The sequence below is a fragment of the Danio aesculapii genome, chromosome 14 (genome assembly GCF_903798145.1).
Source record: "Danio aesculapii chromosome 14, fDanAes4.1, whole genome shotgun sequence".
Taxonomy (NCBI): Eukaryota; Metazoa; Chordata; class Actinopteri; order Cypriniformes; family Danionidae; genus Danio; species Danio aesculapii.
The window spans coordinates 34061012-34125356 of record NC_079448.1 but is presented as its reverse complement, the minus strand read 5'-3'; the positions used below and the strand labels follow the sequence as shown (position 1 = coordinate 34125356).

The window sequence follows — 64345 nt, the reverse complement described above, 5'->3', positions numbered from 1 at the left end:
ATATAAATAAAGGTGATGTAGCAAATTAATTTTTAAAAGTATTTCGTTCCTTGACTTCCAATCAGTTCTGATGTGTGAGATTTCTTCTTAATATAAAAGGCGTAAAGCTTTGTAGACGGCTGGCTGACGTCACAGCCAGAGAGTCACCCGCCGTGTATCCGCGTCTCTAAGTAAGGACTTATCTATAAAAAAAAGTTCTGGCTGACAATGTGGGTGGACAGGGCGTGAAACTACTATCATCATCAGTTTGGAATGAAAGAAAGAAAACATATATACAACAAAAAGGGAGGCTCATTCCAATTCAGCAGCGTTGTTAGGACAACGAGAACCATCCCTCAGATGATTAGTTCCACTTCAAAAGAATTTACTTTCCGGCGGTGAAAACGTCCCCCTTTTGTGTCCGTACACAGAGTGTTCACTCGCAAAAAAGACGACGACTAGTATGTTTAGTCAGTCTGTTTATTTTTTCCTCTGTTTGTAGTACAATTGTATTAAATACATAGAGTCGCTGCCACAATGGTGGAGATGTTCATAAACATGTATGGAAGATAGAGGATTCTTTTGTAGCTGAAGTACAAAGTACCAGTTGGGAAGTTTTCCATGTGCAAAAGTTTGGTCTTCAGGAATGGATGTTTTAATGAATAAATACATGACCTGTGCAAGCAGGACAATCCAATAATTAATCAATACTCATGAAAGATGAGGACTTCTTAGCAGAATGTAGGCCTATATGAAAATGCATGAAAGATGAAAAAACAATCAATAGAGCTCAAGTCAGGTTTGCTTTCATCTCTCAGAGCTATGTCAATAGCTACAGAAGTTTGTGTGTGCAAACTACTGAAACAAGTCATCGACTCTGGAATAAACTGCAGAGTGAGGTTGATATCAAGATAGAATTACAGGTCGCTGTCCTGACCGAATCCTCTTTAAAGCTATCACACCTTGCTTCCCTGTCATGATATCATTTCACACCGTTCATTTGCCCGGTGACCCACATCAAAGTGCACTTCACTCAGTAAATACATCCACTTAACCAAGTTTAGTATCTCTGCTGCTTGGAGAAAAGCAAGTTGAGATGACAGTATGAAGGCATTTGAGTAGGGTGCCAACAGGGGGCCTACATCTTTACAAGTTTTCATCAAAATATCTTTCAAGTCTGGATACCTCTGTATTATTTGTTTCATTTATTTAACTTCATGCCACATTTTTACAAACTTTTAGTGCAAAATCTCAGCCACATAGCCTCTTTTATTTGATTTCATTATTAGTAATTAATTCTTTTCTTTATTTGGACAACATATTCAGCAAGTTTTATCCTTTAGTGCAACTTGCAGTGTATGCAGTATGCTCACAGAATCACACCAGAACTCACTAGTTAATAAACAATTTGCAATATTTAATTTCACAGCTTTTTAATATCTTCCACTGGGTGGGTTAAACATTAATTAACTCCCCTTTAAACTTATATTTTTATAGAAAACTGTTGGAGAAAAGTGCTGATGCATGCTAATATTCATAGGACACACACATTTAACACACTTGATCTCTCTTATAATGTGACATTACATCACAGTTTATCATCACTCTCATTTGCTTCATCTCAAAGCTGTTGCCTCATGTATATATATGGATTTATAGGTGTTACATAAAAATATGTTTCAAAAGAAAAGGGTCTTATTTCCAGTTAACAGCTTTATCATTAAGTCTAATAATACAACATTATATTTTCATAGACATTTACTCACAAGCGCACAACAAGAAATCCAAGATCAAAAGAGAGTGAAGTGCATATAAATAAATATAATTACATTTCATCCGAGTATAAAAGGGAGGAAAAAAATCAAAGCGTATTACAGACATACATTTTTCCTTATCCATTATAGAGGGAAGGTTTGACATATGAAAGAAAGAAAACATTCTTGACTTGAGCTCAACTAATTGCTTCTTTCATCTATCCAATTAAAGGCTGAAATTTAATCCAAATAGTGTTGCGTGTTTTGATAACTCATCACACGCTCGAGCTTCTGATCAACACAGAATAATATGATCACTGAACATTACAATCTCAGTGTCTTTCTATTTTGGTTATTGATTGCAATCATCTTCTCAAGGTATAGGGCTCCTAGCTGACATATACGAAGACTTTAAAGGATAACTTGAAGCTCAAAAACCAGCTACAACTGAGTAATAGATTGAGAGAGAGAGTGGTTTATAGGACGTGAGATGATAAATGGCATTTAGGATAAATCACATTCTGATGTTTATGTTTATATGCATGACTGCACAATGCGATCCATCCATAATGCATCATTGCTTCCCCTTCTTTTCTTATCCGCACTCCGAGAGCAACTATAGGTGATAAAATTTCAGATAAGCAAAATGAGGGGCTGGTGTTTTCATTTGGGAAATATGCAAACCACTTTACCGGGTCTAAACAGAGAGTACGCCTCATGAAAAAATCTAATAACGGTGTCTATACTGTACGCATTGCAGTCTTCCTTAACAAAATGTGTACTTCATAGTGTAGATTTAAAATATATGGGTCACTAGGATTTCACAGAGAGGGAAAAACAAACAACAAAACTAGAAATATAAATAAAGAGAAAAATATGCAGTGCCGAGTAAAGATCTAAGGCACCCAGTAGCTATTAAGGAAATTATTTGGGGAAAGTAGCTGCTCTGAAGATTAATTAACTGAACTGATTGAAAGGGAATATGGCCCCGCACAAGCAGGCCTAATTATATCCAGCTTTTATTTGTCTTATTACGCATTGTAAACAAAAATGCCACCGACTTGCGCAGAAGGCATTGTAAAATGAAAAACAAAGCTATCAATATACTTTGTTTCCAAAATCAGAAAGATCAACATAATAGTGTTATCCAGTAGGAACATGCACACGCAAAATGTTATGGATACAGAAATTGCATTCCGATTTTACATAATGGCTACATAGTTAAACTGGCTTAAAATATCTCTTGACCTTTACCTCACTGGAGCTGCTAAGATGGCCAGTATCGAGTCCTAACGAGCAGTAATTGTCGCGGTAAAAGCCGTGCAGCAAAATCATGCAGCACTTAAATTCTCACATGGGTAAAGGTTCACCCAAGCCCACCTTTATTCACTCTTCGCCCCTCCCTCGAGAAACTGCTCCACCAATCTCAATGTGCGACTGCGGTGACCTGATATCTCTCAAAACCAAATGGGATTTGTGCTGTCTTCACATTTTCATTTTCATGAGACGTGACTTTCTTTAATTCGCTTGGCATACGTTGAGCCCCTTATAAAATTCAATTACGTAACTTACACTTACATAACTGGAAAGAAAATAATAATAATAAATTGTTACATCTACAACAGCTGTAACTCACGTTTATGCTAATTCAGGAGATACAGAGGATAAGCCAGTGATGGATGTGTTAATTACCTCGGTTCTATCCCTCTCTAATGTAGGGCTAAAGAATTCTAAGAAATACATTCAATCCTTTCATGTGCACAGATTTTTTTGTTCCCCGAGCCAATCAATACATCTAAACCGGGATTTATTTAGCTCCATCCAATGAATGATAGTAACTCTACATCTTTCTTAGTCTGTTTAAAAAAAACAGTCCATGATTTAAGTGTGAAATGACCTTCATAGTACATAAAGCTGTCAGTGCATGTTGAAAGGAGAAAAACATCATCTGACCAATACTAAAATCAAAGCCACAAGTCCCGCAAAGCCTAATTGATCCAGGCACTAACCCAGCTAATGAGGAACTAATATGACATACATATGTATTTTGGTGAGCTAAATGTAAGTTACGCAGTCTGAAACCTTGATCAGTTGCTTTACATTATCTAGCTTCCTCACTGTTGGCATATTTTGCAGAAGAGGTGTGTTTTTTTCTTCCATCTATTTCTGCACCGTAGAGTGGCGGGTCAGCACCAAGCCAAATCCGATTTGTCCCAACCATTAATGTCACGGCCTGTAAGCTACATATCATCACACAGAGTACGCTTGCTCAATCTGTAATTGAAATAGCTTGGGGAGAAACGCTGAGCCCCGGTTGGCCCCCTGAGCGTGTTTTATCCACTCCACCATCCATCACTGTTCGCTATATGGCCTCAAGGTGCTGGTGTAATGCTGTGAGGTTAACAGTGAGATCAACTTAAAGACGAGCACATGCTTGTTTCTCTTTACCTGGCTCACAGGTCATGTGGACATGTGACATACCGATCAGTCTAGAATCGCATACCTCCCTAATATACAGGTAGTGGGTGAAACACAGTATTTGAGGTCAAGTAGTACGCCCGAATTCACGATAATCAAAAAACAGTAGGTTCGGAGAACACAGATGACGTCTGCTGAGATTCTGAAATGTGCTTTCAATGGACGCTTTACTATCCCACAAGGCCACAGGAGAGAACTTATGAATGGAAGTGACACAACTGATGTAGATTGATATGATGAACACCAGTCGTAGAAAGAGTCCTGAAAAATCATACTCAAGTAAAAATACCATTACTTGCCCAAAATGTAGTGCAAGTAGAGTACAGGTATCTGTTGTAATTATTACTCAAAGTATTAGTTTAAAGTGGCCTTTTTAAAACTACTCAAGAGTAGTGAGTATTGAGTATTATGCTTTGAAAAGCTGATACGTTCACATGCTATCTGTGGATGAGTGTATTAACGTAACATTTTGTAGTGTCTTCAGTTATTGTTTAAGACCATTTGGTGCTTTGAGTCATCATACAGTAAACATCCGTTACCTTCTCATCACTGTCTAAACAGCAGTGTTGTAAAGTAACTAATTATAAATACTCAAACTACTGTAACTGAGTAGTTTTCCCCAGGAATTCTAATTTACTAAGTACTTTTAAATATGTGTACTTTTACTTTCTTTTGAGTACATCTTTAGTGCAGAATCAGTACTTTTACTCTACTACTTTCCTTCAACCTGCAGTCCCTACTTTATTTTTTTCTTGTCTATGGGGTTTAGAAAAATCAGTCTTGTGATTCCTGTCCAATCAAATCGCATCATAATGAACTACCTCAAGACATGGGTGATTTATAATTGCAGCAAACTGTTTGGAAAACGGATGTTTACTGAATGATGACCGAAATGGCCTTAAACACCCAGCAGGCACTAGACATCAACATGATGTCAGATTGACGTTGTACCCCAACATCATGGGGACGTTGCAGTTTCTTTGGAAATGAAAATTGAGTTGACGTCAGAACTCAACGTCAGGGTCAATGTCCAACCTAAAATCAACCAAATATCAATGTCTAATGATGTTATAGCTTGACGTTGTGTGGATGTTACCACTATGACACCTATCATATTTTGGATTTCGGTTGCCATACCTGACGAATAAATGTCAGTATTTGATGTCAATGTGACACTGGTTTAAGATGTTGGCCCGACATTGAATTTTGTTCCATTTCTAAACAACCTAAAATCGACCAAATATCAGCGCAATTTGATGTCGTTTTTGGACATCAATATAGCATTGTCCTTAGACGCTGGATAGACATTGAATTTTGGTCATCTGACATCACAGCCTAATGCCAACCTAATATTAACGTCTTATGATGTTATGTGCCTGCTGGGCAGCAACTAGATGCACTACAGAATGTTACGTTTACACACACATGCACAGATTACATGTAAATGCATCATCTTGTTACAGCGTAATACTCACTACTCACTACTTATGAGTACTTTTGAAAGAGCTACTTTTTACTCATACTTTGAGTAATATTTAGAACAGATACTTGTACTCTACTTGCACTACATTTTTAGGCAAGTAGTGGTACTTTTTCTTAAGTATGATTTTTTTAGTACTCTTTCCACCACTGCTAAACAGTCTCTGGGTCATTGCATGTAAAGATTTTAGACATCTTCTTGAACATTGTTAAAGCTTTTAAATCAATTGCTGCATTTATAAAGTTCCCATGTCTTGAGGTAGTTCAGTATGATTGCAATGTACTTTCAATGTGTGGTTTGATTGGACAGGAATCGCAGAAATTTTTTTTTACTCACAATCACAATAGACAAAAATAAAGAAGTGACTGCAGGTTGAAGGAATAAAAGTACCAATACTGAACTAAAAATGTACTCAAGGGAAAGTGAAAGTACACATTTTTTAAAACTACTTAGTAAAATACAATTCATGTCAAATTCCTGACAATTCCTTTACACCACGGATAAACACTCTACAGATCTAGTACGTCCAAATTCAATTCATATAATTATAATCACGATAACACTTAAGGTCTTTAACCCTCTAACTACCACACCAATAAAAAAGTTTTTGGATTGCATTTCTTAACTCTTAATGCCGTTAGTAAACACACTCAATGCTTTTTTTTTTCAACACATCCCATAATTTCTAAAATATCAACATCTACCAAATGGTAGATATGTCGGTTTACGGTAAAAGTACCGGAAGTAATACATATTCTGTGAAAAATCTGAAAATGTGAAGTGTAAGACCAATTTTTTTAAAAATATAATAAAAATAAAACATTTCAGAACATTAAACATTTTTTTACAAAATCACATTTTTTGTATGCCATACAAGTATATCCATAAAATAGTTCAGATTCTCATTTAACACACTTTCTTTTTTTTTTTTCTTCAATAAAACCAAGATCAAGTGCAGTAGTGCAACAGAATTACGTTTGTTTGACTTTTTGTAAACCAACAATGCTGTGTGTGTAAACCATTATTTAAAACAGTCAAAATATGGTCAACCGTTTGGTAGAGCAGGCAGTCAAATAATTAAAATGAATCTCCAAGAGTTTCAGTTTTTTCACAGCGATGCCATAAGAATCATTTTCAACTCAACATTGAACTTAAATGAACCATTTTTCTTAGTGTAAAGAACATTAAAATGGGAAATTTTAAGAACACTTCCCACTGTTAAGAACCTTTCAATGGATGTTAAACGTTCTTCATGGAAACTTTGATGCCAATAAAGACCCTTTATTTTTAAAAGTGCATATAGAACATACTTTTTAAACACGCACAGCAAATCCTTTGAGTAAAATTAACTCAAATGTACTATTCAGAGAGTATTTGGTCCCTCTTTATAATAAGGCAAACAGATTAGTAATAAGCAAAGCTTCAGTTTGTGGAGTTTCTTATTGATCGAGTTGATCCTCTGTTGAGATTTTGAGAGATTCAATGTATTATATTTCAGCTGTTTTCCTTTAAGGCTGTGACTGAAGTCAGTAGTAGTTTTCTGTTTCTCTTCTGTGTTTCTGCTTAATAACAGCAGGTGTTCATCATCAGTTCTTAATCATCAGCTAATTAATCATTACATTGTCTCATTAACTTGAATAACTAACTCAATTTAGAGAGGAACCAAATATTATCTAAACTGAGTAAATTTTACTCAGAGGATTTTGCTGTGTGTAAACATGTTTTGTACATGTATAGTGCCTACTTAGTGTGCGATTTTAAATGCAACAATAGTGATGGAAGCGGTTTCAGGTACACCTAAATTCAGCTGCCATGCTATTTTAAAAGCATTAACAGTTGCAGGCTCTGAGGATGGCTGAACTTCAGTTGGGGAAGTGATCAGAAGGCCCATCTCTGCTTTAGATGTGGAGTTCACAGGATTGATTACACAGCCCCTTGTGATGCATCCTTCTACAGATAAAATTAAACACCCACTATTACATATTACTTTGAAACACCCTGGACCCTGATCAGTGTGATTTCAGATTCAAAACCACATTATGAAAGACAATGCTTTTCATTAAAAATTCAAATGTGATATTTTTTTGAAGCAGTCCAATGCTGCTGTTAATGAAACGTGATGGTGCTGAGGGAACCAAAAATGTCTCTTAAATCCAAAGCATGTTTCTTTTGCTCAGCCCATTTTGCAAACATTCAAGATGGATTGTCAATTGTAGTCTTTTGTGGATGTAAGTAGCAGTAAAAAAATGTAAAAGAAATTATAAATCTCCTTATTTAAGGCTGCGACTGGATAAATAAGCTCCAGTTTGTCTTTTTAAGCATGTTCAGCTGGCCCCTCACATGCGTGATGGCTGCCAAAAACACCCTTGCCAAGACATGGAGGACAGAGTATACGCTCTCCAAGTTGATCTTTACCGAAAAGGATCTGGAAGCGAGATCAGAGGAATTGGGTGATAGCCATGGTCACCCTCCTGAAAGCATAGCACTGGTGCTCAGAGTCCGGGGCATCCTCAAAGTCGCCCCCTTTCAAAAGGGGCAAATCCACAACACTTGCTAAAGTGGATTTAGGGACTAATGGTACGAGAATATCGGCTTTGTTGCTCACAAGAGTCACTGTTGCCATATCGGCTGAAATATTAGTGCAGACTGCCACAAGATAACTCCAAGCAAGCCACACCTGATTGGCTGAGCGGAGACCTTTACTGTCTTCCCTGCTGTCCTGAGACGCCATCATCAGAGATATGTCTTATGTAAGGCATGGATAATGAATGAAAAAGAGTGTGAAAAAAAGACTTTTTAAAGAAATGTCCATGGGGGTGAATTGCAATCCTAAAAATGCATCAAAAGACAGAAATGCGTCAGATATTGGGCTGGGCGGAGTTTACTCCCACTCCCAAAACGCATCTGCGCTAAATGGAATTGCCCATAGAAAAAGAAAAAAAAATCCCCACACAAAACCACATTAGCCTCATTTTTGGTGGACTTGCTGAGGTTTGACAAGAGAACGGAATGTCCGGTGAGTGAATAGATGGGTATTTAATAAGCCGTGGTACCAGCTGAGCTACACAGGGGGCTGGCACCGCCACCACTGACTCGAGAACACTGCACTGCGGATAAAGATGGGAAAGAATACCAACCAATCAACTGACTGCACCACTAACAGTGCAAATCATCTAAAAGCTTGAATGTGGTTTTTAAATGCAAAACAAATTTATAATTTTACAATTCCTCCACAATAAATGTAATAGTTAATGTGAGGTTTCAATAATTTTAGAACATACAGACTTTAATATAATATTTAAAGTCTTTCAAATGTGTTTCTTTGTGTTCCACGACATTTGGAGTGACACAAGAGTGAGACAAACGAGATAACATTTTTAGGTGAACAAGGTAAGTTGATAATAGTCACAACTATGAAACTTATAATCACACTGTAAAAGCAAATAAGTTAAAAATATGAAAACAGGGTCTCTGCAGGTTTCTTCAAGTTAAATTTAAGACTTTTTAAGACCCTTTAAGACCATTAAGATTGGAATTTTAGACTTACAGTTGAAGTCAGAATTATTAGCCCCCCTTTGAATTTTCTTTTCTTTTTTTAAAATATTTCCCAAATGATGTTTAACTGAGCAAGGAATTTTCACAGTATGTCTGATAATATTTTTTTCTTCTGTAGAAAGTCTTGTTTGTTTTATTTCGGCTGGAATGAAAGCAATTTTTAAAAACCAATTTTTTTAAATTATTAGCCCCTTTAAGCTATATATTTCTAGATAGTCTACCAAACAAACCACCGTTATTCAATAACTTGCCTAATTACCCTAACCTGCCTAGTTAACCTAATTAACCTAGTTAAGCCTTTAAATGTCACTTTAAGCTGTATTGAAGTGTCTGGAAAAATATCTAGTCAAATATTATTTACTGTCATCATGGCAAAGATAAAATAAATCAGTTATTAGAAATGAGTCATTAAAACTATTATGTTTAGAAATGTGTTGAACAAATCATCTCTCCCTTAAACAGAAACTGGGGGGAAAATAAACAGGGGGGCTAATAATCCTGACTTCAACTGTAAGATTAAACACTAAGGATTTTTTTCCAATGACAGTTACTTCTGTAAATAGTTTTGCTATTAATTAAAGATCATGTAAACGGGTGTGTTGCTTTAGTTTTCTTTCCACAATTAGGGGATTTAATTTGGAGAATTTGCTGTAAAAATATCTAACTGCATGTTGTGAAGTGTATCTCTGCAAAAAAAAAATGTAATATAAAAAAAAGTTTTGAGATGAATTACTGGTATTTGGGTGTCGGCCTGATTAGGTAGTTTTACTCGAACATAGAAAATGAGACCTGTTTAAAATGATTTAAGACCTACAACATAATTTCAGTGAACTTAAGACTTTTAAAGGACTAAATTTTTTTATTTTGGAATTTAAGACTTTAAGATCCCACGGACACCCTGAAAAAAGAGAAACCTGATTACCTAAAAAAAGTTTCATGTTAAATGTAAACTTAAAAGTCAAATAATGTGCTCGCATAAACATGTTAATGCAAAACTTCATGGTTAAATGTTAATTTCATTTAAAAAGCAATAAGCTTAGTCCAATGGTAACCCAACAAATCTTGCACATCTGTCACAATATATTGTGCAAAACTATTTAAAACTAACACCTATTTCAGCATTTATAATTTTAAATTTCCACAACACAATCAGTTCAAGTTCAGATTTTGAGCTCTTGTTATCAATTAGATACATTGAACTCTCACTTACATTTAAGTGGCAAACTAATTTCTTTTTATTCATTTATAATTGTTCAGTTTTACAGCACACAGTTTAATGAATCAAACACATGACTACATTCAACTAAAAACAACAACAAAACTATCTTTGAGTATGACTCTCACGTTTCATGCTTTTGATAGCCTCATTACAGCCTCACCTCTGAAATCAATTTGCCTGTGTCTGTAGCATCACTCTCATTACACACCGAGTAAGCAGGAAGAGAGCCTGCGTGCACACGCCAAAACCCCTCAAAGCCAAACACACCCTGTCTGGAAAGAAATAAATGAGGAAGAGAACGCAGGATGACCGAAAAAGGCGGCAGAGAGATAGAGAGCACGAGTGGACAACAGTGGACGATCTGAAGGACGAAAGATGAAATGAGGTGAGTTTTGTGATTTGAGGTTCATAAAACACTGTCACTGGACCAAACTGTGGCACAGATTAAGGGGCCGGTATAGGGGAGTCATGGGAGAAGAGGGTAGCCAGGAGCACCGGCAAAGCAGCAGATGAGAAAGAGAGAGAGAGAGAGAGAGAGAGAGAGAGAGAGAGTGAAAAGTGGGCTGAAATGTACAGAAGGGGGTTAGGATAAAAAGAAGCCCAAGTCAAGCAGCACCAACACCACTGGCTTGACCTGGGGACGACTGGAAAAGGCAGGAATCCAATTAAAATCACACCCCATCGGCCTGCATAGCCACCACCCCCTCACCAGGCTGACGCAACTTCACACTGCTCCTGCTAGAGATGTGTCATTTCGAGCAGGTGGAACGCAGCACACATTGAGATCATATAGTCTTGGTCACACTTTGAGGATGCAATAGTGGTGACAGAGTCTATGACAAACCCTTTCTGTAGCAGTAGTGTATAAATGCATTGAAAAGTTGAATATAGTTGCATGCTGTTATGGATTACAGTCAAAAATGCAAATTAACCTTTGCCATACATCTATGTTGCTAGGCAGAAAACAAAGGTGGTAGAGAGTGGCAGACATGCCAGCATGATTCATTTACAGTAAAGAAAGCGTATTCAAAATCTGCTAAAAGGTGTTGTAATTCAGATATTTACAAAGAAATATAATTTATCTATATGATACCATTGGCAAAGTGAAGTCTGAATACTTTCAACAAGGGTAAACAACAGACATTCAAGAGTTTTGGTCGAAGAGCTTAATTTTGACTGATCCTAATGCACTTGCTATACAAAAGTAAATACGCAGCAAGCAAAAAAAAGATTTTCATAGAGAAACATTTTTATATAATAATTATCCTAAAAGCTAACTTATATTAAATCTTTGCTGAATACAAAAAACAAATGCTCATTTTGTTTATAAAAACCAAAAAGCATACAAAGGGGAAGGTTGCTGGTCTTAATACAACAATAAAATCACATTTTAAAACATGTATATATAATTTTTTTTTTTATATATATATATATACTACATTTAGGTCAATGTAATTGCAAGAATAAAAAAATTAAGCAATAGCATCACAACGGACTAGTAAAAATATTGCAAATAATCCCAACAAGATCTTAACCTTTAATAAATAAACATTAAAGCTCAAAAATAGTACCTTAAGCACCGCATAATCACAGGGTTTCTGAGAAGGTCATTATCTGCTAATACTGTGAGGTTACCAAGAAGGTGTGCGATAATATCCAATAAGTCTTGACAATTTTATTTATTTGATTCAACATCGTGTTAGTTGAAAAGCAAAGAAATAAAAGTGGCAACATTAGAGCACCCACAATTTTGTTTTTCGATATTAAATTCTCAGTGATGCAAGAGAAAAAAATTATGCTTTAAAAGAAATGCTTTTTTAATGTGATCAATAATGTGATTTCTGTTGTTTTCAGTTATACTTCTCAGGTAATTTCGAAAGCAGTTTTAATGACAATATTTCCCATTTTAATATATAATATTTTAACACACAAAACACAATTTATTTGTTTTGTAAACCAGTGTGATTCTAAAAACAAAATAATTTGCTAAGAATTCTAATTGCAATTGATGGTAAGATTTAACATTAGTGTTTTGAAAGGTATCAAAGTTTATAGAGGAATAATTCTAAGCTGAGATGCTTCAACTAATAAGAACAGATGAGTTCAAATTACGAAAAACTTGTTTTTCCACAGCATTTGGCTAACATTGATTGTATATAAACAACCTCTGTAATGACAAACAATTATAAAAAGCACACTGGTCCAATCATAGCTCACTGAGCGACAGAAACACATTTAAAAATATTTCTCTAAAACAAGAAATGTATATTGTTTGTCTAGTACCAGACTGGCACAAATAGTTCACCTTCCTGTGTCCTTATTTCAATTTCCTGTCTCTCAATGATTCATCCGCGTTCAAAACAGAAATTGATAATACATTGCAAACGTCTCATTTGCACTTCCTATAAACATGCTTTGGTTACATCAGTCCGGCTGAGATATGAGCTTTAAGTGAAGACAGACTGAAATTTGCCATGACCTTTCTAAGGTTATTCATGATAAGTAATTAAGCTTAAGTAATTAATAAAATGAAAAATATCTCAGAAGCTCCTCAAAGTCAAAAAGCATTGGCAGTCCCATTACCAGTTAAACCTGGCCTCTCTTTTTCTCATTGCTCAAATACCCCTCCAAAAAGTAAAACTATATTCCTTGGTCACTGATTTTTCACCAGCATCTCTCCAAAAGTAGGTTGTAATGATTGGTGCCTCAGGCACCATTCTTGACAGTGGGAACTAGGCTCTTAAACTGTGAATATAATGTATTTTTGTAATAACCAACCAGGAAAGAAATTAGTCTTATAAAATGCAATATATCCTGGTCATTAGCATTACAGCTTCGCCAAATAGTGTTAGAAAGCCAAGTTCTTCACATTACAAATTAAGATATGATACTCCACATTATCCTATCACAAAACCATTTACACAAGCACAAAAATAGTTAAGAATCTAAAAAATCCCCAAGTGCAAACTGAGTTCATAACAAAAAAGCTGAAACCAGATTAAACAGCAGATCTCTACCAAATGGTCCAAATTCAATTACAGTTGTGTTAAGATTTTTCAAAATATCGAATAAATTTAAAATGTTTGTACTTCAAGAAACTCGTGAAGCATAGGGACAAAACTGAATATATGCAATATGTATTTGGTCATGCAACTGGTGTATCGAAGAGTTGTGGTCCTCGAGCGCACAATTTCTCAAAGCTATCATTTCATTCTGACCAGAGAGCGTTTGCTTGTTTTACAACTATATGCTGTATTTTAGTTCTCAACAACAGTGCTTACAGGCGACTTTCAATTGACAGAATAGGATTTGCAAAAATGGCAATTTCTTTTAAATTAATATAACATTCAAAATGAGTGTGCTAACACATTCAATTTGTAAATTAGGCATGGGTAGGTTGGATTTCGCTGCAGTGTCATTCTAAGTATAAGGCCTATCCTCGCTCAAACCCTTGTTCATACTCCGCTTTGCAGCAAAGTTAAAGCAATAAAGTCAACAGTATATAAAAATATGTGATGACAGATTTAGCATAAAACAATGCAGAGATGGATAACAACGACGAGAAAACGACGCCAAATCTGAAACCTGGTAGAGTTATTTCCAGGTAAAGGTAAGCGGCCGCGTACTCGTCTTTCAGGGGTAAAAGTACTTTATCATAGTTTAAACTTTTTGTATACATTATTTTGGTCACTGCTAACGAGTCATAATGTCACTAAATGTGTGATGTTTCTCGGTTTTGGAAATTCAATCTAAAAAGCGTATAGATCTCCATAAAACAAACACGCTATGCATATAAATCCAAAAGCGTTATATATAACTCATAACTCACACACATTTCCTTTGAAAAGCATAGAGTTAAATCACACGCCTGATCAAAGAGAATAGAGATACTTTAATGAAACTTCGAATGCATAATTAATTGTACAGTATATACAGTACAATCTTAATTAAACAATTTAATTATCGTGAAGAGGACTGACTTTCTCAGCATTTGCCACAAACCTATCAACTTGTAAAATACAGTCGATTGTGATGTGATGAGAGAATCTTTAAATAATTTGCAGCTAAAGGCCTTGTACACTGATGGGTTCACTTCACATACATCAAGACAAACGAGAACCTTAATTATAAGAACCCTCGACCTACATTTATGCTCTGACAGAAAACACATGTAAAAGTTGTACTTTACAAAAGATTTCACGTATTATTACCTTCATGAATTACTTTTAAAGAGATAAAACTCTTTTTCTACTTTACATCACATATACGGAGGCCCTGCCTCTACGGAACCTCAAAACAATACGTCTGTTGTTTTTGTTTTCTTGTGCAGAAATAATTTTATTATTTCGACCTGTATATATATATATATATATATATATATATATATATATATATATATATATATATATATATATATATATATTTATTTATTTATTTATTTATTTATTTTTATTATTTTATTTTTTTTTTTTTTACTTCATCTGCCAGGTCTTATTTGTAGATTTGTTTTATATTTGATATATGATTTATATTTTGTCAACTACTATTTTTGCAAGGTTATGGAAACTATTTACAGTTTCAGAAATAATAACCGACGTCTCACCAGCATCAGAGTGTGTATGTATATATATATATATATATATATATATATATATATATATATATATATATATATATATATATATATATATATATATATATATATATATATATATATATATATATATATAAAACATTGCACTATTCTACATTGAAAAGCCTTTATGACAGCTTTACATGGGAGGCAACTCACGTCTGTCATCCGTCAATGCTTTTTACAAGCCCGAATTACAGACATTACAGATCACTGTTACAGTGTTTGGGTGAAAAGGTGTCCACGGCGCTATGGCAGGTGTACCAGCCATTTACCAGACTTTTTTGGAAAGGTGAGTTTGACGCAAAAGTTCTATGGCTGGGCGCGAACGTATGGCTTGGTTGGTTGCATGAGTACTGAACAGACTCGGGTCTGTAACTGCCCCGTTGTAGCAACAGAGGGTCCAAAAGGGACTGTGGCCTGTGCGCCGTATAGTCCAACGTGTTTTCAAAGGTGTGATGGAAACGTGACCTCACAGCAGACTCGTTTCTCGTCTCCGGAGACAGAGTCTCGTGGGAGGTGGTCGTCATCGTTCGCGTCACTGTGGTTGAAGCGGGTGTGTCTTGCTGTTCTGTCACCTCAGGAGACCTGGCCTCTACAAGGTGCTCGTCGTCCTCGCCGATTTTGGCAATGTAGGCCTTGCAATGGAGTTTCATGTGTTTGCGCAAGGAGCTGGGATGTGTGTAACATTTTTCACAGCCTCTGACCTTGCACGTGTAGGGTTTATCGCTGGAGTGAACGTGAGAATGCTTCTTCCGGTCACTGCTGTTTGCAAATCTTCGATTGCAGCCCTCAAACTCACATTTAAACGGTTTCTCACCTAAACGGGCAGAGGAGGGGGAAACGCGAGTTACGGGTGGGATGTACAGTCAACCATGGCTCATCAGTTCTGTGCATGGTGTCATTAGATGTGTTATGCAGGATGTTGTACAAAAAAAGTGTGCCTCTCCATACACTAAACAGTAGAGCAGGTGAGGACATAACAGATAACACTCGTGTGCATGCACAATGTGATAATTTTCTTTTCTATCATTCTTAGAAATTGTGATAGTTTCCATTTAGCCTAACTGTTTTCATGCAGACAACTATGGCTGTTGGAAGAATCACAAATGCATATAACTCGTATACATTTCAGAATTAAAGGAAAAATTAAAGCAAATAATTCAAAATCAAGTTGAGGAAACAAATCCCTTCCGTGTAATTTTATGGAATTGTGTCACTGATTAATTTTCAATTTCTACTTAAATTGTCTTCAGTGAACAATAATCATTTATAATAGTGAGATTATTCTGCTACTCGACCTCATTCATTTTTATATGCGTCATGAGCCAAAGATTAATTCCTGGTTTAATTGATTTCTAGTTTTTGGAAATAATAAAGTGTGGCTTTAATAATTAAAGTGATTGATGAACCTTATTTCTACATTTAATTCATATTTTATTTTAAAGTATTATGAAAACTATGCGTATGATATTGTGACGTCAGTTTGTAGTGTAGTGGTCTTACAGCTTGCATGAGCGGGTGCGCTCTACTATAACAGAGGATTCAGCTGCGCCTTGCGTAAAAGCTACGTCACAGCTCTCCGGTGCCCCGGAATTTATTTATTTATTTTCACTGCATGAATGAGAGGCACCCAAACAACTGGCATGTGGACTGTTATTCAACATCACGTCAGTTTTTTTTAAAACCATTTTTAAAAGCATTAATACGATCAACGAACGTTAAAACAAATGAGGCACATTTGATTTTAACAAATATATTAATCGCCACCCAAATTAAAGTATCGTAAATGTAATAAATAATTAAATTATTTTGTTAAAAAATGTATTAATTTGAAACATTTTAAAACTGAATTAGACACGAACCCATGTGTCAAAATTCGTATTTGTACATAGCGAAAATAAGATTTGAAATATCAACGAATAATTCATACAGCGTTATTTTGGCAACCAGTAATCAAACAATTTAGTCATCGATTATTTATATACACATATATTACAGTCTTTCATTTTTGTGTTGTAACAATGTTAAGCAAAACTCTCCGAAAAAATGTTCAAAAACAATTATATAAGTTTGAAGATGGTGATTATTATAATTATTATTATTACTATTATTATTATTATTATTATTATTATTATTATTATTATTATTATTATTAACAACTAACCTGTATGCGTTCTCTTGTGAATCTTGAGGTTTTCGGATCTGGCAAAAACTTTTTCACATCCATGAAAAGGGCAGGGAAAGGGCTTTTCTCCTGTGTGCACTCTGACGTGGTTGACGAGCTTGTATTTGGCTTTGAAAGGCTTTCTGTCTCTTGGGCAGTTCTCCCAGTGACAAACGTAGTCAGAGTGCTCCGGTCCTCCGACATGCTCAACCGTCACATGGGTGACGAGTTCATACATGGTCCCAAAACTCCTGGCGCAGGGCGGCTTGCCAGTGCCCTCCTGGCCGTCACTCCACTTGCACACGAGCTCATGCTTTGGATTCTGCCTGGAGCACCTGAGGAAGGCGTCACCCCCTCCTCGCTGCATGGCCATATTCAGAGGCTTATAGAACTCCAAGAACTGGCTGACAAGCTGCTGGCTGTTGGCCCTGGGGCCACTGACCGGCTGCCCGTACGGGTGCGTTCGTGAGAGAAGATCTCCTGGAAGACCCAACATCATTTGGCTGCTGAGATCTCGGGTTGCGTCTGACGAGCCATGGGCCTGCTCTTGATAGGCGGTGAAGAACGCGTGGCTCCTGCCATCTCTATAGCTGTGGAGGTCACGGTACCTTCCAATATTGCCATGTTGGTTAGGTCTCGGAGCCAGCTGATCAGTTACTGGTGGCATGCCTGCTGCTGACAGATTTGTCCCAATGATAATGCCCCTAGGACTGGGTTCTAAGCGATGACTGGTGTATCCAGTGTCTGGAAAATGGGTAACCGAGTGGTCAACATATGCACTGGCCCTCGTCTCGTGGTAGTCTCGCAAATTTTGAGAGGGGCAGAGTTTTAAGGAACTGCCAGTGGGGTGCCCCATGTGCTCCTCTGCCAAAGGTGGCAGCATCACGCTGGGTTCAGTATTGCTCTCCCCAGGGTTGACGCAAGAAAGAGGGCAGCCACTAAACCGCGACAGGCTTGTCATGTTTTGTTGCAAGCTTGGCTGAGGGCTTGGCAAATCAACCAACCTTTAACGTTTACGATTTACCTACAAAACTCTTCCCCATTGCCCCCGCTGTATCATCTGCATGTGCAGTTATTGCCTGTAAACCTCTCAGACGCAGGAATCGGACCGAGGTTCGTTAAGATTGGTGTGAGTCCCATGCCGTTCACTTTGCCCTCTTGATTTGTGGCAATAACGTGGTAGTAAAATGCTCCGAACCAGGCCATACTGCAATATAAAAGCACAGCAGGCAAACCAGCTTTTAAAAAACGGTGCTTTGGGATTGGTCGGAATGCGCGATGATTGACAGTCCCTGGATTTGTTTTAAAAGGGACACGCAGGCGTTCACCACACGACTCCGTTTTCAAATATCTCAGTGCAAACGCTTTGATATGTGCCGCTCGCTCACTGCCAGATATTGGCTGCTCTGTGACTTAAATGCACTAGAGTGCCGAATAAGATGTCGTTGGCTCAAGTATGGAAATGCCATATATGTGATTTATTAGAAAGTCTTGTGCTACGAATGATATTCAGCAGTGTGATTTCAACACCGAATAGAAATAATCCAAGTTAAGCAACAAAATCAAAATTCTCTTTCAAGCCACTCGCCTCTCACAATCAGTCAGATCTCGGTGTCTGTTTTAATATTTCAGTTTGTAGTTCAACTTTAATTATAGATAGATAGATAGATAGATAGATAGATAGATAGATAGATAGATAGATAGATAGATAGATAGATAGATAGATAGATAGATAGATAGATAGATAGATAGATAGATAGATAGATAGATAGATAAGCATGTGGAGACCCCCCTTGGAAATACACTACACTTACTTGGCTAAAGACATTTCTTATACAAACTATTGAAAAAAAATTTATTTATGTAAATTGCATAGCATATTTGCTGATCAGCATTGACATTTGTGATGCCAACTAACTCGATGATCGTTAGGCCTACTTTGAGTATGGGTGTCCTTTGCTTGATTAAAATGCAAATACCCTATATTGAAAAGTCTGTTTTACTCCGTTATTATAATTTACTAAAGAAAAGAATTTAACTAACAATGTAGATTATTTTTAAGTTTACGTTTAACTATTTAGTGAAGTAGATATGCATTTAATGAAATGCACTTGGGCGTGAAGTATTATCGAATATTTTCATATGAGTTACATATCGAATGAGTTACATATCTGAAGTGAATAATTTATTCATTATTTCATTCGTTTATTCATTCATATTCAAATCGAACAAATACATTTAAATTAAGAATAATAAATTAATGTCAATAATAAAATATTGTAAACATACGCAAATGTAATATAAACACGTAAGCAATCTTTAGCCAATACAAAAGAAAAAAAAATGGGTTAAATAACTAAATGTCGCAAAATAGCTAAAAAAGTTTTTTTGAACATGGAATATGCAAGGGTTAATATACTTCTCACTTTCAAGGTAACTAGAATGTTCCCAAGTTTCCCGTATTCAAAATTTACAAGCCTCTGATGATCTGGTGTCAGTTTATTTACTTGTTCTGAATTATTTTGCACTTCTCAATATAAAACTGACAAAAATTAAAACAGGTTTTGATACCACAAATAAGTTAGACTACTTTTGTAAAAAGAGTGACACGGTATCATAGTGTGGAGAATCACTTGAAACATTCGCATGAACAGAATTTAACTGTGTATCTTTTTTTGATAATAACAGAGATGATCATCTCTCATTTCACAACATCCTGATTTTAAGAAAGTCATTAATATACTGTTTCCCCCTGAATACAGTCCTCCCCTTTGAGTGGGCACAAGCTTGGATTATTTACTTGTATAATTCTTCCCACACATGAAGTTCTTGGATAGAGTAAATATTATACAAGGCAACAATATTTACTGAGGTTACAGTGACTGTATTCACAACAGTCATAATTAAGTCATAATTAACACTGAAATAATATTGTCACTACATTAACAGAGTCACCATAAAACATAATATAAGAAAAGAAAATAACAAATGAATCCAACAACCATTTACATTTTTACGTATTTATATCGGAATAGCTTTAAGATAAAAGGCCTTGACAATGATGTTCACCTAAATAACAGAGTAATCAGATACCATACATGACAGATATAATTTTGTGTAAAACAGTCTTCTCCCACACCAAACAGCAACTCTTCAGATTAGTCTCCTGATTAATTTCTTTCTTCTTTATATCTCCATTACTGGAAAAAAACAGAATCCGTTTACACATATTCTCTATATGCTCAACTATTTGATTACAATAGACAATATGGGTCAGAGCAGGAATATTTAAACAAGTAGTAGAGAGAGCACGAATGTGCCATAAATTAACAAATAAAAAATCATGAATGAAAGATTTTTCTGTTATAATTTCAACAGTCACTAAATGGGCCAAATAACACATAGCTGTAGCTCAAAGGGTAACAGGCTCTTTTTTTTTTAAGTTTTTGCTACCCAAAGTATATAAACTAGTCAACAAAGACTAATATCAATCCAATGCATACTTGGTAGCATGGTGGTTTAACTGTAATTTCATTGTAAAGTGTGACTAATACATAACAGAACATTTAAATTTATATATATACAAAATAAAATGCATAAAATATATAGAATTTCCATCCATCCATTCTTTCTAGATAACAATATAGGAATATGTTTCTTTTTGAGATGCAAATTACTTACTTAATAAATAAATAAATAAATAAATAAATAAATAAATAAATAAATAAATAAATAAATAAATAAATAAATAAACAAACAAACGAGTCGTTATAAAAGTCTGGTTATATATATATATATATATATATATATATATATATATATATATATATATATATATATATATATATATATATATATATATATATATATATATATTGCATACAACTGCCTATAGGAAAACAAATCCTCATTGTAATAAACGTAAACACCCTTAAATGGTGTTTAGCTTTTACTACAAGTTCAGGGTTAATGTGGGTAAATTTAGGTGGGCAAAGAAAGTGAATATTAGAGACAAACTGAAAAACATATGCAACGATTAAAAAACTCTACATAAGGACATTTTTTCACCACATAAGGGTCTCTTTTTTTAGGGTTCGGCAAGAACGATTGCCTTGAAGAGCAGTTTGCATGTTCTAATAAGATGCGTAGCGCCTCAACAAATTTAATTTGCAATAATTTATGCTAAACATAGTTAACAAATATTATATATAGCATGTTAATGGGATGTGCTACAGTTACTTCATTACCCAATACTGATTAGGTGTTTTAGATAAATACACTCACTCCTCAGTAAAGATGACAAAACAGGCTGAATACTTTTAAATATTTAAAAGCTAAACGGAAAAATACACGCGTCTGCAATAATACACAAAAAAATGGCCTTAATATATCTAAGGAAAAAATGCTATGAAAAATATCAATATAAAATATTACATCAATACAAATATTACTCATACAAAATTAAAGGATGATAAAGTGGTAGGTACAGGAGTCATATGCACGAGATCATTTTGTGTTGCTAATAAACTTGTGAATTAAATGTGAGACTGACAGCCGTAAAATAAATAAAAAGGACATGATATGCAGCAGTAGGCTATATTCATTATAAATTATTCTATGCGACAATGAACAGACCTACACTACTGAGCTTGATTTTGGATATCAGAATCATATTCGAGAGTTATTCGTGAATAATCTTTAAACTGTGATTTAACTGAAAAAACAAGAAGAAAAAGGCCATGTCCAGTCTAGGGGACCGGAGACATGCATGCTATCATTTTTACGAAACAAATTTTAATTTAAATATTCGGTAGAAAATACATTTGAGTTCCACGCAATTACAGGCCATTAAAGTACTTTGAATTTCCCGTGTTTAAACGTAAAACAATGCATGAGGCTCCCTTGAGTTAAAAACGTATTTTGTCCTCATTTGCCCTTTGGTCGACATTTAGACGCAGTGCAGAGTGCAGTAAAGAATTTAAGTGGAGTAACTAAACAATTCCTTGCATAGTGAAAGCTAAGAACGTCCTTAAGAACTTAGCTTTTCCCTAGCCACGCCCGCAAATGAATATGTCACATAATATATTAAGCGCGTCCACATTTAAACAGACAAACCATAGGCCAACATCTAGAATGGAAAGTAAAGTAACCGAAGTCTATCTGACTACCGGCTGTGAAACCTAAAAAAATTGCTATAAATCTGTCCGCTGTACAATATACTCACATGTGTGTTCGTGTACGAAAGAGTGAGTAAGAGGGGAAGAAATAAAGACGAAGCAAAAAGGAGGGGGGACAAAGCTTGGAAAAAGAAAAAAAAACATCAACTGGATTTTAACTTGATTGAAGGATTTCTCTACATTGTAATCCACGCTTAAATTGTGTAAAGTGTTCATTATATATATATATATATATATATATGTGTGTGTGTGTGTGTGTGTGTGTGTGTGTGTGTGTGTGTGTGTGTGTGTGTGTGTGTGTGTGTGTGTGTGTGTGTGTGTGTGTAGATAGATAGATAGATAGATAGATAGATAGATAGATAGATAGATAGATAGATAGATAGATAGATAGATAGATAGATAGATAGATAGATAGATAGATAAACAATGTTCCTACTTTATAAATTAAAAGAACTACGATTACCCAAATACAACATAGCCTAAATTTGAATATTATAAACTATATAATACATCTACTGAACAAAATAACACTCACCTTAAAAACTATTAGAGTTTTCCTCTCGCAGAAAAGTCGCGGTGAAAGTGAAAGCATTATAGCTGAGGACTAGACTAGAATGAGGGGCTGATTTAAAGATTTTTGTTTTTAATCTCTAAGATATAAAAGGGAGCTCCTTTCGAGCCTAGAGATTGAGGGGGAGAGGGAATGTGAAAAGGCTTGGAGGTATAAAAAAGCGCTGCTTGAAACACTCAGCTCGTCTGTGAACTTGATCAGATTTTACGTGTCCTGCAGCGAGTCACCAGCAACCCTGTGAAACTTTCTCAATTGCGAGAATTTTTGGCGCCGTGAAAAAAAATCCTCTGGATATTACAATCACCACCATATTCTATTCCTTCTATTACTGAGTTCTGCAGTCATGTAATTTATGTTTCACTCTTAAGAAATAATAGGCTAATACACAAAAACATAGGGGTTACGTTTATTTAGGCTAGATGTAGTAGACAGATAGATAGATAGATAGATAGATTGATAGATAGATAGATAGATAGATAGATAGATAGATAGATAGATAGATAGATAGATAGATAGATAGATAGATAGATAGATAGATAGATAGATAGATAGATAGATAGATAGATAGATAGATAGATAACAATGTTCCTACTTTTAAAATAAAGATACATCAATTTTTTTCTTAATTAAAAATAATAAATTCCCGAACACTTCTAATTTTTTAGACCTATTTTCCCTCTTATTTTTTTGGCAAAGAGTAAGCAAAAGCATCTTTCTTTAAATCAAGCAACTCCTAAAAGTTTATGTAGCCTAACTTTGGGAACAGCTGACGTGCTAAGCACGGGAAATAAACAAGCCTTTCTCACTGAACCGAAATAAAGTCCCGTTGCTTTACCTGCAAATAATACCAACAGCAACCAATCAAATCTACTCACTGAAACGAACTGCCATTTTCAATACTAAACCTTGCCAATCAACGAACATGCAGCCAATTAACGCCCTTCCTATCCGTCACGTGACCTAGAGAGAGCTGCGCTTTCATTGGACAGCGTAGAGCTGCCTCCCGAGCTCATTTATGTGCAAGGAGTGAGTGATTGACTTTATCAGTCCAAGGACATCATTCGTCTGGAAAGGGGGGGAAGTTTGATCCTCTTTCTCACGGATCCCAGTTGCGGGAGTTTTTCTCCCGTTTACAGAGACCCGGGATTATCATTTCGTTTTTTTTCAATTCAAGATTTCTTTTTTCAAGCTTACGTGAAATTGCGCTTAGTTTCCCGTTACCCACTTCACTCCACTAACCTGGGGTTTCTCACTTTTTTATTTTTCACTTGTTTTTCTCGATTGAGCCCAATGACTATGCTCCTTGATAGCGCTCCTCAGTTCCCGTCACTAGGAGTAGGGGGGTTCGGAACGCCTAGACACCATGAGTTGGGAAACAGAGACCCCGGGCTGGGGCTCAGTCCCTTCGCAGATTCATCTCACTCGGCTGCCTTCAAGATTAGTCCCGTTACTCACGACATCGCCTCCAGCCAGACATCAGCGTTCACCCCGCAAGCAACTGGATACGCAGCAGCGCTCGGACACCACCACGGAGGACAAGTTGGTTCTTACGCCGGTGGAGCATTCAATTCGACCAGGGACTTTCTCTTCAGAAACAGGGGCGCAGGCATCGGAGAGACCGCACCGCCGAGCGCCCAGCATGGAATCTTTGCCGCTTCTGCTGGGAGTCTACACGGGCCCCCCGGAATTTCGGACAACCCGGGACATCTGTTGTTTCCTGGACTTCACGATCAGAGCGTGAGCCATACATCACCAGGAGGACATGTTGTAAACAGTCAAATGCACCTGGGTTTACGCGGGGACATTTTTGGCCGTCCAGATCCATATCGACCTGTGGCGAGCCCTCGTACGGAACCTTATGGCGCCGCTCCGCTGCATAACTACAACCATCCCATCAACATGAACATGGGAATGAACGTACCCACACACCATGGTCCGGGGGCCTTCTTCAGATACATGCGGCAGCCTATAAAGCAAGAATTGTCTTGTAAGTGGATAGATGAGAATCAGATGAACAGACCTAAAAAGACTTGTGACAGAACTTTCAGCACAATGCATGAAATGGTGACACATGTTTCGATGGAACACGTTGGCGGCCCAGAGCAGAGTAATCATGTTTGCTACTGGGAGGATTGCCCGAGAGAGGGGAAATCCTTTAAGGCCAAATACAAACTCGTGAACCACATCCGAGTACACACTGGAGAGAAACCGTTCCCTTGTCCGTTCCCCGGTTGTGGGAAAATTTTCGCAAGATCAGAAAATCTTAAAATTCACAAAAGAACTCACACAGGTAAGGAAATTATATTACCCCGTTTTTACTTATTTCAACAATGCATTTAATAGGTAAAATACCATTATTTTCTAAAGTAAAACAAGGCAGTGCATTTCTAAAAGTTTTTAAAATAAAGTTTTTCTTTTTAAAGTGAGTCTAGTAAAGTATTTAGCATAGATACATTTGTCAACTTTAACCACACTTAAGGCTTGTAGGAATGAAATGTTAGGGGAGATTTTGACTACATTCATTACTTATAAAATCGCGTTTCTTTCCTCCTATTTTTTTTTTTTTTTTTTTTTTTTTTTTGATTGAGTAAAATATATGTTAGTTGAAATTTATATATACGTCGCAAATCTTTGAGGAGATGAACAACAGTCATAAATTAAAATGCAAAGCTGCATGCGTGGTTGTGGAGCAAAATTGTGAATGGACCCTTTTCGTTTTGTGAAGCTTCCGATGCTTGTGGCTATAAAGTTAGTAATTGCATGGGATTTGTGTTATGTTGATGCATGAAAAAAATGCTGCACATTTATCTGGGAAAGCATGAATTTGGACCATGTGCGTTTAGTCTAATAGCTGGATTTGTGCCTAAAATATTGACCCCATTCGAGATCTACATAAAATGTAAAGCAAGCTGTTGAACAGTGTATGGTTAGACTTGGCAGAGAAGAAACACGTGCACAAATTGACATACAGTTTATACGACCACGTATGTTTATTTTTCTTACTTTTATTATTATTATAATTATTTTTCTAAAGCGAATGTAAAGATGCTTGGTAAGTAAAAAGGGATAAGAGCGAGGAGCGTGATATGTGGGTAACCAAACCATCTGGTGTGAGCGCACACACGGCCTATTATTTAGAAAAGCATGTAGTCTATTACATAACTTAAAGTTGTGTTGAACAACTGTTCTAATTAAAAAGTTATATTCCTAAAACCCCAATGTTTGCTCTCACTTGCAGGTGAGAAGCCATTTAAATGCGAGTTCGATGGCTGCGACAGGCGATTTGCAAACAGCAGCGACAGGAAAAAGCACATGCACGTGCACACATCTGACAAGCCATATATCTGCAAAGTGTGTGACAAGTCCTACACACATCCCAGCTCTCTCAGGAAACATATGAAGGTAAGGGGGCATTTCTGATTTTACAAACATTTTTCAAAGAGAATCCACGCAGATAAATGTTCTAGAGAAAATGACCGCTTCGATAAATGTATTATACATGTCCATGCGTTAAATTCATTTCATGAAGGCCTGGCATGCCGTTCTGGTTCACAAATTTATAGCATCGATCAGAAATCCAAGACGAACCATAACGTTTATCTGTACCATGTGTATAAGCGTGTTATTTGCTTGTTCTGCCTGTGTCATACATCTGTGAACGTTGTAATTTAAGGTACACGAATCACAAGGCTCAGAGTCGTCTCCGGCTGCTAGCTCTGGATACGAGTCGTCCACGCCGCCAGTGCTGGTTTCTGCGAATACTGAAGACCCGACAAAAACACCCACGTCCGCGGTGCAAAATACATCATCACACGGCGATGGACTACCACCTAATTTTAACGAATGGTACGTTTGAAGCTCCAAGCAGACTCTCAAATGGTGGACCAAAAGGTTGAAGTAACCTTTAAAAACTATTTACGCTATGGCGTACAAAATGGCATTGAAACAACAGGAAAAGATGAGAGTTCGCCAGCAGGCCTCGACCATTCTCAGGATTCGAAATTTGACTTTATTCCGAGTTCGAAGAAAACTAGCAAGACATAAAATAACAAAATAACACTTTCTAAGAATAAATGGTTTTCCTTTAGTTTTCAGATTTCAGATGATTATTTTATTTTTCATTTTATGTATTTTCTGAAAAAAATATTTAAAAATAATGGCAAAGAAAGAATATTTCACGGTGTTTTATATTAAGGTGACACTCACATCACCTTTGATTGATTGTTAAAACTTCAGACAGTCTTAAGAAACGTGCCAAAGTCTTTGTCTTGAACTTGAACAAAAAAATAAATCATAAATAAGTATATAGCCTACTCGTGAATGTATTTCCTTGTTTGATGGAGTCAAATCTGTTGTCCAAGTCCGTTTTCAGGTGGAGAAATGTGGTATTAGCTTACGATTGTTACCTTTGAATATAACGTTGCCTTTGTTAATAATGATGTAAATACATATCCATGATGCCATATTTATCAATTTGTAATTTAATTATCGGCAAAAAAGCCGAATCTTAAATGATATTTATGGAAATGTTTTCTAACAAGACTGTACAGTTTTGAGTCAACCAGTTTTAACGATGAAAAGGGAGTCAGTTCTAAAGTTCCCACGATACGATTGTATCTTTTTTAACCAATATATGTGTCTTATCTGGGTCGTAAAGTATTAATTATATTAATAATATGACAAGACATGCTCTATAGTTTAAAGTTTGCATTTTGCAACGTAAGCTGATGTGAGGATCGGTATAAAAAGTAATAAAACAATGGGTTCTCTTCCCCCCCCCCCCCCCCCCCCCCCCCCCCCCATATAAGTGATAAATCAGCCATATAAGTGAGTTATACAGAAGCATTCTGGTTCTTATCGAAATTTCTTATTTTGTATTTTTCTTTACTCTTAGCATTCGAGTATAGACCACATCTAAGGATCACTTACAAATTCGAGATGCCCACTGACCAGTATTTTCATCGAAACGCCACTTTTTGATCAGATACACCATGCAATAGCATAGCTTTCATTCATGCATCAACTTTGAAACCGTGTGACAGTGTTAAAGAAGTTAGCCTATATTCCTGGGTTTAAGGTCCATTTGAATCAGTATGGTATTCCATTTTTGATGGTTCCAGAACTGTCTTTGTGGATGCAAGTCTGTGTTTAATGTGTCAAAGAGGAGCAATGATCTGTCACAACAGTAATCTCAAAATAAAACTTTCTGTCTGTCAGTTTGCATTGTTTTAAATGTAGTTCTTCTGTGAATATAGCGTGTTGTTTGTTATGAGTACTGTGGTATAACATATAGAAAACTTTGATTACACATTTGCTTGTTTTATGTGAATAACTTTTCCAAATGTGGAACTGTATGTGTGAATGAAATTTAGTATTAAGAATACTACAACTTTTTAAGATGGAAAAGTGAGGGGAAATATGTGTTCAGTGACACCAAGAGTTACAGCATTGCATTGTTACATATTTTTTAAGAGACTAAAATTATGCATATAAATATATTGTGCTTATGAACATGATTTCAAACCACCAGCACTACTTTTGAAAACAAACGTTAAAAAACAGTACCTCGTAACGGTGATATATAAAAACGTTTATTTAAATAATTTAATGAATATATGTTTTATATGCTATTTTCTATACGTTAAGTTAAAGAAAATAAAGATTTATTTCAGCCACATTCGATGTATCTTCAGCCCTGATCTCAGCAGATCTAATGTACAAATGGAGCTTGAATGTGATTCTGTGACATTTTCTCGTGGAAATGGGTCACGCATCAAGTTATTCCTGAAAAGCATATGTTTAACTGATGAACTGTGTCACTGTGCCATTTTCGAGGCAAGCGATGTTACTTCAACATACCCTATTCAAAATTCAGCAGAATCTTGTACTTTCTTCCGAAGTAGGGTTATTGTTTGTTGGTTTGTTTAACAAACTATTTATGACAAAATGTGAACAAGTTTTGACTGGAATTAAAACAAATCCTGAAATGTCACAAATGAAGACCTCAGTTTTTCATTTTCATTTATTTTTCTTCTGGTAATAACCGTGAACTTGTGATAGGTTACAAAGCTCTTTTAAACTCTACTAAGCAATATAGCACACTTGAACTTGACAGTAACATGCCGCCATCTTAGCATCCTTTTCTGTTTATTTGCTTCTTTTGGAGAGACGAAAGATTTCGCAAAGTTGCACCGTTAACTTAACAGCCATCTATAGCATATGATTATCGTAAGATCCTTTCTATGATCTTGGGGAATACACGCGCAAACAAGCTACTAAGGTTAAGTTTAAAAACTTTCTGCCGTGATACCCTTTCTCTCCATATCAAGTATGTAGGCAGGGTTCAGGCATTCATTATAGGCGTGTGACAAAAAACAAAAACAAAAAACAGAAAACCTGCATCAGTGTCAAATTGTACATTTTATAATTTTATTGCATTGACTGATTATGTTTTAATGAAATTATTAAGCTACACATAATAGATAAATAGATAGATAGATAGATAGATAGATAGATAGATAGATAGATAGATAGATAGATAGATAGATAGATAGATAGATAGATAGATAGATAGATAGATAGATAGATAGATAGTCAAGTTTACGCTTTATGCAATTATTTTTGAGTATCTGTCGGTCTCTTTACCGCTTCTTCACTTGACATACAATATTTTAGCCCAACCCCCAAGACTCCACCTTCATATAAAACCCACCCCCACCCTCAAATATAAACAGTTTTACAAATTCATTTAAACTGAAGCCTTTCTGTTTTCTGCGCAAGCGCAGATTTTTTTCTAGTTCAGACAGCATTTTCTCCTCACGCCATCGGCTAGAGCCTGACATACGTGGTGACGTCACAATATGGCGCTGGCTGTTTTGCTGAGGCACACAGAAACACCAGCTGAGTTTGGCTAAATGAGCAGACGGGGCTTGTTTTGTTCCGCAATTTTAAACTAAACAAGTAATAAGTAGATGCTTGTGCTCGGGAAATAGCTGTGAGAAGAATGCTTTTCTGCAGTCACGTGGCATGAAATGTAGCGGTTGTTAGTTGGGTGAAAAAAACTCAAAGATCTGCTGTGAATAAAGTGGTGGATTTTACACAAGCTCGTATGAGACGTGAGGTAGGGTTAGGTTTAATTAATCTGTATTCGATTTCAAATAAAACATTTGCAGCTCAATAAAAAGGCTAACACATTTGTTTTAGCGTGTTTTAAGTGTTTAAAGTAAAAGTACAGCGCTGCTAATAACCGCCTAAACTAGGCTGTATTTTACTATTGCTTAAAATACTGAGACGTGTTCGGCAGAAGCATTCAAGTGTTTATAGGTTGGATGAGCGTTCTGGCTAATACTAATGTAGGGTCCTTTCCCTAGTCCTCCCTGAAGCCACACTCAATCTCATAGCTTTGCTGGCTAAGCGGGGTGGCACCGTCTAAGAGGATAAAGCGACACGAGCAGGTTCCAAACGCCGTTTTGTCACGCAAAAGAGTTGCAATCATCATAACACCATACCGTTTAATCTAAGAACATCTCTACTATTTGTTTCCTTATAATTAGGCCTGCTTTACTTTTAAACATTAGATACACAATGACGCATGTATACTAACAGCCCTGTTGTGCAGACAAATTCAGTGCGTTGAAACAAATACTCCATTGGCGATGTAGGGAAAAAAGTCAGAAGTTGTATTTGTTTGTAACCTCCATTTACCTCACAATACAACAATAATGTGGAAGATAGAGACAATTTGCACGTCAATTAACCCTTTTAGAAAGCTCTAGGCTACTGATGCTTATTCACTGCAGGAAAAGCGATGAATATGCAAAGGTGATCAATATGACTGTTAATCCAGGATGTGTCCTTTCAAAATCTACTTTGAATGTACCTCGGGTTATTGTAATGTTAAACCAAGGCAAATGGAGCCATCGTTTACCTTGATGATTCGAAAAGTTTGCGTGCAAATTGATTTTACCCTTTCCGCCCTACTGTGCGAAATTGGGATCTTTAAATAAAAAAAATATATTGTATTTTGGTTTGTTTACTGACTGAAATCCAACAAGTGTCAAATGTATGTATTTATTTTAGTTTGTTAATTAGTTAGTTTGCAGGGTGGTCTAAGTTGTGGACTGCAAAAATGATGATATTTCCGTTTTAATTTCAATACCAAACAAGGAACCATAAAAAACTATATTTAAAATAGTAACATGATCGGGGCCTATTAACATTGGTTTAAAACAACTTCACTAAATGAAGTATCAAGTTTTAGCATTAAATTAGAGAGTAGTTAGATTAGAGAGTAGATCGTATTTTTTGTGCTTGGAAAAAAATGAAATATAATACAAATATAGTAAAAGAGGGAGAGGAACAGAGTTCGTTATAGGGACTTTTTTAAAGTTGAACCTTACACGTTTATAACTACCAATCCCCTTTCATCACACGCACAGATCGTGCAAACTCTAGAAATAAAGGCTCCTTTCGTAGGGTTTCAAGTAACGCTAGTTTATCACATTAAAACATAATCAACAGCTCCTTTCAAAACTACGCCTTCTGAGACTGAAGGAATTTCATCTTTCAAAGTTTTTCTAAAAGCTACAAATCTGTTACAAAATTAGGTAAACAAAGGGTACGGGTTCGGAACAAATGTCACCATACACTACAATCTTATCTAGGTTTTCCAAATTTTTTAAATGCTATTTTATGTTATCATTTTTATTAGTTATTTACTTTTTACACTCCAAAGTGGCGCATTAATATTTGGCCCTAAAGAAACGAGCACTGAATCACTTCCAAAGCGTCGTGAACTTTTTTCTTTTTGCACATACAGTATTATACTATTTGTAAATAAAGCTTACAATGCAGAAAAAAAAGTAATAGATTAAAACACAAATTACATAAAATATACGGGAATGGTCTTTATTAATTTTAAATAGGAAAAACATAAAATCGTTTGCCATCAAAATCGTTGTCAGTTCAGACGAAGCTTTAAGTATCCTATTACATAACATGCATTACAATTCGAATCCCCACTGGCCTTATTAACGCTATAAGCTATTAACACTTTACCAACAATACAAAGTATAATTTCAACAAACGGCAAAAACCATCACCATAATAAAAGTCGCTTATCAAATTATTAGAGTGAGTTGCAAGGTTGCATGAGTTGTGCAATCAGAAGCACCTGCAAACAAGGGTCAGGGTGGGACTGCAGGGGGCGGGAGAGCAGGTGCCACAGATTGGTCATTTATAAGCCTTAAACAATACAAAAAGACAATTTATTGCGAAAGACAGTATCACCTTTCCTCCAGCTGACATAACATGACTATTACTATTGGAAATGATTGTTAAAAACTCCTCAAACATTACTGAGTCAACATTAACCTAGTCATCATACAAGTAATTAGCCTACTTATTTTATGAGGTTACTTTCATTTACATTTGTTTCTTTGTTCACAAAAAGTCATTATGCACACTTTAAAAGTTGTGTGTTTGGTTGGGGGGCGGGGCGGACACACAGGTATAGAGGCTATCAGTGGGGTGGGCAGCCAGGTGCTGTTGGAAATTGCTTAGCTATTGCCAAAGAGACCTCATGCCAGGATAATGTAAGGTCCAAGGGTGCACCAGAGTCAATCCAACCCCTCATGCTGCTTACCTCTCAATACCCTAGGGCCAATCTCCTTTGTAATTGTTTTTCCGGTTTCAGCTTTCCTTTTAGAGGGACATTACAGAATACGGATCATATACTTTTCTTTTAAAAAAAAAAGAACAAAAAAAGTGAGCCATGGCAAAGAAAGAGAGCTCAAGTTCGCGTATTCGTGCGCTTTTAACTTGTGCCAATCACATTCACCACCACCATTTATACAGACATAGCAAATTTATAACCATCGGGATGTTTAGGGGTCGTCGTCTAATAGTTCACAAATTATGACGGTGAAATATGTTAAGCAGATGTCAAATTAAGTTAAGTTCGCTCAGTCGATTAACAATTATGTTTGCAAGAAAAAAAGCATCTGTTTTCTCTAACAATTACATAGGTTGAGGAAGGTACAAATGACAATATTCAACTACACTTACAGAAACACTTATTTTTTTAACAGCATTATATAAATTTATTTCATTACATATACACACACACACACATACATATATATACGTGCAAAACAAGAAAATCGTTATTATAATGCAAACAGACAGCATGCGCCGTTAATACACTTAAATACTGAAATATCAGCCCTATCGCCTGCACCAAAAATATGTGAGCCGAATTCACAGATAATGCGATTTAGTGTGTTTAACAAAATCATTATTCAGTCATGGAGTTAACGCTAACAATTATAAATCCCACACATATAATATAATGTAATATAATATAATATAATATAATATAATATAATATAATATAATATAATATAATATAATATAATATAATATAATATAATATAAACATATTTAATATGATATTTAATATAATATACAAATTTATAATAAAACGTTTGAAGCATTATTCAATGTTTTTTATATAACTAAATCGTTTTTTTTTTAAGTAAATTTGTCATAAATGTCACAGACTGGCTGGCTTGTAATTCTCACGAAAAGAAAAGTCGGAGCACAGAGTTATTGACAATTCCCCTGGCAAGTCCTTAAGCAACTCACTCGAAATGAATGTCAAAGAAACTTCAATCATGTACTATAGGTCAGGTTGCTGCAATTTCCATGTCTCAAAAAGCTCGAAAGTATGAATGAAAACCAGAGAATGGAGCGTTGTGATGCAAAGCAGTCTGTTTTAAGCGTTCTGAAGCGAAGTTTATAGTCCTCACAAGCTTGTTAAAAAGTCAAAAATATCATTCGTTTTATTAACTTAATTTAATTTATTTATTATCCATATACAAAATGCGATCTATTGTAAAATCACACCCTTGGGAAAGTCACTCAAAACTTATGTAGAAAGTTTTAGAAAAAAAAATAATATTTATTAATAAAGTATACAGCATGAATTTTAACCAATAACACATCAGAAATATTTTTCCTCGTCTTATTAATAATACATCATGTCGCCTGTCTGGTTGTTTCATTTAATATGCCGCCATTCATGCATTACATACACGATTGCATCATAAATTAGCAGGGAATTGCAGTAAGGCTCTCCACTGTGTTAAAACGGCATGACTAAACGTTATGCTAACTAGATAAACGAAGCAAATTTTATTTCGCTAATTTACAACACTAACCAATTCAAACTCATTTTAATGTATTTGACTGTGAATATTTATAGAAAGCTAATTTTGGGCAAATACATTTCATATAGTAGGCTATATTTCATAGTCACGTTTCATATCAAATTTTACACATTCAGCTTTACTTTAAGCACAACAGAACTCGAAAAAAATTGTAACATGACTGCATTTGCTTTCAGATGACAGCAATTTTGTGCTTTAAAATTCGTTATTCCTTAATCTCGAAAACAGGGTCTGAGAGTTTTGAGTTTTTTTTGTTTTGTTTTTTTGCTTTAATTTTGTCAAATGTTTCTGCGCCCTGATGATTTCGGTACATCACCTAAATAAGGTAAAATCTGGGGCATTCAGGCTCAAGTAGAGTGGTTGTCGGAGTCGGTGAAGTGTAAAATTGCAACACCAGACAGCCAGCATAATAGCTCAGAAGGGGGCTAATGTTCATGCTACATTCGAAGAACATTTTTATAATTGCTGAATTAAAAGGGGTATATATGTATTCAGCTATTTATTTTTATGCTTTTTGTTCGTTTTAAAGTTGCTCACACTTGAAACTCCTGTTTAAAATGTCTAATAAGTCTGCTTTCGTCGCAACCTTTCACTCACCACAGTGTGCACTAGTCCTGCTTTGCGACTGCTCGGATATGCGTTTCAAGTCTCTACTTTTTGAAGCGACAACACTGCCCTCTGCTTTGAGAGAATCTTCAAACTCTCTTCTCCGTCCCTTTTAATCCCTGAAGAAAAGCTAACACAGCATTTACAGAATACAAGCTTAATTTACATTCACTATAAAGTTATTTTAACCTATTTTAATAAATTTGTAGCAACCCAAATGTTGTTTAAAAAAATAAACCAAACATTGAGGTGATTTTACCCAAATTTGGGTAAAAACAAACCAGCATATTCTAGTGTTGTTCCCATGGTTTATTAAAATCACTTCTAAAAAGATCATCTTACTAATTAAAATACTAAGTAGCATAACCAGAAATAGACCTTAAAACCAAAAGATGCCTCATACAATCTGTGAAGGATAAGCTTCCAAAAACCTTAAACACTGGTGGGTTTTTAAATACTGAGTCATGGACAGTTCAGCAGACAGACTAATGTCTGAACAGACAGACAGAACATGTAGATTAAGGATTAATCCATGTCAATTATTAATCCAGGTTTAATTCCAGCCTCCCCCTGAGAGTGGGAACCTCCATTGTAAGATTTGGCTGAAGGAAAGCAGATGTCCACTACACATCCATAAGACCATTCATCCATAAAAAAAAAAAAAAAAAATTATATATATATATATATATATATATATATATATATATATATATATATATATATATATATATATATATATATATATATATATATATATATATATCAACCAATTAAACTTCCAGACAGAAGCCAAATATTTTTGCGAGGGTACATCGAAACAAACAAATGCAGTGCTTTTCCAAAACAAAAATAGCCATAGTCCAGTGTGACTTGTTTACACATAAAGCCACAGCATTTTCAGCAATGACTAATCTAAAAAGATCTGATTGGTCATAGTATTCATAAGCACAACAGACATGCACATGATTGGTTATAATGCTCAACCCTGAAACAAATGTAAGAAGAGACTGATGCAACATGCATAAATCTAAATGTAATGCAGCAAATAGACACTTTTCATTCCTCCCACATTTCATGTTAATCACAACACCATAAAAGATTTAGTTTAATTGCACCTTGTTTTTTGCCTCTTTATCTTGAATTTGTGAGCCAAATTTCTTGCTTTATATGCTATTTTGTTACAAGCCCTTTTAATCAAAGTCTGGAAAAATTATCATACTCCAATTCTTAGAACCACTTATTGCCCAAATAAATAACTAAAACCAGGATCAATTTGTTTTACAAAGCCTAATTTCTGACTGAAGTGCAGTACAGTTCTGCATTTTACTACACAGAAACAAGAAATACCAATCACCCCCAACTGCAAGACTACAGGAAAAATTACTATACCCTTTAATAACATACATTAACAGCAGCTGCAGTCTGAACAGCTTCACTTCTCACTGGTCTGCATGTCACGTGCACTAGGCAACAACCAGACTCCCACTGGGTCTCCAAATGCCATTTTACCCAAATCAGTGAACTGTTTATATGTCTTCTTCTTCATCTAGAGCATAGAAGTACTTCTACATTCATCTTTTTGGTTGACTGAAATGTTTCCTGTGCTGTAGACTTAAGATGGCATGCAGATGAGAGGTAAAATGTTCAGAGCTTAAAGATGTTATGGAGCATTTGGTTAAGATGTCAGACACAGGACAGACAAGATTGAAGAGCTTCTACTTTGACATGGTTGGCCCTTATTGTGCATGTTTCAGTTATTCTGACGTGCATTCATATCTCTCCAGTCCTGCCTGACACATTTTCTTTTCAATTAACCATTAGACCTGTCATCTCCTTAACTGCACACACATACTCCTCCTTTCTGGACAGAAAATTGCTCTCCAATTAAAAGCAATCAAATGCTGATGAGTAAAAAGCCTGGGCATTTTCATAGTTTTATTTATTTTTTTAAGTGTTTTTTTTTCTCTATGTCTGATAATTTTTGATGGGCAGTGGCTTGGCAGAACAAAGAAATTGTTGCATGAAGTCACAAATTATTTAAATGATTTTTACATTTATTTTAATGTTGAGCCAATGGCAAGATGTTGCATCCCGAATGAACGGATGAGTCAGAAATTATGTTAAAACAGCATCCTATATAACATGTGGAAAGTTTGAAGTGACTACATCCTTTAAATTAATATGGAATGGCACACTCTCCATCGAGACCACCTTGGGACCTGAAGAAGAGAAAAGGACAGCTGCGTAATTACTGCTCTCACATGTACAGAAAGTAAATTATTTATTGCCTATAGTAGCCATTAACTGAACAAACACAATAAGCGCTATAACTACCACAAGGTTGTTGAAGAGACAGCATTTTGTATTCTGCTGATTCAGGAGGAAAACTGGGTCAAGGCGACTTACACTTACCTGTTAAATACAAGCTGTTCTTAAAAGAAAATGAAAATGAAAAATTAAAATCCTCAGGCTATCCAAGATGTAGGTGACTTCTTTCTTGAGTTGAACTGATAAGAGTATTTTTAGCTGAAACTGTGGACCTTCATGATTCATAAAATGCAAGTCATTGGCTATGGGTGGCTACTGGTTAAAACAGAGTTTCCCAACCCTGTTCCTAACCATACACATTTTCAACCTCTTCCTTTTCAAACACACCTGAATCAAATCATCAGAACATTAGAAGAAATTAAAAACCTGAAATGAAGGATTTAGATAATGAAATAAAATAAAATAAAATATGTATTGTTGTTGGTGTGCCTACAGAAACAGGGTTGGGAAATAGCGGGCAAAATAAGCATACTGTCACGATCACCAGCGATCTAACCTTCATAGATCGCTGGAGAACATTCGCATTTACATGGACTACAAACTTGTCTAATACGAACTACAAGTCCTGTCATGCAACACACACACACCTGCTCCAAGTCTCCATTGATAACACTCACACAGCTGATGCTGCTCCAAGACTGATTACAAGGACTATAAAAACAGCACAAACCCACACACTGTTTCTGAGTCTTATCTGTTTCTGTGACATTACAAACGCATTTTCCTTGCCTCGTCGTTTTTGACCCTTGCTTGGTTTTGTTTGTTTTATTGTTTATCACTGTCTGCTGCCTGCCTTCTGATCACTCGCTTGTTATTTTGACTATGAATCTGGAATTGCCAGTATACATCTATTTGCCCCTGTGTTGACCGTTGCTTGGCTGACCATTCTGCTAAATAAACCTGCGTTTGGATCCACACCCCTGTGGTCAGTATCATTTCACATTACGCATACTGTACACATGCAAAACAAAATGAATACCTCTCCAGAAACTATGAAACTATAAAATATGAAAAGAAACTGTCTGTGCAAGATTCTGAGCGCTATTTAAAACATACAATTAGTTTAAAGAGTTTGAATAGTAACAATATAAATGAATGTTATATGTTATAAATGAAGTCACCTACATCTTGAACGACTTGAGAGTCAGTAAATTAACTGCTAATTTATTTTCTTTTTTGACCAAACAATATATTTTTATATGACCCTATGGTTAAAGTTCTATTACATTATGTTCAAATTGTAGTTTCACATTTCATTTACATGCCTAATTTATTCAACAAATTGCTGGTAAATGAAAATATGAACATCGCAATTGTAACAAAAAGTTTAATGCACATTCGTCAATAAGTTAGTGTCAAAACTTTACCTGCATATTTATGACCCCAAAAAGTAGCAGCGACAAGATTTATAAAATATATGTTGCATAAAAAATTGCATACTTCCCACTTTACTGTGTCAGAATTTCCAATATATAACCCATATTCACACTATAAGATATTTATATAAGATATAAGGCTCTATTTAAATTATCTAGGCACAAAGTCTAAAGAGTATGGTACAAAAGCATTAAGGGCATGTCAGAATACATTTTTGCTATTTTAAGGACGGAAAATACGCTCTGCGCCCTGCCGCATGGTCTGACAGGGTTGTGCTTACTCTCTTAATGAGTTATGGGTGTGTTTTGAGCGTAATGTACATTAAACCAATCAGAGTCTCATCTCTCATTCCCTTTAAGAGTCAGTTGCGTCACGCCATGGTGCATTTTCTATTTACATGGCGGACTTTGTAAGTGGAAAAACTAAATGCTTCACTAGCGAGAAAACCATCTGCAGCATTAGGATAAACAATGAGCCTCCATCATTCTGCCTCTTTACTTCCTCTTTATTTTACTTTTACTTTTTACTTTACTCCTTTACTTTCGTGGATAAGGAGTGTGTTGTACGCACTCCACTGAAAACATTCATTAGCCTACATGTTTAATTTAGTTTATTACATGAAGATCTGTTTCAAAACTATTTCTATATTCAGTTCTAATTTCCAGCAAACTAATAAATGAACATTAATAACCAAGTGTGGTCAAAAAAATTATATCCAAACATGTTATATTCTTATGCCCCATATGGTGACGCATACTGTACGTCTCTAAAAACCAGACAGGTGGACAAATCTAAACTTGTTTTTATTAAAACAAATATAAATATGCATATAATAAATAATACTACTAATAAAAATAACATTATACAAATGCAAAGTGTCATCAATAAACTGAAAAAAGCCCCCCGAGATGAGGCATGGAGGTAGTGGTTTTTATATTTATGTAGAAAATAATATTTTATATGTAAAGATACTTGTGTATTGCTATACATCCTGTGTGTATTAAGCAATGTGTAAGCGTTTGGACCCGCATGGGCGTATAACTAACGTGCTGCTGGACTTTAGACCAGCTTTTAGTTGGTCAATGGGGCAGTCCATTTCAGTTTCTCAAAATAGCAACGTGCCAACAATGCGCCTTTACACCTCCATTTAAAGGCGACCGAAACACCTATGAGTCCACAAAGTGGTGCAAATGGATTTGCTATTTAAACAAAATGGCATAAAATGTGAAAGTTAGGGTTGTGCTGGTCTGAAAATAGTAACAAATCATGGCTTATTGCACTGGGTGTTTGATAGGGCACATAGAGTGCAAGCAGTGTTGTAGATAGCTACAAATGGCTACATTTTTAGGTAGCTTAGTTGCAGCTCGGTTACTTATGATACAATGTAGCCTTTTCAGTAGCTTGATACTTTTTCTGGGAAGTAGTGGAGCGACAACAGTTACATTTCATTTAGTGAACCTGCAATGGTCTTAAGCCAGGAGTCGGGAACCTTTTTTCAGCAAAGAGCCATTTCTGATTTTATTTTGGCAAATGCAATTTTTTAAAGAGCCATTTGGGATATATAAGCATCATAAGTCCATGTATTAAGAAAGGATAATTTATAGAATTTTTTTCTTTTAGTCATCAACACTCATAAATGTTGTTTGAATTTACATGCGCAGGGTTACCTTAGATATGTAAGTTGCATGCCCTTTATTGGTGTCTGATTCTAGTTAATCCACAGCGCTGCACATGCGCATAGGTTGAAATGTCCTTTTATTCTTATTCATTTTGCTGTAAAAATATACAATAAAAAGGTTATTTTAATTGTATTTTCAATAGAAAACTGATTTTTAGTGACAGTTTTAATTTTTTATTGAAGGGAGACAGCTGGAGAGCCTCATATTTTTGGTTAAAAGAGCCACATGTGGCTCCTGAGCCATAGGTTCCCTACCCCTGGTCGTAAGCAGTAAAGTGACTACTTACAAGATTACTAGTGTATCACAGCCATCTATTGGTATATCACACATAAGGAGCATTGCTAAAAATCTGCTATACTTTATAGAATTCACTTTATATGTCATATGTGTATTAAACTGGAAAACCCAGAATAAGAGCGGCACAATACCTCAGTGGTTATTACTGTTGCCTCATAGCAAGAAGGTTGCTGGTTTGAGTCGTCCGGGTGCTCTGGTTTCCCCCAAAGACAAGTAGTTTAGGTGAATTGGGTAGAACTAAATTGGCCATAGTGTACGAATGTGTGTGTGATTGAGAGATTATTATGGTTTCCCCATACACCCATACATGTCTTGCTTTGTTGCGTCTGGAAGGGCATTTGCCGCATAAAATATATGCCAGAGTAATTGGCGGTTCATTCTGCTGTGACAATAAATCAGGGACTAAGCCAAAAGATATAGTGAGCATTCCCTGCGGAGGAGTTCAAATGCAGCAGAGATTGGTCTTCTACTGAGAGGTCCAGGTGTCAGAATGCATTTGAGGTGGGCTATAATAAAAAATGATGAAACCTCTGCTGGAAGTGAGCTGGTATGCACTTGTACACCATAGCAGCACTTTTATACCTACACTCTCATAATTTCCACACCAGCCCCCGCACCCAACCCAGTCCCTAAACCCAACCATCATTGGGGGATAAGCAAATCGTACATAATTGTACGAATGAGATTGTAAGAATTCATACAAATTAACCACTAAATCAAAAAGTTACGAACTGCCTTAAGATTGTGTTGGATGACCTTATTTTGACTAAACATTACTGGCTACTAATTTTTTATGTGAAGCAGAATGGAGAGATGGGTAAGGGAGGAAGAATTTAAAAAAAACTTAATTCAAAGTCATCAAAGTCAGTGCCTCAGTAGAGCTTTATGTCTAGCAACACCCCTGATCACACATCATGTATTTATTTATTTATTTTAATCGTTACTTTTTTTATCCTTTTTCTGAGCACATGATACCGTGTGCTTAATCTGTGTTAATGATTTTGTATTTGTTGCAATTTTTTTCCTGTGACTCTTGACAGTCTAATAAAACTAAAATTTGAAACCTACATGAATAATAAAAATTAAGGTTTTACATCATAATTGTATTTTATTTATGTATTACTTAAATAATTACTCAATATATATTTCCATTTTTGTAATATACAATTGAAGTCAGAATTATTAGCCCCCCTTTGAATTATTTTTTCTCTTTTAGATATTTCCCAAATAATGTTTAATAGAGCAAGGACATTGTGGATAGAGCAAGGACAGTATGTCTGATAATATTTTTCTCTTCTGGAGAAAGTCTTATTTCAGCTAGAATAAAAGCAGTTTTTAATTTTTTAAAAACCATTTTAAGGTCAAAATTATTAGCCCCTTTAAGCTATATATTTTTTCAATAGTCTATAGAACAAACCATTGTTATGCAATAACTTGCCTAAATACCCTATCCTGCCTAGTTAACCCAATTAACCTAGTTAAGCCTTTAAATGTCACTTTTAACTGCATAGAAGTGTCTTGAAAAATATCTAGTAAAATATTCTGTAATATTATGTACCATGTACATAATACTATAATACTATGTATTATGTACTAATATTATTTACTGTCATCATGGCAAAGATAAAATAAATCAGTTATTAGAAATGAGTTATTAAAACTATTATGTTTAAAAATGTGTTAAAAAAATCTCTCCGTTAAACAGAAATTGGAGAAAAAAATTAACAGGGGGGCTAATAATTCAGGGGGGCTAATAATTCTGACTTCAACTGTAAATCATTGTGTAGTAGCTTTACTGTAACTAGCTATTTTTAAGTAATAAGTTGTAGTGTAGCTATTTATGTTATTATAAGAGTAGTTTTACAGCTAGTAGTAATTTTCTTAATGAGTAATACACTGTCAGGCAACAAACTTCAAGACATTGAATTAATTCAACTTTCAACTCAGTTACTGCACTTCACTTGATTAACTCAAAAATGTCCTGAAGTTTGTTGCCTTAAAATTTTAAGTTGAGTCAACTTTTCTTACTGTGTAGCTTGTAGCTTATCAAGCAACAGATTGAATAATTTCTCCAACACTGAATGTAATAATATTAATAATCAGTAATATATAAATAAATCAGTACGTACTTCCACAAATACTGCCAACTCGGAGCTCAATTTGCCTTGCAACATAATATAAAGGGTAAAGAAAAGATTAAGTATTTAGTATTTCTGACGACTCCACATTCGGTTTCAGGAAAGATGTATAGCATGAAATCACATGAAAACACTTATTTGAAATGAATCCATTCTGGACCAGTGTTTTAGTGGATCTAGCCATTAGAAACAAAGCGGTACAAGTCAAACAGCCAAAAACGCAGAAATGGCTGCCAAGATGCACTGTAAGTGAAATATTTATGACCTCCAATAATAACATTAAATGTTCCTGTAATAACATTTTGAAACTGACTGCTCTCTAGAGAATTACAATGGATTTCAGGCTATGAATGAAACACTGGCCATACCTACACTGTAAACAATATCCATAAATTAGCAGTTTTACACACTTTTTAAATGTTTTTATTTAAATTTTTCTCCACTTATTTATACTTTTGAATTGCATTATGAAAGCTTGATCTCTTCCTATAGCTTTTAAACTTGAAAAGTTTGAAAAAGTGACTTTTAATAACATTTTAATAGTTTAAAGTGATATATTGTCTGGGTTGGTGTTGTATACATTATGCTACAAAGACCTTGTAATAAACTGCCAGTACATTTTCTGTTATTTTACAAACTTACACTCACCGGCCACTTTATTAGGTACACCTTACTAGTACCGGGTTTTATCCGAATGTTGCAGCAGAAATCGTAACTCATCAGACCAGGCAACGTTTTCCAATTTTTTATTGTTCAATTTTGGTGAGCCTGTGTGAATTGTAGCCTCAGTTTCCTGTTCTTAGCTGATGGCAGTGGCACCCGGTGTGGTCTTCTGTTGCTGTAGCCCATCCGCCTCAAGGTTGGACGTTTTGTGGGTTCAGAGATGCTCTTCTGCATACCTCTGTTTTATCAAGTGGTAATTTGAGTTATTGTTGCCTTTCTATCAGTTGGAACAAGTGTCACCATTTTCCTCTGGCATCAACAAGGCATTTGCACCCACAGAACTGCCACTCACTGTATGTTTACGGTTTCAGACCATTCTTTGCAAACCCTAGAGATGGTTGTGCGTTAAAATCCCAGTAGATCAGCAGTTTCTGAAATACTCAGACCAGCCCGTCTGGCACCACCAACCTTGTCATGTTCAAAGTCTCTTAAATCACCTTTCTTACCCATTCTGATGCTTAGTTTGAACTGCAGCAGATCGTCTTGACCATGTCTACATGTTTAAATGAATTAGGACACTGCCATGTAATTGGCTGATGAGAAATTTGCGTCAACGAGCAGTTGGACAGGTGTACCTAATAAAGTGACCAGTGAGTATATTTCTCTATATGAAACACTCATCAATCACAACATACAGAAAGTGTTTTTTTTTTACAGTCTACACCACTTAATAGCTTGTATAGTGGAATTATAATCTGAACTGTCTGGACTGTTTGTACTATACAGCAACACCACAATAGAGCAGAGAGAGAGAAAGTGCAGCATCCACACTTCACACACATATTTATGTCTCAAGGCACGTGTCTCTGGAGACATTTTGGGGGTCATCCAATAGACAAGAGCTGAAGTGCAGGTCTAGCTCGTCTTAGCACTCATAGATCATGACACCTCCATTTATTTTTAAAGAGAGCACCACCGTGTGCTTAAACTCTGAAAGCACCTAATAGATTTGTTTGAATCTCAGCCACAGAAGAAGTGTGTTTCATGAGAGCACACGGAGCGTAACTGTTCACACATTTGCATTTGACCTGCTCATGTATGGGTCCTGGGAACAGTAGAGAGGTGTGTACAATCTGAACTTTACATGGTATCACAGTTTTTTTTAACCCTGCCCCGACCACATGTGGAGTTATGAGATTTCTAGCAAGTGTAAACTCAGCAAGGAGTCTGAAATACGACTGTAAGGTTCTGTACAGCTGCATTCACCTCTTTCTGAATTCTTGCTAAATCATGAAGAGAAACTGAAAGTTATGAGGTGGAAAAGTGTGAATATAAGTCAGAATTATTAGCCCTCCTGCATTATTAGCCCCCTGTTTAATTTTTTCCCCAATTTCTGTTTAATGGAGAGAAGATTGTTTCAACACATTTCTAAACATAATAGTTTTAATAACCCATTTCTAATAACTGATTTATTTTATTTTTGACATGATGACAGTAAATAATAGCTTACTAAATATTTTTCAAGACACGTCTATACAGCTTAAAGTGACATTTAAAGGCTTAACTAGGTTAATTAGGTTAACTTGGCAGGTTAGACTAATTAGACAAGTTATTGTATAACGATGGTTTGTTCTGTAGACTATCAAAAAAATATAGCTTAAAGGGCTAATAATTTTGACCTTAAAATGTTTTCAAAAAAATTAGAAACGGCTTTTATTCTTGCTGAAATAAAACAAATAAGACTTTCTCAAGAAGAAAAAATATTATCAGACATACTGTGAAAATGTCCTTGCTCTGTTCAACATCATTTGGAAAATATTTAGGTGGGGCTAATAATTCTGATTTTACCTGTATATATTCTAACGCACCTATGCTTACTTAGCTGCCTTTATTTATTAAAAGTTCAGTAAAAAACAGTAATATGGACCCTTTTCACAAGACGTTTTATGACGCGTTTAATGGTCATCATAATCTTAAATTCTTCAAAATTTTTAATATTTAGATTTTAAAAAACTTATGAACATGTATATGTATTTATGAATGTATTATATATTTGCGTCAAATTACAATAAACTAATTACTGCTTATGTGAGGTGTTTCTAATGAAGCTTCTGTGGGTCTCAGAGTAAATTTGACGTTGTTCTCTCCTCTGGCTGCCGTCATTAGTCTCACACAATTTTATCCTTTTTCTGAAGGTCTTGATAGCCCCATCATGGAGTTTTATTATTTCATCAAATAGGATAGTAAAAAAAATATTTGTTGTGCTCTCCGATTCACTGCGATCTAAGTTTACACAACTTTGACGTTCTCCGCTTCTGAGAAACCTGGAAATGGGAAAAAGGTCCATTGTAAAAGTATCAAAATAAGTTTTCCATTTCAACATATTTTTATATGCAGTTTATTTCTGTAATTGCAAAATCTAAATAAATATACAAGCCTTCTTGGTGACATGCTACTTCAAAAATTATTATAATATGACGGTCTGGTCCTCAAGACACATTTATTATTATTGTTTGTTATAATTATTATTGTCATTGTTGTTGGTATTCATTCATTCATCTTCCTTCGGCTTAGTCCCTTTATTAATCAGGGGTCACCACTGCCAACTTATCCAGCATATGTTTTACACAGAGGATGCTCCACCAGTTGCAACCCAGTACTGGGAAACATCCATACACACACTACGGTCAATTTAGTTTATTCAATTCACCTATAACGCATGTGTTTGGACTGTGAGGGAAATCGGAGCACCCGGAGGAAACCCATGCAACACAAGGAGAATATTGAATCTCCACACAGAAATGCCTCGACCCAGCCGAGACTCGAACCAGCGACCTATTTGCTGTGAGGCAAAAGTGCTAACCACTGAGCCACAGTGACACCACTGTTGTTGTTGTTGCTATTATTATTATGAATGTAAAAATATTAGCTTAATGTATTTGTGGAAGCCAAAACTATTTTCATTCTTAGATTAGAAAAAAAAAAATAGCATTTATGCAAAAATTTTGTAACATTATAAACATCTTTAACTCAGTTTTCGGCGATTTAATGGTTCCTTGCTGTGTAGAAGAATTAATATCTTTTAGAAAAAAAATACTTGCTGAACCCATAACTTTAAGTGATACAGTACAGTAACCAAGCACAGTACCCAAAATCAATTATTTGAACAACAAAGTAATGTTTTTCTCCCAAATATTATTTTATTTAATTTTATCTTATTTATTTTTTATTTAATTTTATAATTTATTTATTATTTTTAAATTTATTTTACATTTTATTTTATTTTTTTTTATATTTTATTTTATATTTTTTAGATTTATTTTATTTATTTATTTTATTTTATTTTACAACAACGCAAAAGTGTAAAACGACATTTGGTAAAAGTGGATTTAAAAAATAAATCAAAGTTATCTGACATAACAGCAGTTTAAAATATGCAGTCTGGTGAGGGAGGGCTGTTGTCTTCTTGTCACATGTTTTGGGGTGTGGTCACGTAATGCATAAACACTTTGTATGTGTTTCAGTATTTTTAAAAAAGTGTGAAACGAAATAATTTTTTCCTTTTTTAAGGACTGGAAAAAATTGAAATTTCATCCGAACTTGACAAAAAGCACATCAATATAAATATGATTTCTCACATGCAACAAGTTCAGTGTAAGGTCTACAACATGTGTGCTTGTGTTCACCCAGCGAGAGCTCCGTCTATCCTGCTTTTCTTTGTTACAGCCTCTGTGCTTTGTGCCTTGTGTCCTGCATTTGGTCTCCCGCCTTTACTGGGGCCACGCAGAAACTCTCCAAGTTTCCATTCATGCTTCTCATTACTGGGGCATGTTGGGGTTTTATGGAGCCTTGTAAACCCTTGAATTACTGCACTTTAAAATAGATTTTGACACTATTATGTGACCGTGCTTATGGCAAAGCCTTTCATTGCTAGACGGAGGACTCATAATGGCGGACGACAAAAGAGCATGACTTGTTAATTATTTTTAACTGCCGGATAAAATGATTATGAACTAGGTAAAAATGCACAAAGGGCCTGTAAGGGGGTGAGTGAGACACGTAATGATGTTTGGTCAAAAACATGACGGTCCAGGAAGCAGAAACTCTTCATCATTTTAAAAATAAAAAGGCTAACACTGGTTTGGGGGACAGTTTGTTTTTCAAGTTCATGGCATATTGGCCGTTTATAAGTATAAAAAAGTGTATATTAATCCTCTATTAAGTCGGCATGACTTTATTTCAGATCATTTTATCTCACCCCATTTCTAAACTTAACAACTACTTTCCTATTAGAAATTAGACATTTGTTGAGGAAAGTCATAAAAAACAGTTAATGATAAAATTGGTCCCAAAATTAAAGGTGTTATTTCTTAAATATCTTTATTGCATTTTACCTTTCCCTCAGATAATACATACTTAAAACAACAACAAAACAAAACAACAAAAACGTCTTAGTATTTTACATCAATATGTATGACTTTTCTTCTTATTCAAGCAATCAACACATTTCCAACTCCACCACATTTTAGAAACAATTTGTAAGGTCCCCAAACTCCCTCAAAGATCTTGTATCCTCTCTTAATATGCGTTATCTTTTCCATTGTCATGTTTACATTGCATTTTTCCAATTTAAAGAAATAATAAGTTTAGCTTAAGAGATATAATATATTTATAAATATGCATTAAGTCTTTTAATCTTGATTTCCTTAGGCTATAAATGAAATTTAAAAATCAGAGCAAACTGTGGAATATAGACCCTTTTCACACTTCTGGGTTTCTCAGTAGCAGAAGTCGTCATATTTGGGAAAACTCAGAGTGCAGTAAATGGCAGGGTACAACATTTTTTTTACAATCTTATTTGCTTAAATAATAAAAGAAAAACTCAACGATAATATTATTAAGACTTTCAGAAAAAAGGAATCAAATTGTGTGAGACTGATGAAGGCAGCCAGAGGAGAGAATAATGTCAAATGTACTGTCCTGTCCCACAGACGCTGCATTAGAAATACCTCGCATACAGGGTAATTTGTTTTATGTAATTCGAAGCAAAGATGATATAATATATACATAAATACATATAAATGATTATAATTTTTTTAAAAATTGAAATATTAAAAACTTTTAAGGATTTAAGATGCTGATGATCGTTAAACACATCATAACAGGCTTGTGAAAAGGGTCCATTAACGATCTTCTCTATCATCCTTTTCATTTCTTTCCAAACATTTCTATTTTCCTACACTCCTATATGCAATGATTTAAACTCATCGCATCTTTGGTGTCCGGAATGTTTTCATTATATTTACACAAATTAAAGTGCTAATTAAAGGAAAATGAAAGAAAAATACTTTTGTTTGGGGACCAATTCTCACTTTTAACTAGCCTCTCATTAGAATTCCTATAACTAGCATATTGGCTATTTATTAGTTCTTAAAATGAATGTGCACATTAATGCTTTTCCTGACCTTAAATCTACCTCATGTCTAAACTTTACTTTACTAACAGCCGCAAATGAGATCTAGTTAATGATCTAGTTAATAGTTAGTTAAAGGTGAAAACCTCGTTTTTAAAATACACTTTAAAACATGATAACCATGTTTCACCTTAAACTTTAAACAGGTCATACAAGCTGTTCTAAGTCAATTTAATGCAGGGTATATGCAGTAATCCAAGTCATTTCAATACCTTTTCAAGACTTTTTAAAGACCTTCTCAAAATATTCTAAGACCTCATCACCACTTCAACTTCTAATCAGTATCAAACCTTTAACATAATAAATAGTTGTTAATAAACAGTTGTAGTTAAATAAATTAATGGAGCACAACCATGCAACAGAACTCAGATAAACTTGGAAGAAACAAAGCTTGAAAGAATCAATTTCACTGTTGTTTTCAGCAACAGGCTTCAGCCATTGTTTAATCTCGTCTTTCTCCAGCCAGGAGAACGCAAACTTATATTTTCCCATTTTGTTGTCTGTTTCACTCTATGGTTTCGCTACATGTGGAGAGCATCGCAAATTACGTGACATCACCCAGACGCGCCCCAGGCCAAACTAATTGTGTGGATCGAGCACACCATTGTTAATATTAAGAGGAAAAGAAATATATTTATGCTTTTTTTGGAGTCAAACACTTTGCACAGCGCTTGAACAAAAAATAAGATGAGATTAAGACTTTTTAATACCTTTTAAGGGCCTTAATTTTCTCATAATTGATTTATCAACTATTAATTTATCAACTATAATACTTTTTAAGACCCCACGGAAACCCTGTAATGTCATGTAATTTAAACTTACTTGTAAACTTACTTTTAAAAAAAAGTAGGTCAAAAGTGTAAAGTGTGACCAATAAGTCATTTTTTCCATATAATAAAATAATTTAGCAACAATGAACACAGCACATTTAGAAAAGAGCAAGCCTTTGATACCCATAAGCCAACAAAGCAGTTTGTTTGCTGAGTAAGAGTCTTGTCTGGATTTCTCCTCGCAGGCTTTTCTGCGACAGGATCCGTCTGCTGGGCGGCAGAGCGGTCAGAATAGAAGGTGGCAGCCAGTCAAAACACTGCCTGTTATTCCAGCCAGGGCCCAAGTGCCAGTGAAGAGCTTCTTTTCATGCACCCTTAATGTGGTAAAGTGATCTGCTACACAATGGGGACACTCAAGGAGGCCATCCCCAGCAAACAGGCCAAAACAAACAGCTCCCCTAGGCCCGACTGCCTCACCCCCGGCCCCCCGAACACATCCCAGCACCTCTCAGGTCTGCTTCAGTGGGCATACAAACTTTCCTTCAGTTACTGGATATGCACACAAACGTCCACAAACAAATAAAACCCAAACACATGCTGCGACAAATAACACACATACCACATGCAACCACACTTTATACTCGGAGGAAATGTGCTGAGCTCCCACACTCTTTCAGGAAACAGTTCTGCAGTGTTTAAAAAAAACTTTTAGATGTTTGTAGGGTTTTCTAATATTATTTTATATGAGAGAAAAAAAAATGTACAGTACTAATTGAAAATCTTTGTCAGAAAAATTAATGTGCGCAAAAATCATTTTATCAACAAGTCAAGATTTTATAATTCAATTCAACTTGTTTTAATTTGGTTTAATGAAATGTAAACTTTAACTCAATGACTGCTTTTTTCTGCAGTGAACCATGATTAGGCTAACATAATGAAAAAATTATCCTGAAAAAGCAGGAGTTCATAAAGACGGCGCATGCAGACCCTTCGTGACTCTGTTTGAAGGTCAACGAGTCTATTAAAATGTCAAATATTTTGACCTTCTCATGACACTGCAAGGTTAGTTCAGAATATAACATGTTGCATGTAATGTGGTGTGCTCAAAAGTAATGATAATCATCAATTAATAAATGCATAGAATTTAAAAAAATTACCATAAAATATTAAGATTAATGTGTGTAGGTTTACCTTCACTTTTTACTTTACTTTTATTAAATTAGTGGGTAATGGTTTTGTTGATTTTGTAATTAAAACAGCTTTTCAAGTGAATTCCTTATGTCAACATTACCTTCTCTACTTGCGGTGTTAAATTTAGTAAAGTAAATTCAAATGTAATTATTTATTTGATTAATAACACTGTATATATGTCATTAAAAGTATAAAAACACTGTAAAATAACTTCCAACACTCAAAAATATGACGTTTGCTGTTTGTTCAAACTACTTATTTAAAATCAGCTGAAAAAACACATTTCTTGAGGTTTTTTTTTGGTGAAAACTTTATCGTGTTATATTCAATCCACTTAAATTTGTGAAACACAAATTGATTGTGTGGGACCCAGCATTTTTTACAGTGTACTGTGAGGCCATATAGAGCATATCTGTAAATCCTCCCGTTTTTCCCGGGATTCTCCCATACTTTACAGTTCTATCCCGCTATTATGCTGTAAAGGTATTTTCCCATATTTCTCACGCATTTTCAGTCTTTCTCTGAAGAGTGGCAATAAACATTAAAGAGACGATGCTATACACAACCCCTACAGCCGAACCACCAGGGTACGTCCCCCGCTCTTACATTTGAGACTGTTCTGTGCTTTCGTTTTATTTAGGCATGAAAACACTTTGAAATAAATATAAAAACGGCACGATTCCCTCAATACAAGTGCCGTCACCCCTCCTATGCAATCCTCAAAACAGTCCTATTGGTGCGTGACTGTCAGCTGACATGCTGCATAGCGATAAATAGACGCTGTTTCCCACACGGATTCTATATACGTGATTAGAAGCAGAGCAAAAGTCTGGGTTTTGGGTGTGTGTTTGAACAGACATATACACATAATTATTAATAATAACAACATCTAAAGATGTCGATATTGGTGGTTTTTTTTAAACAACTAATTTTGTGTTTAAAACTAACAACTAATTTTGTCCTAAATGAGCATAAAAAGTTTTCATTACTTCAATGTTTTAATGCTTTCATTATAACGTAGATGTGTACATTTTAAAGTGTCCTGGCTAAATTTCCTCTCAGCCCTCCCAATTATCCCTATCCACCGAATTGGCTGTAACATTGTCTCTCCACTCCCCCTAGAGCTAGTGTGTGGTTAGCGCACTGACGCCATTGTCCTGTGGCTGCTGTCGCATCATCCAAGTGGATGCTGCACACTGGTGGTGGTGTGGCGAGACCCCCTCTCATGATTGTGAAGCGCTTTGGGTGTATGGCCATACACGATAAATGTGCTATATAAATACAGATTACTTACTTACAGTACTTAAAGTGACGCCTCTGTTATTTAATGTAATCAAACAAAAAAATCCAAATAAATGAGAGATTCATTCGTTGCTCTTTAATCAGAACGTTTAGGTTATACAGTGAAGATTAATGAGGTTTGATAACATGATTCTATTTCTTTATAATATCTATTCATTTTAATAAGCTAAACAACTGTTTGCTAATTTATTTGTTGCTAATGTATACTATTAATTTTTCCCTTTGTAAATAATAATAAAAAAACACATTACTGACCTTTAACTGTTTATTTACAACGAAACAGCTCCAGAAGAACATATTTAGTAATTTGGGGATATTTTTTTGGGGGGGTACCCCTTATTATGGTGGGCATATCCCTTTTTCTCACATCCCAACATTGACAGGCATGATATAGAGCCAAAATAATGGGTTCCACAAGAACCTTTCAGTGAACAGTAAATTTAATAAGAATTTTTTTTCTTAGCGTAAACTTCTGGAACAAAAGGTGCGTTTTTAAGAGTGCACCCAGCTTTTGATTTTTCTAAAAATAAATAAATAAAATCCCTCTCCTTTTCTTTATTATGTACACTCTTTTGTTGCTTACCTAAATTTCTACATACACCTAAAATGACAATTTTCATTCATATGGTTTCCTGCCTTTCAAGTGCTACAATTGGACAGCCAAGTACATTAGTAGACAGAGAGCGCTCTAGCTGTGGCTTTGACTTTGTGTGGAAGCGCTTTCAATATTGACCACAGCAAGCATTTATGCAGAGGCCCAGCTGGCTCCGAGACAATTTGGCTGACAATGACAGAAGAATTAGCACTCACTTTTACAAGCTCAGCCTCAAATTACTTCTCTAGCACTCCATACTAGCTTCAGCAAATGAGACGAGGCAAATTCAAAAAGAAACTTTACATGCGGCTACCCCATGTCTGTAATAAGCCCTCTCCTCCGATCCAAAGACATAATCATGACAATAAAAAGCCCAGGCGTTTACCGCACACCAAAGATCATGAGAATTATACAAGCACTACAAGCGCCGCTCCTGGAATGGGCCTTTTTTCTAGTGCGCAAGGGAGAATGAAAGGCAAATGCTTTTCCCTCTTCTCTTCTTTCTTCGCCCTTTTCTTCTCCCCTCTCCTCCTCCTTGTCTGTTGAAACATGTGGTCAGCTGTTGTGCTTCCATGTGGTCAGATGATCAAAGGCAGAGCGGGATAGTAATTGTCCCCTGCTGAAGCGCAGCTCGGCCTGGGATCAGGGTCCCAGCAGGTGGGGGGACAGCCATGAGAACGGCCGGAGAAGCCGGAGGAACGCGAGAGGCCCTGCCTGGCAGAAATAAAGACTTCCTAAGGGTTCCTCTCTGACAACAGAGCCGCTTGGGGAGAGTGAAAAATGAAGCCTCCACACATTTAGAGGTTTTTTTGGAAAAGGGGAGAAAGGGGCCACAATGGGGGATGGTAAAAATGAATGCATACGAACAAGAGATTATAATATTTGGAGAAAGCGAAGGCTTTGATTGTGCCGAATTTGGGCATCCCCGATTCTGGAGGAAACAATCGCATTGCCTAGTTTCAGTTGTACTGATTATGCAAAACGCTCATGCAATTGTTCCAATGCATGAGATGGGGCGGCGCATGACAGAAAGAGATACGCCGTGGCTAAGTCAGTGTTTACCTGAAGACCAAAGGGAGCTGTGAAAGCTCACAAGTCAGCCTACTTCACATATATGTGGGAGCCCACAAAACACTTTTCACTGCTGTCTGTCATTTTGATTGCCCAGCATGACTCCCTCCACCCTCAGAAACCCCCCCACCTCAACCTCTTCCTCTGGCCAGATGGCTTTTTTTTAACAGTCTGTGTCTTGCACCTCTACTTTCAATCCTTGGAAGGAGCGGGAGGAAAGGGCCAGCGGGGGACATTGGGCTGTGTGGACAAATGGTTTTGAGGTAGAAGAGCAAATAAAATGGATTAGGGGGAACCTTTTCACAGATACCCTCCAAACTAGTTTGGCACTTTTTAGCCGAAGCCCCAATAAGCACAGAGATGGACCAATATACTCACAAATATTACCTTCTGCAAACAGGACCAAACTAATATTTCTGCTGAACCTTAAATAATGGACACTTCAAAGATAGTGTTTCAGGTGCCACATATATGTTGTTTTGGAAATGTCTTTTTTTTCTGGGAATTGATTTAACATATAGAGTATAGCACCTCCAACCATAGGAGCAGAACACATCATAAGACTATCATTGCAACAAAAACATATTCATCAAATCCATTCGAACACAGCAGGTTTCTTTCTAAAGCACCACAAAGGCCCTTGGTTTCTCCAGACTTGAGAACGGACAGGAAGCTCAGCGATTTCATCACCACAAAAGATTTCTGTTGCAACCCAAATCTGAAGCCAACAGGCCTGCAGACATTAAGGAGGCTGCTTGATTGACTGGAAAGGGGTAAATAGACCTGTCAGTCTTCTCCCGGTCCCGACAGAAAAGCCTATGGCTTGAGTGATGGAAGATGTCCCTCTTGCACAATCCCATACATTACATACTCATTGAGAGATATTTGGCACTGCACCTTCTTGTAATATCTGACAATACTACCGGGACTGGTGGGTTAAAGGTTCTTTCACATTAAATGTGATATAATGGCACAAATGTAGGATGAAATGATGCTCTTGGATCATAACAATAGATCCCTATGGAGCTATTTACACCAGGTGCGATAAATCGCGACAAGACAAGTGAGGTTTTCAACCAGTGTGTCATTTTTTCTCAGCAGTCCCGCGATGAAACATACTGTCCAGTTAGATTTGAGCTTAAAAGTGCAGTAGGTGATTGTCTTCAGAAACATTTTTTGTTGTGCTGGTTGAAAGTCTCTTCACATTCCACATATATGTATTTTTATATTCTGGGTAAGGCATAAGACTAAAAAATATTCATCCAATTAAAAATTGGCGGGCCGATAATTCCCATAATTCTGATAAGTAGTCCTTACTGCAGGTCAACAAATGTAGATTTGTACAATTGCGCACCTCTGTTCACGCAGATCAACCGCATGCGAATGGGTTATATGAACAGAAGTGTTGTTCAGCCACTGAAATCTTCCGGCGAATGATTGATGTGACTATTTTAAATTTTAAGGAACCTTTTACAGCATCGATAATGTAGATTTTTATTTAGTGTAACAACAAAACATCACTAAATAGCACTATTCCGCCTAGCGTGCTTTACTGAGCTGAAGTTGGTTTTATATTCCCATTGGTTCATTTTTGAACAATGACGCGCTCCCTATTTTGTTTACCATGCTACTCTGAATATTCGCTCTGAAACAGCATGTAAGTATGGCTTAGTAATAGGTGTAATTCCTGCATGCCACCAGCCAAGCACTAGGCATACAGTAATCACTTTAGGACAAAGCGCATGAGAGAGTGAGACCAGCGATCCTTGCATGCATGAAATATTGCACATGTCATTTTTTCTTGCTACAAAACTGAAAACGTGCTAGATATAATACAGTTTTCATTCTGAATTGTAATAATAGTATTATAAAGTACTATAAAGTTTTCTAACTGGCGACTGACATGATCTAATGCAGGGGTCACCAATCTCGTTCCTGGAGGTCCGGTGCCCTGCAGGGTTTAGCTCCAACTTGCCTCAACACACCTGCCTGGGTTTTTCAAGTATACCTAGTAAGACCTTGATTAGCTTGTTCAGGTGTGTTTGATTAGGGTTGGAGCTAAAATCTGCAGGACACCGGCCCTCCAGGAACAAGTTTGGTGACCCCTGATCTAGTGAGTCTTTGTCATCTTTAATGTGCACAATCGTGATTTCAGAAGGCATGCTTTGGACGGCAGGGGGGGGATTGTGTTTCGAGCATATTATGCTAACTGGTAAGCATTTAGGCAGATCACCTACTGCACCTTTAAAATCATGTGCCCGGAACTGCTGCAGTTGCACAAAAAGACAAGGTTCATGTAGTTAAAGCACAGAAAGCTGTTGTGAAAAGCAATGTAGAAGAAAAGTGTGTGGAAATAAATATATGCTAAGTGTTTTTTATTTTTGGTGACAGATCTTTCCAATAAAACTTGCAGCGTAGCTAAAAACATCAACAAAAGAAGTCATGTAGCAAGGAAATGCAGAGAAATTATATTTCAGTTAAAGGCAGGCTAGATGATTATTTTTCTGGTACACATATTCAGTGCTCAGCATATACAAGTACACCCCTCACAAATCTGTCTTTTGAATTCATATTTTTAATAGGAAGCTGTACAATATTATATTTGTGCATATACATTAGATTAGTCAGTACTGATGCCAAATCTGGAGCTTATCTAACAAAATAACCTACAATAACAGTCCAAAAACTAGTAAACCCAAATTTATATGTTATAAAAATATTAAATACAAATTTAAAAGAGGAAAAATCAAGAAAAGCAAAAAAATGTAAAAATTTTGTTGAAATTTAGTAGGTTGGAATTTTTTTGCACTATTTTGCTTGAATTTAATTGTTTTATCTTTCAATTTCTAAATATGTTTGGAGACTAAAATTAAAATATTATTTTAATAAATATATCTGTTTAATAAATCAGTTTTGTTTAAATGCACTAATATACATTTCCTATATTCACTGAGAAATGGATAAAAATCCAACATGTAATATACTGTTGTATATTGTGCAGTGGACGAGGTTGAAGCAAAATGGGGAAAATTCCAAGATGCATACTTCAGGCAAGGGAAGAGAAGTTGAAGATAAAATTTAAAGTGGGAAGGCCAAAAAAATCATTGATATTGTCAGCGCCACCTTGCGAGTAGGCACACATTTGCTGTAGGCAACTGATTGTTTCGTGTTCAATGTGAAAGCACGGTTTGTCAGTGATTTGCTTTATCATGTTGTTGTGCTCCATATGAAAGGGCCTTGAGGCTGAGGCTTTTGTCTTTAAAGCCAATTCTAAATCCACTTCAGTCTTTCATGATGCACTTCATTGGTCATTTCAAAGCAGCGCAAAATAACCCGTTTGATGCTGTTCCAACATCAGCAAAAACAATGACTCCATATGTACCCGAAACTAAATGTCAGAGCAAGAAAGGACTGACATTTGACTTCCTGATGGATGTCATTATGTCACTAGGCAACATAGCATGAACGTCCTGCCTGAATAAAAAGCACTATTGTTGGAGTGCAATCAATAAAAGAGAGCTATTTTTTTGCAAATAATGCACATGAAAAACAAATGGCACATACTAATCAGTCTTTTTGTTTGTTGTGCAACAGCGAGGGGGAAAAAAAATGTCTTTTGAGCTGACTGTTTGCGTTTTGTTTATACAAAAGCTCTTTTTGGCAATCTATCAGGTAGCAGCCAAAATGCATAATCATTTTATAAGGGTTTGAACAGACACCCAGGCCTTTCCACTGAATCAGATCTGTGACATTGGCCCTTTCCTTCACATCAGGTCACAGACTTCATGTCACATGACACCAGGGCCCTGACCCCTCTATGGTGACATGTTACTCTGGGGTCAGTCGGGTCGCTCAATTAGCAAAGGAGACAAAGACCTGGGCGTAGAGGTGGCGAGAGATCAGCCGTCCCATCCAATGCAACCCAAGCACGCTGCACGCTCTCTGTCAGCTGTCTGTGTTTGCTTGTCTGGCCAAGCCCTCATTTAGCAGTTCACTGACTGGAGACATGCCCGCTGCTCTTCACGGAGCGCACGGTGACAGCCAAGAGTCACTAAAGAGCTGAAGAGTCACTCCTGTGCCACATGGTGAGATCATGATGCTACATTGACGAGTCAAGAGCCTGGTCTTGAATTGACTGGCACATGCATTAGTGTCAGAAAGAGACTGATGTCAGACAGACTGGCACATGCTGGGAGGAGAAATAAAGCTGCTCTTTGGTGCAGTAACAGAACATGCAGAGAAATGTATGCAAGCATATGTGTTTATGCGGTATAGCTAACGCTGTTACACAAACATCAAGGCGTTCATTCGTATGTCTTCGGCAGCCCGCACGCACACCCCCTGACACTAGACGCCCACTTATGTGCAGCCTCTTTTCCATCTTGCCATCCCTCTTATAGATACTCGTCCAGCGGGAATGAAACAGAGCGAGATTTCAACTGAGAGCATGATTGTAGTCAGAGGTATTTTGGGTGAACCTCATTCTGATAGAGGTGTCTCGAGGGCTCAATCAGAGTTTAAACCCTCCTCTTTCTCGAGGCGATGCAATCGGATACGGACCTGCATGCAGATAAGCATGCACACACACATACACACATAAGTACCGTCTTCATCCTGCCTGCAACAACACACATTTTGCCAACATACTGTGAGGATGAAGATAACCTGCTCTCAGAACAGCTTTTCATCTATAGCTGTCATAAATCTAGAATATGTTGTGGGTCAGAGACCAAAAAAAAAACCCCAACAACAACAAAAAGATGTGTAATCCTGCTGTAATTTCCCCCCATACATTAGAATGTGTCCTATAATTACAAAAATTATGAGTATCGTAGTTTTACCAAACCAGTTTTCTCAACACCGAATTTCTGCACAGAACAAAACTGCTGCAACTAGTTAAGCTAACTGTGCGCTAGTTTAAAGTTCCGATGCACACTGGATTAACTATGGCTGAGGCGATCAACTGATGTCTATTTCATACGCACATAAAGAGCCGTTCACATATCACGTCTTTTGTGCGCGCAAGTTTGTTATTTCCAATGGAGGCGCGTGGCTTGCGCACACATATTGAGAGTGAGTGGCGCCCGCTTTCCAGGTGCACCTTGTTGAAAACATCTAAACTTTTCAGAATGCTGCGGGAGCACCACGGGTCACATGACAGAACAAACCACTAAGCTTCATACTTTGTATGGAATATACACATTTCTACTCTGGTTCAATAAGAAAATCAAAATACCAAACAATTTAGTAATATAGTTGATCAAAGGTTCAGCAGCCTTTGATAACATTTGTTCTCTTTAAAAGGAAAATACTTAGCTAATATATAGCTTAGATTTACATTAGACAAATACTACTTTTTATTCTTTTTTTCATTTATTTATTTATTTATTTATTGTTTTGTCATTTATTTTCAGTGTAAAATTAATACTTATGTTTAAATGTCTAAAACTTTTTTCACTTACTTTTAAGTCCAAAGAAAAATGGACTATGGTTTGTTTTTTATAATTATTTTGTGCTGTATTATTTTGTATAATTATTATAATTGTATTTTTATTGTAGTATCATTTGGTTACTGAGCAGCAATAAATACCACTAAGTTTTCATGTGATTTTCTAAAATAGTAGTGTTTTGAAATTAATGAATGCATAATAATCGTTTAACCGTGATTATTCCTCAGACTTTAATTTTCTAACCACAATCTATAATCGTTGCATCCCTACAGTGTAGCACAAAATACCCATATATTAGAAATCATTTAAAGAACACTTTTTTAGTTTACCACTAACATTCAGCCCACTAGATTATAATAAATAATAAAATAATGGATGTTTACACATTATAATATGTATTTTAATAAGTACAGCTGACAAAAAGTTTTATTAATTTTTGGATCCTTGTATTTCTCATGCTGAAAAACATTTAGCCAAATAGGAAGAGAATATTGCTATTACAATATTCAATATTTACAAATCAGCAGAGACAGATGTTGAGAAGAAATAAGTATTTCAGTCTACTGTTCCAATGATCTCTGCCATTCTTACTTAGCCTGCCACTATGGTTCTGATATACAGTATTTGGTTCCTAATTTACTGCTTTCAGCTTTATTTATGAACATTGTTTTTTTTGCCAGTATAAATAATATTTTTGGATTAGGTTTTTGGGTAGAGAAGCTCATATATTTGTGATATAGAGGACTGCTAATTTTATAATTCATTCCTTCATTCATTTTTTTTTCAGCTTAGTCCCCTTATTAATCAAGGGTTGTTAAAGCGGAATGAACCACCAACTTATCCAGTACATGTTTTACGTAGTGAATGCCTTTCCAGCTGCAACCCATCACTGGGGAAACACCCATAAACTGTCATTCACACACATACACTACAGACAATTTAGCTTACCCAATTCACCTAGAGTGCATGTCTTTAGACTTGTGGGGGAAACTGGAGCACCCGGAGGAAACCCACGTGAACACAGGGAGAACATGCAAACTCCACACAGAAATGCCAACTGACCCAGCCGAGGCTCGAACTAGCGACCTTCTTGCAGTAAGGCTAAATCGCTACCCACTGCACCACCCCAATTTTATAACCTTAACAACAGAAACTACGAATGAAAATACTTTTATTTTAAACTATAAATGAAATACATTTAAGATTGCAACAATAAACTGAAACATGACGACACATACCAGTTTCCACTTTCAAGCAGCATAAATAAAATGAAACAGATGAACCTGGAAGCCTCATACACTGATGTTTCAAATGGCTGTGCCTGATCATATGTAAAAAATAAATTACAAAAGAGCAAGAATACCCATAGCTATGCTGCTCTAAAACCTGTCCATCGGTCTTTGCCACTTAATCCCCATTATGAAAGATTAAGAACTCGCAAGTGCTAAACTCCAGTAAGTACAGCACAACAGCTGTCCCTGTCACTTCCACAAGACTACGAACCACCACAGCTGCTCTCACCAGCATCTGCTAAGCTGTTTATGAAAATAAACAGTGTAGATCCTCATAAACATCCTCATAAAGTCATCAACTATCTCCAAATTTACAGCTCTAAAAAATGCATTAGACCCGGCCTTGATTTGATAGCACTAAATTTCTCAGCTCATAAATATATTTATATAGTCTATTCACAGAGCGCACCAATTACAAGGCGAGCAGGGAAATTGTCAAACAATGTTTCGACATGTTTAATAACATTGGGGTATGATCTGTCACGGCAGTGCACCAAACATAGTCGCTAATGAGTAGCAATGGAACTCAGAGGCTTGCCTGGCCAAATCACGGGGCCTTGGAGGACTATTCAACCATTGTCAACAATTTCACTCTCAGTCCTCGCGCGAAGCGTCAGAGACCAGCGTTACTGGATAACACTTAGCTAATGGCTCCCTTTTGGCAGTTGTAATTACACAATGATTAGCTTTACCCGCTTTCACACTTCACCTTGTGTTCCTACAGTCTGCAGTAAACAGGTCTGGGAACAGCTATGCAGCCAGACTTGTTCAAAACGGCACCTCCACATTGTGGATTCTACGTGAGGAGATATATTTAGTTGGTGCTAATCCAATTTAATCTAATGCTTCCTGTCAGGCAAGGTGCTGGCAGACTACATAAACATATTAGTGGACAATGAAAGCTCCGCTAGTGTAAACTAGAGTTTAGAGAAGTCCAGACAGGGTAAGTTGTTAGCACACTTCAGTCAACTGAGCTTCACTACTCTTAAGTAAATCAGTGTAGTGACCAGGTATGTTTCAATTATCAGGTATGTGATATCAATGCATGTCATACACTCCCAGAATAAAGGTATAAAGGCTGTCACACTGACACATTTTTAAAAGGTGGTTATACATACCATTACATACTAATATGTAACTTTAAGTGAATAATATGCACCCTGTAGGATGATGGCAGTGAGAGACCAGCGATGTCCAGTGAGAGACTGCAAGAGACCAGTGATGTCCAGTGAAAGACTGTGAAAGACCAGTGATGTCATGTGGATGGACCAGCGATGTCCAGTGAGAGACTGTGAGAGACCAGTGATGTTCAGTGAGGGACCAGCAATGTCCAGTGAGAGACTGCATGAGACCAGTGATGTAATGTTGAGGAACCAGTGATGCCCAGCGAGAGACCAGTGATTTCCAGAAAGAGACTGCAAGAAACTAGTGATGTCCAGAGAGAGACTACAGGAGACCAGTGATGTCCAGTGAGAGACTGCGAGAGACCGGTGATGTCATGTGGAGAGACCAGTAATGTCCAGTGAGAGACTGCGAGAAAACAATGATGGCAGTGAGAGACTTGTGATGTCCAGTGAGGGACCAGTGATGTCCAGCAAAAAACAGCAAGAGACCAGTGATGTCCAGTGAGAGACTTCAAGAGACCAGTGATGTCCAGTGAGAGACTGCAAGAGACCAGTGATGGCCAATGAGAGACTGTGAGAAAACAATGATGGCAGTGAGAGACCAGTGATGTCCAGCGAGACACTGCGAGAGACCAGTGATGTCCAGTGAGAGACCTCAGGAGACCAGTAATGTCCAGTGAGAGACTGCGAGTGACCAGTGATGTCTAGTGAGAGACTGTGAGAGACCAGAGTTGTCAGTGAGAGACTGCGAGAGACCAGTGATGTCAGTGAGAGACTGCGAGAGACCAGAGTTGTCAGTGAGAGACTGCGAAAGACCAGTGATGTCCAGCAAGAGACTGCAAGAGACCAGTGATGTCCAGTGAGAGACTGTGAGAGACCAGAGTTGTCAGTGAGAGACTGCGAGAGACCAGTGATGTGAGAGACTGCGAGAGACCAGTGATGTCAGTGAGACTGCGAGAGACCAGTGATGTCCAGTGAGAGACTGCGAGAGACCAGAGTTGTCAGTGAGAGACTGCGAGAGACCAGTGATGTCAGTGAGACTGCGAGAGACCAGTGATGTCCAGCAAGAGACTGCAAGAGATCAGTGATGTCCAGCAAGAGACTGCAAGAGACCAGTGATGTTCCGTGAAGTCCAGCGAGAGACTGCGAGATACCAGTGATGTTCAGTGAGAGACTAGGAGAGACCAGTATTGTTAGTGAAAGACTGTGAGAGACCAGTGATGTCCAGTGAGAGACCTCAGGAGACCAGTGATGTCCAGTGAGAGACTGCGAGAGACCAGTGATGTCCAGTGAGAGACTGCGAGTGACCAGTGATGTCCAGTGAGAGACTGCGAGTGACCAGAGTTGTCAGTGAGAGACTGAGAGAGACCAGTGATGTCCAGTGAGAGACTGCGAGTGACCAGAGTTGTCAGATAGAGACTGAGAGAGACCAGTGATGTCCAGTGAGAGACTGCGAGAGACCAGTGATGTTCAGTGAGAGACTGTGAGACCATTAATATCCAGTGAAAGACTGCGAGAGACCAGTGATGTCCAGTGAGAGACTGCGAGAGACCAGTGATGTCCAGTGAGAGACCAGTGATGTCCAGTGAGAGACTGGGAGAGAACAATGCTGTCCAGTGACAGACTGCAAGAGACCAGTGATGTCCAGTAAGAGACTGCGAGAGACCAGTGATGTCCAGTGAGAGACTGCAAGAGACCAGTGATGTCCAGTGAGAGACTGCGAGAGACCAGTGATGTCCAGTGAGAGACTGCGAGAGACCAGTGATGTCCAGTAAGAGACTGCGAGAGACCAGTGATGTTCAGTGAGAGACTGCAGAAGACAAGTTAGGGTCCAGTGAGAGACTGTGAGAAACCATTGATGTCCTGTGAAGGGACCAGTGATGCCCTGAGGAGAGACTAGCGATGTTCAGTGGCCGCAAATGAAGCAATTTAAAATAGTTATTTCTTGGAACAAAATTAGCCGTTATCTAATTTTAATCACTTTGTTATCCATAAAATAAGGACATATAATAAGAACATAAGGGATTTTGTGTGTAAAGTGCCTTGATTCATTTCTAAAACACTGTCCTACTATCATAGTTACAGCCACAGTAAGTGTTCATAAACTGTACTAAATAGACAGATAAATAAATAATTGATATAAAATTATTGTGTGAGATGCGCTTATTGCTGATGAGCTTCAAACTGTAGAATATAAATGGGGTTTCTCCATGTCAGATCTGCCAGAGTCAGACTGCGGTGTAGCTCTTGAATCACTACCCTCAAACTCAAAATTGTTGTCGATTTGAATGTCTGATGAGATGCTGCCGGTGGTCTGCCTCTGGAGGTTGAACATATGGGAGGGAGGGCTAACGGGGTGACGACTCAGTCATCTTACTCCTTTTACAGACAGTCATGAATATGTTGGCAATAACCACAGGGAACGGGCTGAAACATCCTTTGAGAATAGATATTCCGGTGATGTGTATTATGTTCCAAACCATCTGACAAATTTGCTTCTAATTCATTAAGCAATTAAAATTATAAAAATGAGAATTCATAAAGACAAATTTAAATCAGTATGAACAATTATGCACCACATTTTAGCAAGCACTGCAATGATTTCTTTCGTTCCTGGTCTTGAGACAAAAATGTAAATTCGAAACATGCTATAACAAATGGGAACCCTGATGGCAAGAAAAATGAACAGTTTTTAGTAACAGCTGATAAAAAAATAATAAAATCAATAAACGGCTAAACAAACACGAG

The 64345-nt window shown here is 36.4% G+C and overlaps 2 protein-coding genes across 2 annotated transcripts; one reads left to right on the top strand and one right to left on the bottom strand.

Moving 5' to 3' along the window:
* Nucleotides 1-15208: 15208 nt before the first annotated feature.
* zic6 (zic family member 6) lies at nt 15209-18226 on the bottom strand. The gene is made up of 2 exons (XM_056472571.1): nt 17266-18226; nt 15209-15918 (listed from the first exon to the last, which is right to left on the bottom strand). Exons 1-2 carry the CDS (start codon nt 18224-18226, stop codon nt 15302-15304), a joined length of 1578 nt encoding a protein of 525 aa, XP_056328546.1. The 3' UTR covers nt 15209-15301.
* Nucleotides 18227-24065: 5839 nt separating this feature from the next.
* Nucleotides 24066-27797, top strand: zic3 (zic family member 3 heterotaxy 1 (odd-paired homolog, Drosophila)). The gene is made up of 3 exons (XM_056472671.1): nt 24066-25303; nt 26252-26415; nt 26687-27797. The coding sequence occupies exons 1-3, from the start codon at nt 24304-24306 to the stop codon at nt 26867-26869; spliced, it is 1347 nt and encodes a 448-aa protein (XP_056328646.1). The 5' UTR covers nt 24066-24303; the 3' UTR covers nt 26870-27797.
* The last annotated feature ends 36548 nt before the right edge of the window (nt 27798-64345 follow it).

What these genes read in the sequence shown, in the direction of transcription:
- zic6 (XM_056472571.1), bottom strand. Translation starts at nt 18,226, where the DNA reads ATGACAAGCCTGTCGCGGTTTAGTGGCTGCCCTCTTTCTTGCGTCAAC. An exon ending in TCACAAGAGAACGCATACAG is followed by an intron (nt 15,919 to 17,265) that starts GTTAGTTGTTAA and finishes CTGCCCGTTTAG; the next exon opens with GTGAGAAACCGTTTAAATGT.
- zic3 (XM_056472671.1), top strand. Translation starts at nt 24,304, where the DNA reads ATGACTATGCTCCTTGATAGCGCTCCTCAGTTCCCGTCACTAGGAGTA. An exon ending in TCACAAAAGAACTCACACAG is followed by an intron (nt 25,304 to 26,251) that starts GTAAGGAAATTA and finishes TCTCACTTGCAG; the next exon opens with GTGAGAAGCCATTTAAATGC. An exon ending in CTCTCAGGAAACATATGAAG is followed by an intron (nt 26,416 to 26,686) that starts GTAAGGGGGCAT and finishes TTGTAATTTAAG; the next exon opens with GTACACGAATCACAAGGCTC.